This window comes from Copadichromis virginalis, linkage group LG19, assembly GCF_057382275.1.
Source record: "Copadichromis virginalis isolate Kocher_CV1m ecotype Utaka linkage group LG19, C_Virginalis_male_GT1.1, whole genome shotgun sequence".
NCBI classification, from domain to species: Eukaryota; Metazoa; Chordata; class Actinopteri; order Cichliformes; family Cichlidae; genus Copadichromis; species Copadichromis virginalis.
The window spans coordinates 4,973,117-5,045,205 of NC_140636.1; positions in this window are offsets into that span (position 1 = coordinate 4,973,117).

Consider the following 72,089-nt stretch of genomic DNA (forward strand, 5'->3'; position numbering starts at 1 on the left):
CTTTCGCCAAGACAGTGCGTTTCTCACTGTTACATGCATTTGAATGGGGAACTCGACCGAAACAAAGTATAGGTTTTCATTATGTGAATAACTTGGAAATCTTAGCTCAAACAGCTGCAAAAGCTGTTTTCCCAGCACGGAGACCTTGAGTTCTATAAGATAAAGCCATAAACATGTGTATCCGAGTCTTCTATCAAAAGTTACAGCTATTTATATGAAGTTGTACAAAATAGCTTTCTTTCGCCAAGACAGTGCGTTTCTCACTGTTACATGCATTTGAATGGGGAACTCCACCGAAACAAAGTATAGGTTTTCATTATGTGAATAACTTGGAAATCTTAGCTCAAACAGCTGCAAAACCTGTTTGCCCAGCACGGAGACCTTGAGTTCTATAAGATAAAGCCATAAACATGTGTATCCGAGTCTTCTATCAAAAGTTACAGCTATTTAAATGAAGTTGTACAAAAACGCTTTCTTTCGCCAAGACAGTGCGTTTCTCACTGTTACATGCATTTGAATGGGGAACTCGACCGAAACAAAGTATAGGTTTTCATTATGTGAATAACTTGGAAATCTTAGCTCAAACAGCTGCAAAACCTGTTTTCCCAGCAAGGGAACCTTGAGTTCTATAAGATAAAGCCATAAACATGTTTGTCTGAGTCTTCTATCAAAAGTTACAGCTATTTATATGAAGTTGTACAAAATAGCTTTCTTTCGCCAAGACAGTGCGTTTCTCACTGTTACATGCATTTGAATGGGGAACTCCACCAAAACAAAGTATAGGTTTTCATTATGTGAATAACTTGGAAATCTTAGCTCAAACAGCTGCAAAACCTGTTTTCCCAGCACGGGTACCTTGAGCTCTATAAGATAAAGCCATAAACATGTGTATCCGAGTCTTCTATCAAAAGTTACAGCTATTCATATGAAGTTGTACAAAAACGCTTTCTTTCGCCAAGACAGTGCGTTTCTCACTGTTACATGCATTTGAATGGGGAACTCGACCGAAACAAAGTATAGGTTTTCATTATGTGAATAACTTGGAAATCTTAGTTCAAACAGCTGCAAAACCTGTTTTCCCAGCACGGGAACCTTGAGTTCTATAAGATAAAGCCATAAACATGTTTGTCTGAGTCTTCTATCAAAAGTTACAGCTATTTCTATGAAGTTGTACAAAAACGTTTTCTTTCGCCAAGACAGTGCGTTTCTCACTGTTACATGCATTTTGAATGGGGAACTCGACCGAAACAAAGTATAGGTTTTCATTATGTGAATAACTTGGAAATCTTAGCTCAAACAGCTGCAAAACCTGTTTTCCCAGCACGGGAACCTTGAGCTCTATAAGATAAAGCCATAAACATGTGTATCCGAGTCTTCTATCAAAAGTTACAGCTATTTAAATGAAGTTGTACAAAATAGCTTTCTTTCGCCAAGACAGTGCGTTTCTCACTGTTACATGCATTTGAATGGGGAACTCCACCGAAACAAAGTATAGGTTTTCATTATGTGAATAACTTGGAAATCTTAGCTCAAACAGCTGCAAAACCTGTTTTCCCAGCACGGAGACCTTGAGTTCTATAAGATAAAGCCATAAACATGTGTATCCGAGTCTTCTATCAAAAGTTACAGCTATTTATATGAAGTTGTACAAAATAGCTTTCTTTCGCCAAGACAGTGCGTTTCTCACTGTTACATGCATTTGAATGGGGAACTCGACCGAAACAAAGTATAGGTTTTCATTATGTGAATAACTTGGAAATCTTAGCTCAAACAGCTGCAAAACCTGTTTTCCCAGCACGGAGACCTTGAGTTCTATAAGATAAAGCCATAAACATGTGTATCCGAGTCTTCTATCAAAATTTACAGCTATTTATATGAAGTTGTACAAAATAGCTTTCTTTCGCCAAGACAGTGCGTTTCTCACTGTTACATGCATTTGAATGGGGAACTCGACCGAAACAAAGTATAGGTTTTCATTATGTGAATAACTTGGAAATCTTAGCTCAAACAGCTGCAAAACCTGTTTTCCCAGCACGGAGACCTTGAGTTCTATAAGATAAAGCCATAAACATGTGTATCCGAGTCTTCTATCAAAAGTTACAGCTATTTATATGAAGTTGTACAAAAACGCTTTCTTTCGCCAAGACAGTGCGTTTCTCACTGTTACATTCATTTGAATGGGGAACTCCACCGAAACAAAGTATAGGTTTTCATTATGTGAATAACTTGGAAATCTTAGCTCAAACAGCTGCAAAACCTGTTTTCCCAGCACGGGAACCTTGAGTTCTATAAGATAAAGCCATAAACATGTGTATCCGAGTCTTCTATCAAAAGTTACAGCTATTTATATGAAGTTGTACAAAAACGCTTTCTTTCGCCAAGACAGTGCGTTTCTCACTGTTACATGCATTTGAATGGGGAACTCCACCGAAACAAAGTATAGGTTTTCATTATGTGAATAACTTGGAAATCTTAGCTCAAACAGCTGCAAAAGCTGTTTTCCCAGCACGGAGACCTTGAGTTCTATAAGATAAAGCCATAAACATGTGTATCCGAGTCTTCTATCAAAAGTTACAGCTATTCATATGAAGTTGTACAAAAACGCTTTCTTTCGCCAAGACAGTGCGTTTCTCACTGTTACATGCATTTGAATGGGGAACTCCACCGAAACAAAGTATAGGTTTTCATTATGTGAATAACTTGGAAATCTTAGCTCAAACAGCTGCAAAACCTGTTTTCCCAGCACGGGAACCTTGAGCTCTATAAGATAAAGCCATAAACATGTGTATCCGAGTCTTCTATCAAAAGTTACAGCTATTCATATGAAGTTGTACAAAAACGCTTTCTTTCGCCAAGACAGTGCGTTTCTCACTGTTACATTCATTTGAATGGGGAACTCCACCGAAACAAAGTATAGGTTTTCATTATGTGAATAACTTGGAAATCTTAGCTCAAACAGCTGCAAAACCTGTTTGCCCAGCACGGGAACCTTGAGTTCTATAAGATAAAGCCATAAACATGTGTATCCGAGTCTTCTATCAAAAGTTACAGCTATTTATATGAAGTTGTACAAAAACGCTTTCTTTCGCCAAGACAGTGCGTTTCTCACTGTTACATGCATTTGAATGGGGAACTCGACCGAAACAAAGTATAGGTTTTCATTATGTGAATAACTTGGAAATCTTAGCTCAAACAGCTGCAAAACCTGTTTTCCCAGCACGGGAACCTTGAGCTCTATAAGATAAAGCCATAAACATGTGTATCCGAGTCTTCTATCAAAAGTTACAGCTATTTATATGAAGTTGTACAAAATAGCTTTCTTTCGCCAAGACAGTGCGTTTCTCACTGTTACATGCATTTGAATGGGGAACTCGACCGAAACAAAGTATAGGTTTTCATTATGTGAATAACTTGGAAATCTTAGCTCAAACAGCTGCAAAACCTGTTTGCCCAGCACGGGAACCTTGAGTTCTATAAGATAAAGCCATAAACATGTTTGTCTGAGTCTTCTATCAAAAGTTACAGCTATTTATATGAAGTTGTACAAAAACGCTTTCTTTCGCCAAGACAGTGCGTTTCTCACTGTTACATGCATTTGAATGGGGAACTCCACCGAAACAAAGTATAGGTTTTCATTATGTGAATAACTTGGAAATCTTAGCTCAAACAGCTGCAAAACCTGTTTTCCCAGCACGGAGACCTTGAGTTCTATAAGATAAAGCCATAAACATGTGTATCCGAGTCTTCTATCAAAAGTTACAGCTATTTATATGAAATTGTACAAAATAGCTTTCTTTCGCCAAGACAGTGCGTTTCTCACTGTTACATGCATTTGAATGGGGAACTCGACCGAAACAAAGTATAGGTTTTCATTATGTGAATAACTTGGAAATCTTAGCTCAAACAGCTGCAAAACCTGTTTTCCCAGCACGGGAACCTTGAGCTCTATAAGATAAAGCCATAAACATGTGTATCCGAGTCTTCTATCAAAAGTTACAGCTATTCATATGAAGTTGTACAAAAACGCTTTCTTTCGCCAAGACAGTGCGTTTCTCACTGTTACATTCATTTGAATGGGGAACTCGACCGAAACAAAGTATAGGTTTTCATTATGTGAATAACTTGGAAATCTTAGCTCAAACAGCTGCAAAACCTGTTTTCCCAGCACGGGAACCTTGAGTTCTATAAGATAAAGCCATAAACATGTGTATCCGAGTCTTCTATCAAAAGTTACAGCTATTCATATGAAGTTGTACAAAAACGCTTTCTTTCGCCAAGACAGTGCGTTTCTCACTGTTACATTCATTTGAATGGGGAACTCGACCGAAACAAAGTATAGGTTTTCATTATGTGAATAACTTGGAAATCTTAGCTCAAACAGCTGCAAAACCTGTTTTCCCAGCACGGGAACCTTGAGCTCTATAAGATAAAGCCATAAACATGTGTATCCGAGTCTTCTATCAAAAGTTACAGCTATTTATATGAAGTTGTACAAAATAGCTTTCTTTCGCCAAGACAGTGCGTTTCTCACTGTTACATGCATTTGAATGGGGAACTCGACCGAAACAAAGTATAGGTTTTCATTATGTGAATAACTTGGAAATCTTAGCTCAAACAGCTGCAAAACCTGTTTGCCCAGCACGGGAACCTTGAGTTCTATAAGATAAAGCCATAAACATGTTTGTCTGAGTCTTCTATCAAAAGTTACAGCTATTTATATGAAGTTGTACAAAAACGCTTTCTTTCGCCAAGACAGTGCGTTTCTCACTGTTACATGCATTTGAATGGGGAACTCCACCGAAACAAAGTATAGGTTTTCATTATGTGAATAACTTGGAAATCTTAGCTCAAACAGCTGCAAAACCTGTTTTCCCAGCACGGAGACCTTGAGTTCTATAAGATAAAGCCATAAACATGTGTATCCGAGTCTTCTATCAAAAGTTACAGCTATTTATATGAAATTGTACAAAATAGCTTTCTTTCGCCAAGACAGTGCGTTTCTCACTGTTACATGCATTTGAATGGGGAACTCGACCGAAACAAAGTATAGGTTTTCATTATGTGAATAACTTGGAAATCTTAGCTCAAACAGCTGCAAAACCTGTTTTCCCAGCACGGGAACCTTGAGCTCTATAAGATAAAGCCATAAACATGTGTATCCGAGTCTTCTATCAAAAGTTACAGCTATTCATATGAAGTTGTACAAAAACGCTTTCTTTCGCCAAGACAGTGCGTTTCTCACTGTTACATTCATTTGAATGGGGAACTCGACCGAAACAAAGTATAGGTTTTCATTATGTGAATAACTTGGAAATCTTAGCTCAAACAGCTGCAAAACCTGTTTTCCCAGCACGGGAACCTTGAGTTCTATAAGATAAAGCCATAAACATGTGTATCTGAGTCTTCTATCAAAAGTTACAGCTATTCATATGAAGTTGTACAAAAACGCTTTCTTTCGCCAAGACAGTGCGTTTCTCACTGTTACATTCATTTGAATGGGGAACTCCACCGAAACAAAGTATAGGTTTTCATTATGTGAATAACTTGGAAATCTTAGCTCAAACAGCTGCAAAACCTGTTTGCCCAGCACGGGAACCTTGAGTTCTATAAGATAAAGCCATAAACATGTGTATCCGAGTCTTCTATCAAAAGTTACAGCTATTTATATGAAGTTGTACAAAGACGCTTTCTTTCGCCAAGACAGTGCGTTTCTCACTGTTACATGCATTTGAATGGGGAACTCGACCGAAACAAAGTATAGGTTTTCATTATGTGAATAACTTGGAAATCTTAGCTCAAACAGCTGCAAAAGCTGTTTTCCCAGCACGGAGACCTTGAGTTCTATAAGATAAAGCCATAAACATGTGTATCCGAGTCTTCTATCAAAAGTTACAGCTATTTATATGAAGTTGTACAAAATAGCTTTCTTTCGCCAAGACAGTGCGTTTCTCACTGTTACATGCATTTGAATGGGGAACTCGACCGAAACAAAGTATAGGTTTTCATTATGTGAATAACTTGGAAATCTTAGCTCAAACAGCTGCAAAACCTGTTTGCCCAGCACGGAGACCTTGAGTTCTATAAGATAAAGCCATAAACATGTGTATCCGAGTCTTCTATCAAAAGTTACAGCTATTTAAATGAAGTTGTACAAAAACGCTTTCTTTCGCCAAGACAGTGCGTTTCTCACTGTTACATGCATTTGAATGGGGAACTCGACCGAAACAAAGTATAGGTTTTCATTATGTGAATAACTTGGAAATCTTAGCTCAAACAGCTGCAAAACCTGTTTGCCCAGCACGGGAACCTTGAGTTCTATAAGATAAAGCCATAAACATGTTTGTCTGAGTCTTCTATCAAAAGTTACAGCTATTTATATGAAGTTGTACAAAAACGCTTTCTTTCGCCAAGACAGTGCGTTTCTCACTGTTACATGCATTTGAATGGGGAACTCGACCGAAACAAAGTATAGGTTTTCATTATGTGAATAACTTGGAAATCTTAGCTCAAACAGCTGCAAAACCTGTTTTCCCAGCACGGGAACCTTGAGTTCTATAAGATAAAGCCATAAACATGTTTGTCTGAGTCTTCTATCAAAAGTTACAGCTATTTATATGAAGTTGTACAAAAACGCTTTCTTTCGCCAAGACAGTGCGTTTCTCACTGTTACATTCATTTGAATGGGGAACTCCACCGAAACAAAGTATAGGTTTTCATTATGTGAATAACTTGGAAATCTTAGCTCAAACAGCTGCAAAACCTGTTTGCCCAGCACGGGAACCTTGAGTTCTATAAGATAAAGCCATAAACATGTGTATCCGAGTCTTCTATCAAAAGTTACAGCTATTTATATGAAGTTGTACAAAAACGCTTTCTTTCGCCAAGACAGTGCGTTTCTCACTGTTACATGCATTTGAATGGGGAACTCGACCGAAACAAAGTATAGGTTTTCATTATGTGAATAACTTGGAAATCTTAGCTCAAACAGCTGCAAAACCTGTTTTCCCAGCACGGGAACCTTGAGCTCTATAAGATAAAGCCATAAACATGTGTATCCGAGTCTTCTATCAAAAGTTACAGCTATTTATATGAAGTTGTACAAAATAGCTTTCTTTCGCCAAGACAGTGCGTTTCTCACTGTTACATGCATTTGAATGGGGAACTCGACCGAAACAAAGTATAGGTTTTCATTATGTGAATAACTTGGAAATCTTAGCTCAAACAGCTGCAAAACCTGTTTGCCCAGCACGGGAACCTTGAGTTCTATAAGATAAAGCCATAAACATGTTTGTCTGAGTCTTCTATCAAAAGTTACAGCTATTTATATGAAGTTGTACAAAAACGCTTTCTTTCGCCAAGACAGTGCGTTTCTCACTGTTACATGCATTTGAATGGGGAACTCCACCGAAACAAAGTATAGGTTTTCATTATGTGAATAACTTGGAAATCTTAGCTCAAACAGCTGCAAAACCTGTTTTCCCAGCACGGAGACCTTGAGTTCTATAAGATAAAGCCATAAACATGTGTATCCGAGTCTTCTATCAAAAGTTACAGCTATTTATATGAAATTGTACAAAATAGCTTTCTTTCGCCAAGACAGTGCGTTTCTCACTGTTACATGCATTTGAATGGGGAACTCGACCGAAACAAAGTATAGGTTTTCATTATGTGAATAACTTGGAAATCTTAGCTCAAACAGCTGCAAAACCTGTTTTCCCAGCACGGGAACCTTGAGTTCTATAAGATAAAGCCATAAACATGTGTATCCGAGTCTTCTATCAAAAGTTACAGCTATTCATATGAAGTTGTACAAAAACGCTTTCTTTCGCCAAGACAGTGCGTTTCTCACTGTTACATTCATTTGAATGGGGAACTCCACCGAAACAAAGTATAGGTTTTCATTATGTGAATAACTTGGAAATCTTAGCTCAAACAGCTGCAAAACCTGTTTGCCCAGCACGGGAACCTTGAGTTCTATAAGATAAAGCCATAAACATGTGTATCCGAGTCTTCTATCAAAAGTTACAGCTATTTATATGAAGTTGTACAAAGACGCTTTCTTTCGCCAAGACAGTGCGTTTCTCACTGTTACATGCATTTGAATGGGGAACTCGACCGAAACAAAGTATAGGTTTTCATTATGTGAATAACTTGGAAATCTTAGCTCAAACAGCTGCAAAAGCTGTTTTCCCAGCACGGAGACCTTGAGTTCTATAAGATAAAGCCATAAACATGTGTATCCGAGTCTTCTATCAAAAGTTACAGCTATTTATATGAAGTTGTACAAAATAGCTTTCTTTCGCCAAGACAGTGCGTTTCTCACTGTTACATGCATTTGAATGGGGAACTCGACCGAAACAAAGTATAGGTTTTCATTATGTGAATAACTTGGAAATCTTAGCTCAAACAGCTGCAAAACCTGTTTGCCCAGCACGGAGACCTTGAGTTCTATAAGATAAAGCCATAAACATGTGTATCCGAGTCTTCTATCAAAAGTTACAGCTATTTAAATGAAGTTGTACAAAAACGCTTTCTTTCGCCAAGACAGTGCGTTTCTCACTGTTACATGCATTTGAATGGGGAACTCGACCGAAACAAAGTATAGGTTTTCATTATGTGAATAACTTGGAAATCTTAGCTCAAACAGCTGCAAAACCTGTTTGCCCAGCACGGGAACCTTGAGTTCTATAAGATAAAGCCATAAACATGTTTGTCTGAGTCTTCTATCAAAAGTTACAGCTATTTATATGAAGTTGTACAAAAACGCTTTCTTTCGCCAAGACAGTGCGTTTCTCACTGTTACATGCATTTGAATGGGGAACTCGACCGAAACAAAGTATAGGTTTTCATTATGTGAATAACTTGGAAATCTTAGCTCAAACAGCTGCAAAACCTGTTTTCCCAGCACGGGAACCTTGAGTTCTATAAGATAAAGCCATAAACATGTTTGTCTGAGTCTTCTATCAAAAGTTACAGCTATTTATATGAAGTTGTACAAAAACGCTTTCTTTCGCCAAGACAGTGCGTTTCTCACTGTTACATGCATTTGAATGGGGAACTTGACCGAAACAAAGTATAGGTTTTCATTATGTGAATAACTTGGAAATCTTAGCTCAAACAGCTGCAAAACCTGTTTTCCCAGCACGGGAACCTTGAGCTCTATAAGATAAAGCCATAAACATGTGTATCCGAGTCTTCTATCAAAAGTTACAGCTATTCATATGAAGTTGTACAAAAACGCTTTCTTTCGCCAAGACAGTGCGTTTCTCACTGTTACATGCATTTGAATGGGGAACTCCACCGAAACAAAGTATAGGTTTTCATTATGTGAATAACTTGGAAATCTTAGCTCAAACAGCTGCAAAACCTGTTTTCCCAGCACGGAGACCTTGAGTTCTATAAGATAAAGCCATAAACATGTTTGTCTGAGTCTTCTATCAAAAGTTACAGCTATTTATATGAAGTTGTACAAAAACGCTTTCTTTCGCCAAGACAGTGCGTTTCTCACTGTTACATGCATTTGAATGGGGAACTCCACCGAAACAAAGTATAGGTTTTCATTATGTGAATAACTTGGAAATCTTAGTTCAAACAGCTGCAAAACCTGTTTTCCCAGCACGGGAACCTTGAGTTCTATAAGATAAAGCCATAAACATGTTTGTCTGAGTCTTCTATCAAAAGTTACAGCTATTTATATGAAGTTGTACAAAATAGCTTTCTTTCGCCAAGACAGTGCGTTTCTCACTGTTACATGCATTTGAATGGGGAACTCGACCGAAACAAAGTATAGGTTTTCATTATGTGAATAACTTGGAAATCTTAGCTCAAACAGCTGCAAAACCTGTTTTCCCAGCACGGGAACCTTGAGTTCTATAAGATAAAGCCATAAACATGTTTGTCTGAGTCTTCTATCAAAAGTTACAGCTATTTATATGAAGTTGTACAAAAACGCTTTCTTTCGCCAAGACAGTGCGTTTCTCACTGTTACATGCATTTGAATGGGGAACTTGACCGAAACAAAGTATAGGTTTTCATTATGTGAATAACTTGGAAATCTTAGCTCAAACAGCTGCAAAACCTGTTTTCCCAGCACGGGAACCTTGAGCTCTATAAGATAAAGCCATAAACATGTGTATCCGAGTCTTCTATCAAAAGTTACAGCTATTCATATGAAGTTGTACAAAAACGCTTTCTTTCGCCAAGACAGTGCGTTTCTCACTGTTACATGCATTTGAATGGGGAACTCCACCGAAACAAAGTATAGGTTTTCATTATGTGAATAACTTGGAAATCTTAGCTCAAACAGCTGCAAAACCTGTTTTCCCAGCACGGAGACCTTGAGTTCTATAAGATAAAGCCATAAACATGTTTGTCTGAGTCTTCTATCAAAAGTTACAGCTATTTATATGAAGTTGTACAAAAACGCTTTCTTTCGCCAAGACAGTGCGTTTCTCACTGTTACATGCATTTGAATGGGGAACTCGACCGAAACAAAGTATAGGTTTTCATTATGTGAATAACTTGGAAATCTTAGTTCAAACAGCTGCAAAACCTGTTTTCCCAGCACGGGAACCTTGAGTTCTATAAGATAAAGCCATAAACATGTTTGTCTGAGTCTTCTATCAAAAGTTACAGCTATTTATATGAAGTTGTACAAAATAGCTTTCTTTCGCCAAGACAGTGCGTTTCTCACTGTTACATGCATTTGAATGGGGAACTCGACCGAAACAAAGTATAGGTTTTCATTATGTGAATAACTTGGAAATCTTAGCTCAAACAGCTGCAAAACCTGTTTTCCCAGCACGGGAACCTTGAGTTCTATAAGATAAAGCCATAAACATGTGTATCCGAGTCTTCTATCAAAAGTTACAGCTATTCATATGAAGTTGTACAAAAACGCTTTCTTTCGCCAAGACAGTGCGTTTCTCACTGTTACATGCATTTGAATGGGGAACTCGACCGAAACAAAGTATAGGTTTTCATTATGTGAATAACTTGGAAATCTTAGTTCAAACAGCTGCAAAACCTGTTTTCCCAGCACGGGAACCTTGAGTTCTATAAGATAAAGCCATAAACATGTTTGTCTGAGTCTTCTATCAAAAGTTACAGCTATTTATATGAAGTTGTACAAAATAGCTTTCTTTCGCCAAGACAGTGCGTTTCTCACTGTTACATGCATTTTGAATGGGGAACTCGACCGAAACAAAGTATAGGTTTTCATTATGTGAATAACTTGGAAATCTTAGCTCAAACAGCTGCAAAACCTGTTTTCCCAGCACGGGAACCTTGAGCTCTATAAGATAAAGCCATAAACATGTGTATCCGAGTCTTCTATCAAAAGTTACAGCTATTTAAATGAAGTTGTACAAAATAGCTTTCTTTCGCCAAGACAGTGCGTTTCTCACTGTTACATGCATTTGAATGGGGAACTCGACCGAAACAAAGTATAGGTTTTCATTATGTGAATAACTTGGAAATCTTAGCTCAAACAGCTGCAAAACCTGTTTTCCCAGCACGGGAACCTTGAGTTCTATAAGATAAAGCCATAAACATGTGTATCCGAGTCTTCTATCAAAAGTTACAGCTATTCATATGAAGTTGTACAAAAACGCTTTCTTTCGCCAAGACAGTGCGTTTCTCACTGTTACATGCATTTGAATGGGGAACTCGACCGAAACAAAGTATAGGTTTTCATTATGTGAATAACTTGGAAATCTTAGCTCAAACAGCTGCAAAAGCTGTTTTCCCAGCACGGAGACCTTGAGTTCTATAAGATAAAGCCATAAACATGTGTATCCGAGTCTTCTATCAAAAGTTACAGCTATTTATATGAAGTTGTACAAAGACGCTTTCTTTCGCCAAGACAGTGCGTTTCTCACTGTTACATGCATTTGAATGGGGAACTCGACCGAAACAAAGTATAGGTTTTCATTATGTGAATAACTTGGAAATCTTAGCTCAAACAGCTGCAAAAGCTGTTTTCCCAGCACGGGAACCTTGAGTTCTATAAGATAAAGCCATAAACATGTGTATCCGAGTCTTCTATCAAAAGTTACAGCTATTCATATGAAGTTGTACAAAAACGCTTTCTTTCGCCAAGACAGTGCGTTTCTCACTGTTACATTCATTTGAATGGGGAACTCCACCGAAACAAAGTATAGGTTTTCATTATGTGAATAACTTGGAAATCTTAGCTCAAACAGCTGCAAAACCTGTTTGCCCAGCACGGAGACCTTGAGTTCTATAAGATAAAGCCATAAACATGTGTATCCGAGTCTTCTATCAAAAGTTACAGCTATTTATATGAAGTTGTACAAAGACGCTTTCTTTCGCCAAGACAGTGCGTTTCTCACTGTTACATGCATTTGAATGGGGAACTCGACCGAAACAAAGTATAGGTTTTCATTATGTGAATAACTTGGAAATCTTAGCTCAAACAGCTGCAAAAGCTGTTTTCCCAGCACGGGAACCTTGAGTTCTATAAGATAAAGCCATAAACATGTGTATCCGAGTCTTCTATCAAAAGTTACAGCTATTCATATGAAGTTGTACAAAAACGCTTTCTTTCGCCAAGACAGTGCGTTTCTCACTGTTACATTCATTTGAATGGGGAACTCCACCGAAACAAAGTATAGGTTTTCATTATGTGAATAACTTGGAAATCTTAGCTCAAACAGCTGCAAAACCTGTTTGCCCAGCACGGAGACCTTGAGTTCTATAAGATAAAGCCATAAACATGTGTATCCGAGTCTTCTATCAAAAGTTAGAGCTATTCATATGAAGTTGTACAAAAACGCTTTCTTTCGCCAAGACAGTGCGTTTCTCACTGTTACATGCATTTGAATGGGGAACTCGACCGAAACAAAGTATAGGTTTTCATTATGTGAATAACTTGGAAATCTTAGCTCAAACAGCTGCAAAACCTGTTTGCCCAGCACGGGAACCTTGAGCTCTATAAGATAAAGCCATAAACATGTGTATCCGAGTCTTCTATCAAAAGTTACAGCTATTCATATGAAGTTGTACAAAATAGCTTTCTTTCGCCAAGACAGTGCGTTTCTCACTGTTACATGCATTTGAATGGGGAACTCGACCGAAACAAAGTATAGGTTTTCATTATGTGAATAACTTGGAAATCTTAGCTCAAACAGCTGCAAAACCTGTTTTCCCAGCACGGGAACCTTGAGTTCTATAAGATAAAGCCATAAACATGTGTATCCGAGTCTTCTATCAAAAGTTACAGCTATTTATATGAAGTTGTACAAAATAGCTTTCTTTCGCCAAGACAGTGCGTTTCTCACTGTTACATGCATTTGAATGGGGAACTCGACCGAAACAAAGTATAGGTTTTCATTATGTGAATAACTTGGAAATCTTAGCTCAAACAGCTGCAAAACCTGTTTTCCCAGCACGGGAACCTTGAGTTCTATAAGATAAAGCCATAAACATGTGTATCCGAGTCTTCTATCAAAAGTTACAGCTATTTATATAAAGTTGTACAAAATAGCTTTCTTTCGCCAAGACAGTGCGTTTCTCACTGTTACATGCATTTGAATGGGGAACTCCACCGAAACAAAGTATAGGTTTTCATTATGTGAATAACTTGGAAATCTTAGCTCAAACAGCTGCAAAACCTGTTTGCCCAGCACGGAGACCTTGAGTTCTATAAGATAAAGCCATAAACATGTGTATCCGAGTCTTCTATCAAAAGTTACAGCTATTTAAATGAAGTTGTACAAAAACGCTTTCTTTCGCCAAGACAGTGCGTTTCTCACTGTTACATGCATTTGAATGGGGAACTCGACCGAAACAAAGTATAGGTTTTCATTATGTGAATAACTTGGAAATCTTAGCTCAAACAGCTGCAAAACCTGTTTTCCCAGCACGGGAACCTTGAGTTCTATAAGATAAAGCCATAAACATGTTTGTCTGAGTCTTCTATCAAAAGTTACAGCTATTTATATGAAGTTGTACAAAAACGTTTTCTTTCGCCAAGACAGTGCGTTTCTCACTGTTACATGCATTTGAATGGGGAACTCGACCGAAACAAAGTATAGGTTTTCATTATGTGAATAACTTGGAAATCTTAGCTCAAACAGCTGCAAAACCTGGTTTCCCAGCACGGGAACCTTGAGTTCTATAAGATAAAGCCATAAACATGTGTATCCGAGTCTTCTATCAAAAGTTACAGCTATTTAAATGAAGTTGTACAAAATAGCTTTCTTTCGCCAAGACAGTGCGTTTCTCACTGTTACATGCATTTGAATGGGGAACTCGACCGAAACAAAGTATAGGTTTTCATTATGTGAATAACTTGGAAATCTTAGCTCAAACAGCTGCAAAACCTGTTTGCCCAGCACGGGAACCTTGAGTTCTATAAGATAAAGCCATGAACATGTTTGTCTGAGTCTTCTATCAAAAGTTACAGCTATTTATATGAAGTTGTACAAAAACGCTTTCTTTCGCCAAGACAGTGCGTTTCTCACTGTTACATGCATTTGAATGGGGAACTCGACCGAAACAAAGTATAGGTTTTCATTATGTGAATAACTTGGAAATCTTAGCTCAAACAGCTGCAAAACCTGTTTTCCCAGCACGGGAACCTTGAGCTCTATAAGATAAAGCCATAAACATGTGTATCCGAGTCTTCTATCAAAAGTTACAGCTATTCATATGAAGTTGTACAAAAACGCTTTCTTTCGCCAAGACAGTGCGTTTCTCACTGTTACATGCATTTGAATGGGGAACTCCACCGAAACAAAGTATAGGTTTTCATTATGTGAATAACTTGGAAATCTTAGCTCAAACAGCTGCAAAACCTGTTTTCCCAGCACGGGAACCTTGAGTTCTATAAGATAAAGCCATAAACATGTGTATCCGAGTCTTCTATCAAAAGTTACAGCTATTTATATGAAGTTGTACAAAAACGCTTTCTTTCGCCAAGACAGTGCGTTTCTCACTGTTACATGCATTTGAATGGGGAACTCGACCGAAACAAAGTATAGGTTTTCATTATGTGAATAACTTGGAAATCTTAGCTCAAACAGCTGCAAAACCTGTTTGCCCAGCACGGAGACCTTGAGTTCTATAAGATAAAGCCATAAACATGTGTATCCGAGTCTTCTATCAAAAGTTACAGCTATTTAAATGAAGTTGTACAAAAACGCTTTCTTTCGCCAAGACAGTGCGTTTCTCACTGTTACATGCCTTTGAATGGGGAACTCCACCGAAACAAAGTATAGGTTTTCATTATGTGAATAACTTGGAAATCTTAGCTCAAACAGCTGCAAAACCTGTTTGCCCAGCACGGGAACCTTGAGTTCTATAAGATAAAGCCATAAACATGTTTGTCTGAGTCTTCTATCAAAAGTTACAGCTATTTATATGAAGTTGTACAAAAACGCTTTCTTTCGCCAAGACAGTGCGTTTCTCACTGTTACATGCATTTGAATGGGGAACTTGACCGAAACAAAGTATAGGTTTTCACTATGTGAATAACTTGGAAATCTTAGCTCAAACAGCTGCAAAACCTGTTTTCCCAGCACGGGAACCTTGAGTTCTATAAGATAAAGCCATAAACATGTGTATCCGAGTCTTCTATCAAAAGTTACAGCTATTTATATGAAGTTGTACAAAATAGCTTTCTTTCGCCAAGACAGTGCGTTTCTCACTGTTACATGCATTTGAATGGGGAACTCCACCGAAACAAAGTATAGGTTTTCATTATGTGAATAACTTGGAAATCTTAGCTCAAACAGCTGCAAAACCTGTTTGCCCAGCACGGAGACCTTGAGTTCTATAAGATAAAGCCATAAACATGTGTATCCGAGTCTTCTATCAAAAGTTACAGCTATTTAAATGAAGTTGTACAAAAACGCTTTCTTTCGCCAAGACAGTGCGTTTCTCACTGTTACATGCATTTGAATGGGGAACTCCACCGAAACAAAGTATAGGTTTTCATTATGTGAATAACTTGGAAATCTTAGCTCAAACAGCTGCAAAACCTGTTTGCCCAGCACGGGAACCTTGAGTTCTATAAGATAAAGCCATAAACATGTTTGTCTGAGTCTTCTATCAAAAGTTACAGCTATTTATATGAAGTTGTACAAAAACGCTTTCTTTCGCCAAGACAGTGCGTTTCTCACTGTTACATGCATTTGAATGGGGAACTTGACCGAAACAAAGTATAGGTTTTCACTATGTGAATAACTTGGAAATCTTAGCTCAAACAGCTGCAAAACCTGTTTTCCCAGCACGGGAACCTTGAGTTCTATAAGATAAAGCCATAAACATGTGTATCCGAGTCTTCTATCAAAAGTTACAGCTATTTATATAAAGTTGTACAAAATAGCTTTCTTTCGCCAAGACAGTGCGTTTCTCACTGTTACATGCATTTGAATGGGGAACTCCACCGAAACAAAGTATAGGTTTTCATTATGTGAATAACTTGGAAATCTTAGCTCAAACAGCTGCAAAACCTGTTTGCCCAGCACGGAGACCTTGAGTTCTATAAGATAAAGCCATAAACATGTGTATCCGAGTCTTCTATCAAAAGTTACAGCTATTTAAATGAAGTTGTACAAAAACGCTTTCTTTCGCCAAGACAGTGCGTTTCTCACTGTTACATGCATTTGAATGGGGAACTCGACCGAAACAAAGTATAGGTTTTCATTATGTGAATAACTTGGAAATCTTAGCTCAAACAGCTGCAAAACCTGTTTTCCCAGCACGGGAACCTTGAGTTCTATAAGATAAAGCCATAAACATGTTTGTCTGAGTCTTCTATCAAAAGTTACAGCTATTTATATGAAGTTGTACAAAAACGTTTTCTTTCGCCAAGACAGTGCGTTTCTCACTGTTACATGCATTTGAATGGGGAACTCGACCGAAACAAAGTATAGGTTTTCATTATGTGAATAACTTGGAAATCTTAGCTCAAACAGCTGCAAAACCTGGTTTCCCAGCACGGGAACCTTGAGTTCTATAAGATAAAGCCATAAACATGTGTATCCGAGTCTTCTATCAAAAGTTACAGCTATTTAAATGAAGTTGTACAAAATAGCTTTCTTTCGCCAAGACAGTGCGTTTCTCACTGTTACATGCATTTGAATGGGGAACTCGACCGAAACAAAGTATAGGTTTTCATTATGTGAATAACTTGGAAATCTTAGCTCAAACAGCTGCAAAACCTGTTTGCCCAGCACGGGAACCTTGAGTTCTATAAGATAAAGCCATAAACATGTTTGTCTGAGTCTTCTATCAAAAGTTACAGCTATTTATATGAAGTTGTACAAAAACGCTTTCTTTCGCCAAGACAGTGCGTTTCTCACTGTTACATGCATTTGAATGGGGAACTCGACCGAAACAAAGTATAGGTTTTCATTATGTGAATAACTTGGAAATCTTAGCTCAAACAGCTGCAAAACCTGTTTTCCCAGCACGGGAACCTTGAGCTCTATAAGATAAAGCCATAAACATGTGTATCCGAGTCTTCTATCAAAAGTTACAGCTATTCATATGAAGTTGTACAAAAACGCTTTCTTTCGCCAAGACAGTGCGTTTCTCACTGTTACATGCATTTGAATGGGGAACTCCACCGAAACAAAGTATAGGTTTTCATTATGTGAATAACTTGGAAATCTTAGCTCAAACAGCTGCAAAACCTGTTTTCCCAGCACGGGAACCTTGAGTTCTATAAGATAAAGCCATAAACATGTGTATCCGAGTCTTCTATCAAAAGTTACAGCTATTTATATGAAGTTGTACAAAAACGCTTTCTTTCGCCAAGACAGTGCGTTTCTCACTGTTACATGCATTTGAATGGGGAACTCGACCGAAACAAAGTATACGTTTTCATTATGTGAATAACTTGGAAATCTTAGCTCAAACAGCTGCAAAACCTGTTTTCCCAGCACGGGAACCTTGAGCTCTATAAGATAAAGCCATAAACATGTGTATCCGAGTCTTCCATCAAAAGTTACAGCTATTCATATGAAGTTGTACAAAAACGCTTTCTTTCGCCAAGACAGTGCGTTTCTCACTGTTACATGCATTTGAATGGGGAACTACACCGAAACAAAGTATAGGTTTTCATTATGTGAATAACTTGGAAATCTTAGCTCAAACAGCTGCAAAACCTGTTTTCCCAGCACGGGAACCTTGAGTTCTATAAGATAAAGCCATAAACATGTGTATCCGAGTCTTCTATCAAAAGTTACAGCTATTTATATGAAGTTGTACAAAAACGCTTTCTTTCGCCAAGACAATGCGTTTCTCACTGTTACATGCATTTGAATGGGGAACTCGACCGAAACAAAGTATAGGTTTTCATTATGTGAATAACTTGGAAATCTTAGCTCAAACAGCTGCAAAAGCTGTTTTCCCAGCACGGAGACCTTGAGTTCTATAAGATAAAGCCATAAACATGTGTATCCGAGTCTTCTATCAAAAGTTACAGCTATTTAAATGAAGTTGTACAAAAACGCTTTCTTTCGCCAAGACAGTGCGTTTCTCACTGTTACATGCATTTGAATGGGGAACTTGACCGAAACAAAGTATAGGTTTTCATTATGTGAATAACTTGGAAATCTTAGCTCAAACAGCTGCAAAACCTGTTTGCCCAGCACGGGAACCTTGAGTTCTATAAGATAAAGCCATAAACATGTTTGTCTGAGTCTTCTATCAAAAGTTACAGCTATTTATATGAAGTTGTACAAAAACGCTTTCTTTCGCCAAGACAGTGCGTTTCTCACTGTTACATGCATTTGAATGGGGAACTTGACCGAAACAAAGTATAGGTTTTCACTATGTGAATAACTTGGAAATCTTAGCTCAAACAGCTGCAAAACCTGTTTTCCCAGCACGGGAACCTTGAGTTCTATAAGATAAAGCCATAAACATGTGTATCCGAGTCTTCTATCAAAAGTTACAGCTATTTAAATGAAGTTGTACAAAAACGCTTTCTTTCGCCAAGACAGTGCGTTTCTCACTGTTACATGCATTTGAATGGGGAACTCGACCAAAACAAAGTATAGGTTTTCATTATGTGAATAACTTGGAAATCTTAGCTCAAACAGCTGCAAAACCTGTTTTCCCAGCACGGAGACCTTGAGTTCTATAAGATAAAGCCATAAACATGTGTATCCGAGTCTTCTATCAAAAGTTACAGCTATTTATATGAAGTTGTACAAAATAGCTTTCTTTCGCCAAGACAGTGCGTTTCTCACTGTTACATGCATTTGAATGGGGAACTCGACCAAAACAAAGTATAGGTTTTCATTATGTGAATAACTTGGAAATCTTAGCTCAAACAGCTGCAAAAGCTGTTTTCCCAGCACGGAGACCTTGAGTTCTATAAGATAAAGCCATAAACATGTGTATCCGAGTCTTCTATCAAAAGTTACAGCTATTTAAATGAAGTTGTACAAAAACGCTTTCTTTCGCCAAGACAGTGCGTTTCTCACTGTTACATGCATTTGAATGGGGAACTTGACCGAAACAAAGTATAGGTTTTCATTATGTGAATAACTTGGAAATCTTAGCTCAAACAGCTGCAAAACCTGTTTGCCCAGCACGGGAACCTTGAGTTCTATAAGATAAAGCCATAAACATGTTTGTCTGAGTCTTCTATCAAAAGTTACAGCTATTTATATGAAGTTGTACAAAATAGCTTTCTTTCGCCAAGACAGTGCGTTTCTCACTGTTACATGCATTTGAATGGGGAACTCGACCGTAACAAAGTATAGGTTTTCATTATGTGAATAACTTGGAAATCTTAGCTCAAACAGCTGCAAAACCTGTTTTCCCAGCACGGGAACCTTGAGTTCTATAAGATAAAGCCATAAACATGTGTATCCGAGTCTTCTATCAAAAGTTACAGCTATTCATATGAAGTTGTACAAAAACGCTTTCTTTCGCCAAGACAGTGCGTTTCTCACTGTTACATTCATTTGAATGGGGAACTCCACCGAAACAAAGTATAGGTTTTCATTATGTGAATAACTTGGAAATCTTAGCTCAAACAGCTGCAAAACCTGTTTGCCCAGCACGGGAACCTTGAGTTCTATAAGATAAAGCCATAAACATGTTTGTCTGAGTCTTCTATCAAAAGTTACAGCTATTTATATGAAGTTGTACAAAAACGCTTTCTTTCGCCAAGACAGTGCGTTTCTCACTGTTACATGCATTTGAATGGGGAACTCCACCGAAACAAAGTATAGGTTTTCATTATGTGAATAACTTGGAAATCTTAGCTCAAACAGCTGCAAAACCTGTTTGCCCAGCACGGGAACCTTGAGTTCTATAAGATAAAGCCATAAACATGTTTGTCTGAGTCTTCTATCAAAAGTTACAGCTATTTATATGAAGTTGTACAAAAACGCTTTCTTTCGCCAAGACAGTGCGTTTCTCACTGTTACATGCATTTGAATGGGGAACTTGACCGAAACAAAGTATAGGTTTTCACTATGTGAATAACTTGGAAATCTTAGCTCAAACAGCTGCAAAACCTGTTTTCCCAGCACGGGAACCTTGAGTTCTATAAGATAAAGCCATAAACATGTTTGTCTGAGTCTTCTATCAAAAGTTACAGCTATTTATATGAAGTTGTACAAAAACGCTTTCTTTCGCCAAGACAGTGCGTTTCTCACTGTTACATGCATTTGAATGGGGAACTCCACCGAAACAAAGTATAGGTTTTCATTATGTGAATAACTTGGAAATCTTAGCTCAAACAGCTGCAAAACCTGTTTGCCCAGCACGGGAACCTTGAGTTCTATAAGATAAAGCCATAAACATGTTTGTCTGAGTCTTCTATCAAAAGTTACAGCTATTTATATGAAGTTGTACAAAAACGCTTTCTTTCGCCAAGACAGTGCGTTTCTCACTGTTACATGCATTTGAATGGGGAACTTGACCGAAACAAAGTATAGGTTTTCACTATGTGAATAACTTGGAAATCTTAGCTCAAACAGCTGCAAAACCTGTTTTCCCAGCACGGGAACCTTGAGTTCTATAAGATAAAGCCATAAACATGTGTATCCGAGTCTTCTATCAAAAGTTACAGCTATTTATATGAAGTTGTACAAAATAGCTTTCTTTCGCCAAGACAGTGCGTTTCTCACTGTTACATGCATTTGAATGGGGAACTCCACCGAAACAAAGTATAGGTTTTCATTATGTGAATAACTTGGAAATCTTAGCTCAAACAGCTGCAAAAACTGTTTGCCCAGCACGGAGACCTTGAGTTCTATAAGATAAAGCCATAAACATGTGTATCCGAGTCTTCTATCAAAAGTTACAGCTATTTAAATGAAGTTGTACAAAAACGCTTTCTTTCGCCAAGACAGTGCGTTTCTCACTGTTACATGCATTTGAATGGGGAACTCCACCGAAACAAAGTATAGGTTTTCATTATGTGAATAACTTGGAAATCTTAGCTCAAACAGCTGCAAAACCTGTTTGCCCAGCACGGAGACCTTGAGTTCTATAAGATAAAGCCATAAACATGGGTATCCGAGTCTTCTATCAAAAGTTACAGCTATTTATATGAAGTTGTACAAAAACGCTTTCTTTCGCCAAGACAGTGCGTTTCTCACTGTTACATGCATTTGAATGGGGAACTTGACCGAAACAAAGTATAGGTTTTCACTATGTGAATAACTTGGAAATCTTAGCTCAAACAGCTGCAAAACCCGTTTTCCCAGCATGGGAACCTTGAGTTCTATAAGATAAAGCCATAAACATGTGTATCCGAGTCTTCTATCAAAAGTTACAGCTATTTATATGAAGTTGTACAAAATAGCTTTCTTTCGCCAAGACAGTGCGTTTCTCACTGTTACATGCATTTGAATGGGGAACTCCACCGAAACAAAGTATAGGTTTTCATTATGTGAATAACTTGGAAATCTTAGCTCAAACAGCTGCAAAACCTGTTTTCCCAGCACGGGAACCTTGAGTTCTATAAGATAAAGCCATAAACATGTTTGTCTGAGTCTTCTATCAAAAGTTACAGCTATTTATATGAAGTTGTACAAAAACGTTTTCTTTCGCCAAGACAGTGCGTTTCTCACTGTTACATGCATTTGAATGGGGAACTCGACCGAAACAAAGTATAGGTTTTCATTATGTGAATAACTTGGAAATCTTAGCTCAAACAGCTGCAAAACCTGGTTTCCCAGCACGGGAACCTTGAGTTCTATAAGATAAAGCCATAAACATGTGTATCCGAGTCTTCTATCAAAAGTTACAGCTATTTAAATGAAGTTGTACAAAATAGCTTTCTTTCGCCAAGACAGTGCGTTTCTCACTGTTACATGCATTTGAATGGGGAACTCGACCGAAACAAAGTATAGGTTTTCATTATGTGAATAACTTGGAAATCTTAGCTCAAACAGCTGCAAAACCTGTTTTCCCAGCACGGGAACCTTGAGTTCTATAAGATAATGCCATAAACATGTTTGTCTGAGTCTTCTATCAAAAGTTACAGCTATTTATATGAAGTTGTACAAAAACGCTTTCTTTCGCCAAGACAGTGCGTTTCTCACTGTTACATGCATTTGAATGGGGAACTCCACCGAAACAAAGTATAGGTTTTCATTATGTGAATAACTTGGAAATCTTAGCTCAAACAGCTGCAAAACCTGTTTTCCCAGCACGGGAACCTTGAGCTCTATAAGATAAAGCCATAAACATGTGTATCCGAGTCTTCTATCAAAAGTTACAGCTATTCATATGAAGTTGTACAAAAACGCTTTCTTTCGCCAAGACAGTGCGTTTCTCACTGTTACATGCATTTGAATGGGGAACTCCACCGAAACAAAGTATAGGTTTTCATTATGTGAATAACTTGGAAATCTTAGCTCAAACAGCTGCAAAACCTGTTTTCCCAGCACGGGAACCTTGAGTTCTATAAGATAAAGCCATAAACATGTGTATCCGAGTCTTCTATCAAAAGTTACAGCTATTTAAATGAAGTTGTACAAAATAGCTTTCTTTCGCCAAGACAGTGCGTTTCTCACTGTTACATGCATTTGAATGGGGAACTCGACCGAAACAAAGTATAGGTTTTCATTATGTGAATAACTTGGAAATCTTAGCTCAAACAGCTGCAAAACCTGTTTTCCCAGCACGGGAACCTTGAGTTCTATAAGATAAAGCCATAAACATGTTTGTCTGAGTCTTCTATCAAAAGTTACAGCTATTTATATGAAGTTGTACAAAAACGCTTTCTTTCGCCAAGACAGTGCGTTTCTCACTGTTACATGCATTTGAATGGGGAACTCCACCGAAACAAAGTATAGGTTTTCATTATGTGAATAACTTGGAAATCTTAGCTCAAACAGCTGCAAAACCTGTTTTCCCAGCACGGGAACCTTGAGCTCTATAAGATAAAGCCATAAACATGTGTATCCGAGTCTTCTATCAAAAGTTACAGCTATTCATATGAAGTTGTACAAAAACGCTTTCTTTCGCCAAGACAGTGCGTTTCTCACTGTTACATGCATTTGAATGGGGAACTCGACCGAAACAAAGTATAGGTTTTCATTATGTGAATAACTTGGAAATCTTAGCTCAAACAGCTGCAAAACCTGTTTGCCCAGCACGGGAACCTTGAGTTCTATAAGATAAAGCCATAAACATGTGTATCCGAGTCTTCTATCAAAAGTTACAGCTATTTATATGAAGTTGTACAAAATAGCTTTCTTTCGCCAAGACAGTGCGTTTCTCACTGTTACATGCATTTGAATGGGGAACTCCACCGAAACAAAGTATAGGTTTTCATTATGTGAATAACTTGGAAATCTTAGCTCAAACAGCTGCAAAACCTGTTTGCCCAGCACGGAGACCTTGAGTTCTATAAGATAAAGCCATAAACATGTGTATCCGAGTCTTCTATCAAAAGTTACAGCTATTTAAATGAAGTTGTACAAAAACGCTTTCTTTCGCCAAGACAGTGCGTTTCTCACTGTTACATGCATTTGAATGGGGAACTCCACCGAAACAAAGTATAGGTTTTCATTATGTGAATAACTTGGAAATCTTAGCTCAAACAGCTGCAAAACCTGTTTGCCCAGCACGGAGACCTTGAGTTCTATAAGATAAAGCCATAAACATGGGTATCCGAGTCTTCTATCAAAAGTTACAGCTATTTATATGAAGTTGTACAAAAACGCTTTCTTTCGCCAAGACAGTGCGTTTCTCACTGTTACATGCATTTGAATGGGGAACTTGACCGAAACAAAGTATAGGTTTTCACTATGTGAATAACTTGGAAATCTTAGCTCAAACAGCTGCAAAACCCGTTTTCCCAGCACGGGAACCTTGAGTTCTATAAGATAAAGCCATAAACATGTGTATCCGAGTCTTCTATCAAAAGTTACAGCTATTTATATGAAGTTGTACAAAATAGCTTTCTTTCGCCAAGACAGTGCGTTTCTCACTGTTACATGCATTTGAATGGGGAACTCCACCGAAACAAAGTATAGGTTTTCATTATGTGAATAACTTGGAAATCTTAGCTCAAACAGCTGCAAAACCTGTTTTCCCAGCACGGGAACCTTGAGTTCTATAAGATAAAGCCATAAACATGTTTGTCTGAGTCTTCTATCAAAAGTTACAGCTATTTATATGAAGTTGTACAAAAACGTTTTCTTTCGCCAAGACAGTGCGTTTCTCACTGTTACATGCATTTGAATGGGGAACTCGACCGAAACAAAGTATAGGTTTTCATTATGTGAATAACTTGGAAATCTTAGCTCAAACAGCTGCAAAACCTGGTTTCCCAGCACGGGAACCTTGAGTTCTATAAGATAAAGCCATAAACATGTGTATCCGAGTCTTCTATCAAAAGTTACAGCTATTTAAATGAAGTTGTACAAAATAGCTTTCTTTCGCCAAGACAGTGCGTTTCTCACTGTTACATGCATTTGAATGGGGAACTCGACCGAAACAAAGTATAGGTTTTCATTATGTGAATAACTTGGAAATCTTAGCTCAAACAGCTGCAAAACCTGTTTTCCCAGCACGGGAACCTTGAGTTCTATAAGATAATGCCATAAACATGTTTGTCTGAGTCTTCTATCAAAAGTTACAGCTATTTATATGAAGTTGTACAAAAACGCTTTCTTTCGCCAAGACAGTGCGTTTCTCACTGTTACATGCATTTGAATGGGGAACTCGACCGAAACAAAGTATAGGTTTTCATTATGTGAATAACTTGGAAATCTTAGCTCAAACAGCTGCAAAACCTGTTTTCCCAGCACGGGAACCTTGAGCTCTATAAGATAAAGCCATAAACATGTGTATCCGAGTCTTCTATCAAAAGTTACAGCTATTCATATGAAGTTGTACAAAAACGCTTTCTTTCGCCAAGACAGTGCGTTTCTCACTGTTACATGCATTTGAATGGGGAACTCCACCGAAACAAAGTATAGGTTTTCATTATGTGAATAACTTGGAAATCTTAGCTCAAACAGCTGCAAAACCTGTTTTCCCAGCACGGGAACCTTGAGTTCTATAAGATAAAGCCATAAACATGTGTATCCGAGTCTTCTATCAAAAGTTACAGCTATTTAAATGAAGTTGTACAAAATAGCTTTCTTTCGCCAAGACAGTGCGTTTCTCACTGTTACATGCATTTGAATGGGGAACTCGACCGAAACAAAGTATAGGTTTTCATTATGTGAATAACTTGGAAATCTTAGCTCAAACAGCTGCAAAACCTGTTTTCCCAGCACGGGAACCTTGAGTTCTATAAGATAAAGCCATAAACATGTTTGTCTGAGTCTTCTATCAAAAGTTACAGCTATTTATATGAAGTTGTACAAAAACGCTTTCTTTCGCCAAGACAGTGCGTTTCTCACTGTTACATGCATTTGAATGGGGAACTCGACCGAAACAAAGTATAGGTTTTCATTATGTGAATAACTTGGAAATCTTAGCTCAAACAGCTGCAAAACCTGTTTTCCCAGCACGGGAACCTTGAGCTCTATAAGATAAAGCCATAAACATGTGTATCCGAGTCTTCTATCAAAAGTTACAGCTATTCATATGAAGTTGTACAAAAACGCTTTCTTTCGCCAAGACAGTGCGTTTCTCACTGTTACATGCATTTGAATGGGGAACTCGACCGAAACAAAGTATAGGTTTTCATTATGTGAATAACTTGGAAATCTTAGCTCAAACAGCTGCAAAACCTGTTTTCCCAGCACGGAGACCTTGAGTTCTATAAGATAAAGCCATAAACATGTTTGTCTGAGTCTTCTATCAAAAGTTACAGCTATTTATATGAAGTTGTACAAAAACGCTTTCTTTCGCCAAGACAGTGCGTTTCTCACTGTTACATTCATTTGAATGGGGAACTCGACCGAAACAAAGTATAGGTTTTCATTATGTGAATAACTTGGAAATCTTAGCTCAAACAGCTGCAAAACCTGTTTTCCCAGCACGGGAACCTTGAGCTCTATAAGATAAAGCCATAAACATGTGTATCCGAGTCTTCTATCAAAAGTTACAGCTATTCATATGAAGTTGTACAAAAACGCTTTCTTTCGCCAAGACAGTGCGTTTCTCACTGTTACATGCATTTGAATGGGGAACTCCACCGAAACAAAGTATAGGTTTTCATTATGTGAATAACTTGGAAATCTTAGCTCAAACAGCTGCAAAACCTGTTTTCCCAGCACGGAGACCTTGAGTTCTATAAGATAAAGCCATAAACATGTTTGTCTGAGTCTTCTATCAAAAGTTACAGCTATTTATATGAAGTTGTACAAAAACGCTTTCTTTCGCCAAGACAGTGCGTTTCTCATTGTTACATGCATTTGAATGGGGAACTCGACCGAAACAAAGTATAGGTTTTCATTATGTGAATAACTTGGAAATCTTAGCTCAAACAGCTGCAAAACCTGTTTTCCCAGCACGGGAACCTTGAGCTCTATAAGATAAAGCCATAAACATGTGTATCCGAGTCTTCTATCAAAAGTTACAGCTATTCATATGAAGTTGTACAAAAACGCTTTCTTTCGCCAAGACAGTGCGTTTCTCACTGTTACATGCATTTGAATGGGGAACTCGACCGAAACAAAGTATAGGTTTTCATTATGTGAATAACTTGGAAATCTTAGCTCAAACAGCTGCAAAACCTGTTTTCCCAGCACGGAGACCTTGAGTTCTATAAGATAAAGCCATAAACATGTTTGTCTGAGTCTTCTATCAAAAGTTACAGCTATTTATATGAAGTTGTACAAAAACGCTTTCTTTCGCCAAGACAGTGCGTTTCTCACTGTTACATTCATTTGAATGGGGAACTCGACCGAAACAAAGTATAGGTTTTCATTATGTGAATAACTTGGAAATCTTAGCTCAAACAGCTGCAAAACCTGTTTTCCCAGCACGGGAACCTTGAGCTCTATAAGATAAAGCCATAAACATGTGTATCCGAGTCTTCTATCAAAAGTTACAGCTATTCATATGAAGTTGTACAAAAACGCTTTCTTTCGCCAAGACAGTGCGTTTCTCACTGTTACATGCATTTGAATGGGGAACTCCACCGAAACAAAGTATAGGTTTTCATTATGTGAATAACTTGGAAATCTTAGCTCAAACAGCTGCAAAACCTGTTTTCCCAGCACGGAGACCTTGAGTTCTATAAGATAAAGCCATAAACATGTTTGTCTGAGTCTTCTATCAAAAGTTACAGCTATTTATATGAAGTTGTACAAAAACGCTTTCTTTCGCCAAGACAGTGCGTTTCTCATTGTTACATGCATTTGAATGGGGAACTCGACCGAAACAAAGTATAGGTTTTCATTATGTGAATAACTTGGAAATCTTAGCTCAAACAGCTGCAAAACCTGTTTTCCCAGCACGGGAACCTTGAGCTCTATAAGATAAAGCCATAAACATGTGTATCCGAGTCTTCTATCAAAAGTTACAGCTATTCATATGAAGTTGTACAAAAACGCTTTCTTTCGCCAAGACAGTGCGTTTCTCACTGTTACATGCATTTGAATGGGGAACTCGACCGAAACAAAGTATAGGTTTTCATTATGTGAATAACTTGGAAATCTTAGCTCAAACAGCTGCAAAACCTGTTTTCCCAGCACGGAGACCTTGAGTTCTATAAGATAAAGCCATAAACATGTTTGTCTGAGTCTTCTATCAAAAGTTACAGCTATTTATATGAAGTTGTACAAAAACGCTTTCTTTCGCCAAGACAGTGCGTTTCTCATTGTTACATGCATTTGAATGGGGAACTCGACCGAAACAAAGTATAGGTTTTCATTATGTGAATAACTTGGAAATCTTAGCTCAAACAGCTGCAAAACCTGTTTGCCCAGCACGGAGACCTTGAGTTCTATAAGATAAAGCCATAAACATGTGTATCCGAGTCTTCTATCAAAAGTTACAGCTATTTAAATGAAGTTGTACAAAAACGCTTTCTTTCGCCAAGACAGTGCGTTTCTCACTGTTACATGCATTTGAATGGGGAACTCGACCGAAACAAAGTATAGGTTTTCATTATGTGAATAACTTGGAAATCTTAGCTCAAACAGCTGCAAAACCTGTTTTCCCAGCACGGGAACCTTGAGTTCTATAAGATAAAGCCATAAACATGTTTGTCTGAGTCTTCTATCAAAAGTTACAGCTATTTATATGAAGTTGTACAAAAACGTTTTCTTTCGCCAAGACAGTGCGTTTCTCACTGTTACATGCATTTGAATGGGGAACTCGACCGAAACAAAGTATAGGTTTTCATTATGTGAATAACTTGGAAATCTTAGCTCAAACAGCTGCAAAACCTGTTTTCCCAGCACGGGAACCTTGAGCTCTATAAGATAAAGCCATAAACATGTGTATCCGAGTCTTCTATCAAAAGTTACAGCTATTTATATGAAGTTGTACAAAAACGCTTTCTTTCGCCAAGACAGTGCGTTTCTCATTGTTACATGCATTTGAATGGGGAACTCGACCGAAACAAAGTATAGGTTTTCATTATGTGAATAACTTGGAAATCTTAGCTCAAACAGCTGCAAAACCTGTTTGCCCAGCACGGAGACCTTGAGTTCTATAAGATAAAGCCATAAACATGTGTATCCGAGTCTTCTATCAAAAGTTACAGCTATTTAAATGAAGTTGTACAAAAACGCTTTCTTTCGCCAAGACAGTGCGTTTCTCACTGTTACATGCATTTGAATGGGGAACTCGACCGAAACAAAGTATAGGTTTTCATTATGTGAATAACTTGGAAATCTTAGCTCAAACAGCTGCAAAACCTGTTTTCCCAGCACGGGAACCTTGAGTTCTATAAGATAAAGCCATAAACATGTTTGTCTGAGTCTTCTATCAAAAGTTACAGCTATTTATATGAAGTTGTACAAAAACGTTTTCTTTCGCCAAGACAGTGCGTTTCTCACTGTTACATGCATTTGAATGGGGAACTCGACCGAAACAAAGTATAGGTTTTCATTATGTGAATAACTTGGAAATCTTAGCTCAAACAGCTGCAAAACCTGTTTTCCCAGCACGGGAACCTTGAGCTCTATAAGATAAAGCCATAAACATGTGTATCCGAGTCTTCTATCAAAAGTTACAGCTATTCATATGAAGTTGTACAAAAACGCTTTCTTTCGCCAAGACAGTGCGTTTCTCACTGTTACATGCATTTGAATGGGGAACTACACCGAAACAAAGTATAGGTTTTCATTATGTGAATAACTTGGAAATCTTAGCTCAAACAGCTGCAAAACCTGTTTTCCCAGCACGGGAACCTTGAGTTCTATAAGATAAAGCCATAAACATGTTTGTCTGAGTCTTCTATCAAAAGTTACAGCTATTTATATGAAGTTGTACAAAAACGTTTTCTTTCGCCAAGACAGTGCGTTTCTCACTGTTACATGCATTTGAATGGGGAACTCGACCGAAACAAAGTATAGGTTTTCATTATGTGAATAACTTGGAAATCTTAGCTCAAACAGCTGCAAAACCTGTTTTCCCAGCACGGGAACCTTGAGCTCTATAAGATAAAGCCATAAACATGTGTATCCGAGTCTTCTATCAAAAGTTACAGCTATTCATATGAAGTTGTACAAAAACGCTTTCTTTCGCCAAGACAGTGCGTTTCTCACTGTTACATGCATTTGAATGGGGAACTCGACCGAAACAAAGTATAGGTTTTCATTATGTGAATAACTTGGAAATCTTAGCTCAAACAGCTGCAAAACCTGTTTTCCCAGCACGGGAACCTTGAGCTCTATAAGATAAAGCCATAAACATGTGTATCCGAGTCTTCTATCAAAAGTTACAGCTATTCATATGAAGTTGTACGAAAACGCTTTCTTTCGCCAAGACAGTGCGTTTCTCACTGTTACATGCATTTGAATGGGGAACTCGACCGAAACAAAGTATAGGTTTTCATTATGTGAATAACTTGGAAATCTTAGCTCAAACAGCTGCAAAACCTGTTTTCCCAGCACGGGAACCTTGAGTTCTATAAGATAAAGCCATAAACATGTTTGTCTGAGTCTTCTATCAAAAGTTACAGCTATTTATATGAAGTTGTACAAAAACGCTTTCTTTCGCCAAGACAGTGCGTTTCTCACTGTTACATGCATTTGAATGGGGAACTCGACCGAAACAAAGTATAGGTTTTCATTATGTGAATAACTTGGAAATCTTAGCTCAAACAGCTGCAAAACCTGTTTTCCCAGCACGGGAACCTTGAGCTCTATAAGATAAAGCCATAAACATGTGTATCCGAGTCTTCTATCAAAAGTTACAGCTATTCATATGAAGTTGTACAAAAACGCTTTCTTTCGCCAAGACAGTGCGTTTCTCACTGTTACATGCATTTGAATGGGGAACTCGACCGAAACAAAGTATAGGTTTTCATTATGTGAATAACTTGGAAATCTTAGCTCAAACAGCTGCAAAACCTGTTTTCCCAGCACGGGAACCTTGAGTTCTATAAGATAAAGCCATAAACATGTTTGTCTGAGTCTTCTATCAAAAGTTACAGCTATTTATATGAAGTTGTACAAAAACGCTTTCTTTCGCCAAGACAGTGCGTTTCTCATTGTTACATGCATTTGAATGGGGAACTCGACCGAAACAAAGTATAGGTTTTCATTATGTGAATAACTTGGAAATCTTAGCTCAAACAGCTGCAAAACCTGTTTGCCCAGCACGGAGACCTTGAGTTCTATAAGATAAAGCCATAAACATGTGTATCCGAGTCTTCTATCAAAAGTTACAGCTATTTAAATGAAGTTGTACAAAAACGCTTTCTTTCGCCAAGACAGTGCGTTTCTCACTGTTACATGCATTTGAATGGGGAACTCGACCGAAACAAAGTATAGGTTTTCATTATGTGAATAACTTGGAAATCTTAGCTCAAACAGCTGCAAAACCTGTTTTCCCAGCACGGGAACCTTGAGTTCTATAAGATAAAGCCATAAACATGTTTGTCTGAGTCTTCTATCAAAAGTTACAGCTATTTATATGAAGTTGTACAAAAACGCTTTCTTTCGCCAAGACAGTGCGTTTCTCATTGTTACATGCATTTGAATGGGGAACTCGACCGAAACAAAGTATAGATTTTCATTATGTGAATAACTTGGAAATCTTAGCTCAAACAGCTGCAAAACCTGTTTGCCCAGCACGGAGACCTTGAGTTCTATAAGATAAAGCCATAAACATGTGTATCCGAGTCTTCTATCAAAAGTTACAGCTATTTAAATGAAGTTGTACAAAAACGCTTTCTTTCGCCAAGACAGTGCGTTTCTCACTGTTACATGCATTTGAATGGGGAACTCGACCGAAACAAAGTATAGGTTTTCATTATGTGAATAACTTGGAAATCTTAGCTCAAACAGCTGCAAAACCTGTTTTCCCAGCACGGGAACCTTGAGTTCTATAAGATAAAGCCATAAACATGTTTGTCTGAGTCTTCTATCAAAAGTTACAGCTATTTATATGAAGTTGTACAAAAACGCTTTCTTTCGCCAAGACAGTGCGTTTCTCACTGTTACATGCATTTGAATGGGGAACTCGACCGAAACAAAGTATAGATTTTCATTATGTGAATAACTTGGAAATCTTAGCTCAAACAGCTGCAAAACCTGTTTTCCCAGCACGGGAACCTTGAGCTCTATAAGATAAAGCCATAAACATGTGTATCCGAGTCTTCTATCAAAAGTTACAGCTATTCATATGAAGTTGTACAAAATAGCTTTCTTTCGCCAAGACAGTGCGTTTCTCACTGTTACATGCATTTGAATGGGGAACTCGACCGAAACAAAGTATAGGTTTTCATTATGTGAATAACTTGGAAATCTTAGCTCAAACAGCTGCAAAACCTGTTTTCCCAGCACGGGAACCTTGAGTTCTATAAGATAAAGCCATAAACATGTTTGTCTGAGTCTTCTATCAAAAGTTACAGCTATTTATATGAAGTTGTACAAAAACGCTTTCTTTCGCCAAGACAGTGCGTTTCTCACTGTTACATGCATTTGAATGGGGAACTCGACCGAAACAAAGTATAGGTTTTCATTATGTGAATAACTTGGAAATCTTAGCTTAAACAGCTGCAAAACCTGTTTTCCCAGCACGGAGACCTTGAGTTCTATAAGATAAAGCCATAAACATGTTTGTCTGAGTCTTCTATCAAAAGTTACAGCTATTTATATGAAGTTGTACAAAAACGCTTTCTTTCGCCAAGACAGTGCGTTTCTCATTGTTACATGCATTTGAATGGGGAACTCGACCGAAACAAAGTATAGGTTTTCATTATGTGAATAACTTGGAAATCTTAGCTCAAACAGCTGCAAAACCTGTTTGCCCAGCACGGAGACCTTGAGTTCTATAAGATAAAGCCATAAACATGTGTATCCGAGTCTTCTATCAAAAGTTACAGCTATTTAAATGAAGTTGTACAAAAACGCTTTCTTTCGCCAAGACAGTGCGTTTCTCACTGTTACATGCATTTGAATGGGGAACTCGACCGAAACAAAGTATAGGTTTTCATTATGTGAATAACTTGGAAATCTTAGCTCAAACAGCTGCAAAACCTGTTTTCCCAGCACGGGAACCTTGAGTTCTATAAGATAAAGCCATAAACATGTTTGTCTGAGTCTTCTATCAAAAGTTACAGCTATTTATATGAAGTTGTACAAAAACGCTTTCTTTCGCCAAGACAGTGCGTTTCTCATTGTTACATGCATTTGAATGGGGAACTCGACCGAAACAAAGTATAGATTTTCATTATGTGAATAACTTGGAAATCTTAGCTCAAACAGCTGCAAAACCTGTTTGCCCAGCACGGAGACCTTGAGTTCTATAAGATAAAGCCATAAACATGTGTATCCGAGTCTTCTATCAAAAGTTACAGCTATTCATATGAAGTTGTACAAAATAGCTTTCTTTCGCCAAGACAGTGCGTTTCTCACTGTTACATGCATTTGAATGGGGAACTCGACCGAAACAAAGTATAGGTTTTCATTATGTGAATAACTTGGAAATCTTAGCTCAAACAGCTGCAAAACCTGTTTTCCCAGCACGGGAACCTTGAGTTCTATAAGATAAAGCCATAAACATGTTTGTCTGAGTCTTCTATCAAAAGTTACAGCTATTTATATGAAGTTGTACAAAAACGCTTTCTTTCGCCAAGACAGTGCGTTTCTCACTGTTACATGCATTTGAATGGGGAACTCGACCGAAACAAAGTATAGGTTTTCATTATGTGAATAACTTGGAAATCTTAGCTTAAACAGCTGCAAAACCTGTTTTCCCAGCACGGAGACCTTGAGTTCTATAAGATAAAGCCATAAACATGTTTGTCTGAGTCTTCTATCAAAAGTTACAGCTATTTCTATGAAGTTGTACAAAAACGCTTTCTTTCGCCAAGACAGTGCGTTTCTCATTGTTACATGCATTTGAATGGGGAACTCGACCGAAACAAAGTATAGGTTTTCATTATGTGAATAACTTGGAAATCTTAGCTCAAACAGCTGCAAAACCTGTTTGCCCAGCACGGAGACCTTGAGTTCTATAAGATAAAGCCATAAACATGTGTATCCGAGTCTTCTATCAAAAGTTACAGCTATTTAAATGAAGTTGTACAAAAACGCTTTCTTTCGCCAAGACAGTGCGTTTCTCACTGTTACATGCATTTGAATGGGGAACTCGACCGAAACAAAGTATAGGTTTTCATTATGTGAATAACTTGGAAATCTTAGCTCAAACAGCTGCAAAACCTGTTTTCCCAGCACGGGAACCTTGAGTTCTATAAGATAAAGCCATAAACATGTTTGTCTGAGTCTTCTATCAAAAGTTACAGCTATTTATATGAAGTTGTACAAAAACGCTTTCTTTCGCCAAGACAGTGCGTTTCTCATTGTTACATGCATTTGAATGGGGAACTCGACCGAAACAAAGTATAGATTTTCATTATGTGAATAACTTGGAAATCTTAGCTCAAACAGCTGCAAAACCTGTTTGCCCAGCACGGAGACCTTGAGTTCTATAAGATAAAGCCATAAACATGTGTATCCGAGTCTTCTATCAAAAGTTACAGCTATTTAAATGAAGTTGTACAAAAACGCTTTCTTTCGCCAAGACAGTGCGTTTCTCACTGTTACATGCATTTGAATGGGGAACTCGACCGAAACAAAGTATAGGTTTTCATTATGTGAATAACTTGGAAATCTTAGCTCAAACAGCTGCAAAACCTGTTTTCCCAGCACGGGAACCTTGAGTTCTATAAGATAAAGCCATAAACATGTTTGTCTGAGTCTTCTATCAAAAGTTACAGCTATTTATATGAAGTTGTACAAAAACGCTTTCTTTCGCCAAGACAGTGCGTTTCTCACTGTTACATGCATTTGAATGGGGAACTCGACCGAAACAAAGTATAGATTTTCATTATGTGAATAACTTGGAAATCTTAGCTCAAACAGCTGCAAAACCTGTTTTCCCAGCACGGGAACCTTGAGCTCTATAAGATAAAGCCATAAACATGTGTATCCGAGTCTTCTATCAAAAGTTACAGCTATTCATATGAAGTTGTACAAAATAGCTTTCTTTCGCCAAGACAGTGCGTTTCTCACTGTTACATGCATTTGAATGGGGAACTCGACCGAAACAAAGTATAGGTTTTCATTATGTGAATAACTTGGAAATCTTAGCTCAAACAGCTGCAAAACCTGTTTTCCCAGCACGGGAACCTTGAGTTCTATAAGATAAAGCCATAAACATGTTTGTCTGAGTCTTCTATCAAAAGTTACAGCTATTTATATGAAGTTGTACAAAAACGCTTTCTTTCGCCAAGACAGTGCGTTTCTCACTGTTACATGCATTTGAATGGGGAACTCGACCGAAACAAAGTATAGGTTTTCATTATGTGAATAACTTGGAAATCTTAGCTTAAACAGCTGCAAAACCTGTTTTCCCAGCACGGAGACCTTGAGTTCTATAAGATAAAGCCATAAACATGTTTGTCTGAGTCTTCTATCAAAAGTTACAGCTATTTCTATGAAGTTGTACAAAAACGCTTTCTTTCGCCAAGACAGTGCGTTTCTCATTGTTACATGCATTTGAATGGGGAACTCGACCGAAACAAAGTATAGGTTTTCATTATGTGAATAACTTGGAAATCTTAGCTCAAACAGCTGCAAAACCTGTTTGCCCAGCACGGAGACCTTGAGTTCTATAAGATAAAGCCATAAACATGTGTATCCGAGTCTTCTATCAAAAGTTACAGCTATTTAAATGAAGTTGTACAAAAACGCTTTCTTTCGCCAAGACAGTGCGTTTCTCACTGTTACATGCATTTGAATGGGGAACTCAACCGAAACAAAGTATAGGTTTTCATTATGTGAATAACTTGGAAATCTTAGCTCAAACAGCTGCAAAACCTGTTTTCCCAGCACGGGAACCTTGAGTTCTATAAGATAAAGCCATAAACATGTTTGTCTGAGTCTTCTATCAAAAGTTACAGCTATTTATATGAAGTTGTACAAAAACGCTTTCTTTCGCCAAGACAGTGCGTTTCTCACTGTTACATGCATTTGAATGGGGAACTCGACCGAAACAAAGTATAGATTTTCATTATGTGAATAACTTGGAAATCTTAGCTCAAACAGCTGCAAAACCTGTTTTCCCAGCACGGGAACCTTGAGCTCTATAAGATAAAGCCATAAAGATGTGTATCCGAGTCTTCTATCAAAAGTTACAGCTATTCATATGAAGTTGTACAAAAACGCTTTCTTTCGCCAAGACAGTGCGTTTCTCACTGTTACATGCATTTGAATGGGGAACTCGACCGAAACAAAGTATAGGTTTTCATTATGTGAATAACTTGGAAATCTTAGCTCAAACAGCTGCAAAACCTGTTTTCCCAGCACGGGAACCTTGAGTTCTATAAGATAAAGCCATAAACATGTTTGTCTGAGTCTTCTATCAAAAGTTACAGCTATTTATATGAAGTTGTACAAAAACGCTTTCTTTCGCCAAGACAGTGCGTTTCTCACTGTTACATGCATTTGAATGGGGAACTCGACCGAAACAAAGTATAGGTTTTCATTATGTGAATAACTTGGAAATCTTAGCTCAAACAGCTGCAAAACCTGTTTTCCCAGCACGGGAACCTTGAGCTCTATAAGATAAAGCCATAAACATGTGTATCCGAGTCTTCTATCAAAAGTTACAGCTATTCATATGAAGTTGTACAAAAACGCTTTCTTTCGCCAAGACAGTGCGTTTCTCACTGTTACATGCATTTGAATGGGGAACTCGACCGAAACAAAGTATAGGTTTTCATTATGTGAATAACTTGGAAATCTTAGCTCAAACAGCTGCAAAACCTGTTTTCCCAGCACGGAGACCTTGAGTTCTATAAGATAAAGCCATAAACATGTTTGTCTGAGTCTTCTATCAAAAGTTACAGCTATTTATATGAAGTTGTACAAAAACGCTTTCTTTCGCCAAGACAGTGCGTTTCTCATTGTTACATGCATTTGAATGGGGAACTCGACCGAAACAAAGTATAGGTTTTCATTATGTGAATAACTTGGAAATCTTAGCTCAAACAGCTGCAAAACCTGTTTTCCCAGCACGGGAACCTTGAGCTCTATAAGATAAAGCCATAAACATGTGTATCCGAGTCTTCTATCAAAAGTTACAGCTATTCATATGAAGTTGTACAAAAACGCTTTCTTTCGCCAAGACAGTGCGTTTCTCACTGTTACATGCATTTGAATGGGGAACTCGACCGAAACAAAGTATAGGTTTTCATTATGTGAATAACTTGGAAATCTTAGCTCAAACAGCTGCAAAACCTGTTTTCCCAGCACGGAGACCTTGAGTTCTATAAGATAAAGCCATAAACATGTGTATCCGAGTCTTCTATCAAAAGTTACAGCTATTTAAATGAAGTTGTACAAAAACGCTTTCTTTCGCCAAGACAGTGCGTTTCTCACTGTTACATGCATTTGAATGGGGAACTCGACCGAAACAAAGTATAGGTTTTCATTATGTGAATAACTTGGAAATCTTAGCTCAAACAGCTGCAAAACCTGTTTTCCCAGCACGGGAACCTTGAGTTCTATAAGATAAAGCCATAAACATGTTTGTCTGAGTCTTCTATCAAAAGTTACAGCTATTTATATGAAGTTGTACAAAAACGCTTTCTTTCGCCAAGACAGTGCGTTTCTCATTGTTACATGCATTTGAATGGGGAACTCGACCGAAACAAAGTATAGGTTTTCATTATGTGAATAACTTGGAAATCTTAGCTCAAACAGCTGCAAAACCTGTTTGCCCAGCACGGAGACCTTGAGTTCTATAAGATAAAGCCATAAACATGTGTATCCGAGTCTTCTATCAAAAGTTACAGCTATTTAAATGAAGTTGTACAAAAACGCTTTCTTTCGCCAAGACAGTGCGTTTCTCACTGTTACATGCATTTGAATGGGGAACTCGACCGAAACAAAGTATAGGTTTTCATTATGTGAATAACTTGGAAATCTTAGCTCAAACAGCTGCAAAACCTGTTTTCCCAGCACGGGAACCTTGAGTTCTATAAGATAAAGCCATAAACATGTTTGTCTGAGTCTTCTATCAAAAGTTACAGCTATTTATATGAAGTTGTACAAAAACGTTTTCTTTCGCCAAGACAGTGCGTTTCTCACTGTTACATGCATTTGAATGGGGAACTCGACCGAAACAAAGTATAGGTTTTCATTATGTGAATAACTTGGAAATCTTAGCTCAAACAGCTGCAAAACCTGTTTTCCCAGCACGGGAACCTTGAGCTCTATAAGATAAAGCCATAAACATGTGTATCCGAGTCTTCTATCAAAAGTTACAGCTATTCATATGAAGTTGTACAAAAACGCTTTCTTTCGCCAAGACAGTGCGTTTCTCACTGTTACATGCATTTGAATGGGGAACTCGACCGAAACAAAGTATAGGTTTTCATTATGTGAATAACTTGGAAATCTTAGCTCAAACAGCTGCAAAACCTGTTTTCCCAGCACGGGAACCTTGAGTTCTATAAGATAAAGCCATAAACATGTTTGTCTGAGTCTTCTATCAAAAGTTACAGCTATTTATATGAAGTTGTACAAAAACGCTTTCTTTCGCCAAGACAGTGCGTTTCTCATTGTTACATGCATTTGAATGGGGAACTCGACCGAAACAAAGTATAGGTTTTCATTATGTGAATAACTTGGAAATCTTAGCTCAAACAGCTGCAAAACCTGTTTGCCCAGCACGGAGACCTTGAGTTCTATAAGATAAAGCCATAAACATGTGTATCCGAGTCTTCTATCAAAAGTTACAGCTATTTAAATGAAGTTGTACAAAAACGCTTTCTTTCGCCAAGACAGTGCGTTTCTCACTGTTACATGCATTTGAATGGGGAACTCGACCGAAACAAAGTATAGGTTTTCATTATGTGAATAACTTGGAAATCTTAGCTCAAACAGCTGCAAAACCTGTTTTCCCAGCACGGGAACCTTGAGTTCTATAAGATAAAGCCATAAACATGTTTGTCTGAGTCTTCTATCAAAAGTTACAGCTATTTCTATGAAGTTGTACAAAAACGTTTTCTTTCGCCAAGACAGTGCGTTTCTCACTGTTACATGCATTTGAATGGGGAACTCGACCGAAACAAAGTATAGGTTTTCATTATGTGAATAACTTGGAAATCTTAGCTCAAACAGCTGCAAAACCTGTTTTCCCAGCACGGGAACCTTGAGCTCTATAAGATAAAGCCATAAACATGTGTATCCGAGTCTTCTATCAAAAGTTACAGCTATTTATATGAAGTTGTACAAAAACGCTTTCTTTCGCCAAGACAGTGCGTTTCTCATTGTTACATGCATTTGAATGGGGAACTCGACCGAAACAAAGTATAGGTTTTCATTATGTGAATAACTTGGAAATCTTAGCTCAAACAGCTGCAAAACCTGTTTGCCCAGCACGGAGACCTTGAGTTCTATAAGATAAAGCCATAAACATGTGTATCCGAGTCTTCTATCAAAAGTTACAGCTATTTAAATGAAGTTGTACAAAAACGCTTTCTTTCGCCAAGACAGTGCGTTTCTCACTGTTACATGCATTTGAATGGGGAACTCGACCGAAACAAAGTATAGGTTTTCATTATGTGAATAACTTGGAAATCTTAGCTCAAACAGCTGCAAAACCTGTTTTCCCAGCACGGGAACCTTGAGCTCTATAAGATAAAGCCATAAACATGTGTATCCGAGTCTTCTATCAAAAGTTACAGCTATTCATATGAAGTTGTACAAAAACGCTTTCTTTCGCCAAGACAGTGCGTTTCTCACTGTTACATGCATTTGAATGGGGAACTCGACCGAAACAAAGTATAGGTTTTCATTATGTGAATAACTTGGAAATCTTAGCTCAAACAGCTGCAAAACCTGTTTTCCCAGCACGGAGACCTTGAGTTCTATAAGATAAAGCCATAAACATGTTTGTCTGAGTCTTCTATCAAAAGTTACAGCTATTTATATGAAGTTGTACAAAAACGCTTTCTTTCGCCAAGACAGTGCGTTTCTCATTGTTACATGCATTTGAATGGGGAACTCGACCGAAACAAAGTATAGGTTTTCATTATGTGAATAACTTGGAAATCTTAGCTCAAACAGCTGCAAAACCTGTTTGCCCAGCACGGAGACCTTGAGTTCTATAAGATAAAGCCATAAACATGTGTATCCGAGTCTTCTATCAAAAGTTACAGCTATTTAAATGAAGTTGTACAAAAACGCTTTCTTTCGCCAAGACAGTGCGTTTCTCACTGTTACATGCATTTGAATGGGGAACTCGACCGAAACAAAGTATAGGTTTTCATTATGTGAATAACTTGGAAATCTTAGCTCAAACAGCTGCAAAACCTGTTTTCCCAGCACGGGAACCTTGAGTTCTATAAGATAAAGCCATAAACATGTTTGTCTGAGTCTTCTATCAAAAGTTACAGCTATTTATATGAAGTTGTACAAAAACGCTTTCTTTCGCCAAGACAGTGCGTTTCTCATTGTTACATGCATTTGAATGGGGAACTCGACCGAAACAAAGTATAGATTTTCATTATGTGAATAACTTGGAAATCTTAGCTCAAACAGCTGCAAAACCTGTTTGCCCAGCACGGAGACCTTGAGTTCTATAAGATAAAGCCATAAACATGTGTATCCGAGTCTTCTATCAAAAGTTACAGCTATTTAAATGAAGTTGTACAAAAACGCTTTCTTTCGCCAAGACAGTGCGTTTCTCACTGTTACATGCATTTGAATGGGGAACTCGACCGAAACAAAGTATAGGTTTTCATTATGTGAATAACTTGGAAATCTTAGCTCAAACAGCTGCAAAACCTGTTTTCCCAGCACGGGAACCTTGAGTTCTATAAGATAAAGCCATAAACATGTTTGTCTGAGTCTTCTATCAAAAGTTACAGCTATTTATATGAAGTTGTACAAAAACGCTTTCTTTCGCCAAGACAGTGCGTTTCTCACTGTTACATGCATTTGAATGGGGAACTCGACCGAAACAAAGTATAGATTTTCATTATGTGAATAACTTGGAAATCTTAGCTCAAACAGCTGCAAAACCTGTTTTCCCAGCACGGGAACCTTGAGCTCTATAAGATAAAGCCATAAACATGTGTATCCGAGTCTTCTATCAAAAGTTACAGCTATTCATATGAAGTTGTACAAAAACGCTTTCTTTCGCCAAGACAGTGCGTTTCTCACTGTTACATGCATTTGAATGGGGAACTCGACCGAAACAAAGTATAGGTTTTCATTATGTGAATAACTTGGAAATCTTAGCTTAAACAGCTGCAAAACCTGTTTTCCCAGCACGGAGACCTTGAGTTCTATAAGATAAAGCCATAAACATGTTTGTCTGAGTCTTCTATCAAAAGTTACAGCTATTTCTATGAAGTTGTACAAAAACGCTTTCTTTCGCCAAGACAGTGCGTTTCTCATTGTTACATGCATTTGAATGGGGAACTCGACCGAAACAAAGTATAGGTTTTCATTATGTGAATAACTTGGAAATCTTAGCTCAAACAGCTGCAAAACCTGTTTGCCCAGCACGGAGACCTTGAGTTCTATAAGATAAAGCCATAAACATGTGTATCCAAGTCTTCTATCAAAAGTTACAGCTATTTAAATGAAGTTGTACAAAAACGCTTTCTTTCGCCAAGACAGTGCGTTTCTCACTGTTACATGCATTTGAATGGGGAACTCAACCGAAACAAAGTATAGGTTTTCATTATGTGAATAACTTGGAAATCTTAGCTCAAACAGCTGCAAAACCTGTTTTCCCAGCACGGGAACCTTGAGTTCTATAAGATAAAGCCATAAACATGTTTGTCTGAGTCTTCTATCAAAAGTTACAGCTATTTATATGAAGTTGTACAAAAACGCTTTCTTTCGCCAAGACAGTGCGTTTCTCATTGTTACATGCATTTGAATGGGGAACTCGACCGAAACAAAGTATAGGTTTTCATTATGTGAATAACTTGGAAATCTTAGCTCAAACAGCTGCAAAACCTGTTTGCCCAGCACGGAGACCTTGAGTTCTATAAGATAAAGCCATAAACATGTGTATCCGAGTCTTCTATCAAAAGTTACAGCTATTTAAATGAAGTTGTACAAAAACGCTTTCTTTCGCCAAGACAGTGCGTTTCTCACTGTTACATGCATTTGAATGGGGAACTCGACCGAAACAAAGTATAGGTTTTCATTATGTGAATAACTTGGAAATCTTAGCTCAAACAGCTGCAAAACCTGTTTTCCCAGCACGGGAACCTTGAGTTCTATAAGATAAAGCCATAAACATGTTTGTCTGAGTCTTCTATCAAAAGTTACAGCTATTTATATGAAGTTGTACAAAAACGCTTTCTTTCGCCAAGACAGTGCGTTTCTCATTGTTACATGCATTTGAATGGGGAACTCGACCGAAACAAAGTATAGATTTTCATTATGTGAATAACTTGGAAATCTTAGCTCAAACAGCTGCAAAACCTGTTTGCCCAGCACGGAGACCTTGAGTTCTATAAGATAAAGCCATAAACATGTGTATCCGAGTCTTCTATCAAAAGTTACAGCTATTTAAATGAAGTTGTACAAAAACGCTTTCTTTCGCCAAGACAGTGCGTTTCTCACTGTTACATGCATTTGAATGGGGAACTCGACCGAAACAAAGTATAGGTTTTCATTATGTGAATAACTTGGAAATCTTAGCTCAAACAGCTGCAAAACCTGTTTTCCCAGCACGGGAACCTTGAGTTCTATAAGATAAAGCCATAAACATGTTTGTCTGAGTCTTCTATCAAAAGTTACAGCTATTTATATGAAGTTGTACAAAAACGCTTTCTTTCGCCAAGACAGTGCGTTTCTCACTGTTACATGCATTTGAATGGGGAACTCGACCGAAACAAAGTATAGATTTTCATTATGTGAATAACTTGGAAATCTTAGCTCAAACAGCTGCAAAACCTGTTTTCCCAGCACGGGAACCTTGAGCTCTATAAGATAAAGCCATAAACATGTGTATCCGAGTCTTCTATCAAAAGTTACAGCTATTCATATGAAGTTGTACAAAAACGCTTTCTTTCGCCAAGACAGTGCGTTTCTCACTGTTACATGCATTTGAATGGGGAACTCGACCGAAACAAAGTATAGGTTTTCATTATGTGAATAACTTGGAAATCTTAGCTTAAACAGCTGCAAAACCTGTTTTCCCAGCACGGAGACCTTGAGTTCTATAAGATAAAGCCATAAACATGTTTGTCTGAGTCTTCTATCAAAAGTTACAGCTATTTCTATGAAGTTGTACAAAAACGCTTTCTTTCGCCAAGACAGTGCGTTTCTCATTGTTACATGCATTTGAATGGGGAACTCGACCGAAACAAAGTATAGGTTTTCATTATGTGAATAACTTGGAAATCTTAGCTCAAACAGCTGCAAAACCTGTTTGCCCAGCACGGAGACCTTGAGTTCTATAAGATAAAGCCATAAACATGTGTATCCAAGTCTTCTATCAAAAGTTACAGCTATTTAAATGAAGTTGTACAAAAACGCTTTCTTTCGCCAAGACAGTGCGTTTCTCACTGTTACATGCATTTTAATGGGGAACTCAACCGAAACAAAGTATAGGTTTTCATTATGTGAATAACTTGGAAATCTTAGCTCAAACAGCTGCAAAACCTGTTTTCCCAGCACGGGAACCTTGAGTTCTATAAGATAAAGCCATAAACATGTTTGTCTGAGTCTTCTATCAAAAGTTACAGCTATTTATATGAAGTTGTACAAAAACGCTTTCTTTCGCCAAGACAGTGCGTTTCTCACTGTTACATGCATTTGAATGGGGAACTCGACCGAAACAAAGTATAGATTTTCATTATGTGAATAACTTGGAAATCTTAGCTCAAACAGCTGCAAAACCTGTTTTCCCAGCACGGGAACCTTGAGCTCTATAAGATAAAGCCATAAAGATGTGTATCCGAGTCTTCTATCAAAAGTTACAGCTATTCATATGAAGTTGTACAAAAACGCTTTCTTTCGCCAAGACAGTGCGTTTCTCACTGTTACATGCATTTGAATGGGGAACTCGACCGAAACAAAGTATAGGTTTTCATTATGTGAATAACTTGGAAATCTTAGCTCAAACAGCTGCAAAACCTGTTTTCCCAGCACGGGAACCTTGAGTTCTATAAGATAAAGCCATAAACATGTTTGTCTGAGTCTTCTATCAAAAGTTACAGCTATTTATATGAAGTTGTACAAAAACGCTTTCTTTCGCCAAGACAGTGCGTTTCTCACTGTTACATGCATTTGAATGGGGAACTCGACCGAAACAAAGTATAGGTTTTCATTATGTGAATAACTTGGAAATCTTAGCTCAAACAGCTGCAAAACCTGTTTTCCCAGCACGGAGACCTTGAGTTCTATAAGATAAAGCCATAAACATGTTTGTCTGAGTCTTCTATCAAAAGTTACACCTATTTATATGAAGTTGTACAAAAACGCTTTCTTTCGCCAAGACAGTGCGTTTCTCATTGTTACATGCATTTGAATGGGGAACTCGACCGAAACAAAGTATAGGTTTTCATTATGTGAATAACTTGGAAATCTTAGCTCAAACAGCTGCAAAACCTGTTTTCCCAGCACGGGAACATTGAGCTCTATAAGATAAAGCCATAAACATGTGTATCCGAGTCTTCTATCAAAAGTTACAGCTATTCATATGAAGTTGTACAAAAACGCTTTCTTTCGCCAAGACAGTGCGTTTCTCACTGTTACATGCATTTGAATGGGGAACTCGACCGAAACAAAGTATAGGTTTTCATTATGTGAATAACTTGGAAATCTTAGCTCAAACAGCTGCAAAACCTGTTTGCCCAGCACGGAGACCTTGAGTTCTATAAGATAAAGCCATAAACATGTGTATCCGAGTCTTCTATCAAAAGTTACAGCTATTTAAATGAAGTTGTACAAAAACGTTTTCTTTCGCCAAGACAGTGCGTTTCTCACTGTTACATGCACTTGAATGGGGAACTCGACCGAAACAAAGTATAGGTTTTCATTATGTGAATAACTTGGAAATCTTAGCTCAAACAGCTGCAAAACCTGTTTTCCCAGCACGGGAACCTTGAGCTCTATAAGATAAAGCCATAAACATGTGTATCCGAGTCTTCTATCAAAAGTTACAGCTATTCATATGAAGTTGTACAAAAACGCTTTCTTTCGCCAAGACAGTGCGTTTCTCACTGTTACATGCATTTGAATGGGGAACTCGACCGAAACAAAGTATAGGTTTTCATTATGTGAATAACTTGGAAATCTTAGCTCAAACAGCTGCAAAACCTGTTTTCCCAGCACGGGAACCTTGAGCTCTATAAGATAAAGCCATAAACATGTGTATCCGAGTCTTCTATCAAAAGTTACAGCTATTCATATGAAGTTGTACAAAAACGCTTTCTTTCGCCAAGACAGTGCGTTTCTCACTGTTACATGCATTTGAATGGGGAACTCGACCGAAACAAAGTATAGGTTTTCATTATGTGAATAACTTGGAAATCTTAGCTCAAACAGCTGCAAAACCTGTTTTCCCAGCACGGAGACCTTGAGTTCTATAAGATAAAGCCATAAACATGTTTGTCTGAGTCTTCTATCAAAAGTTACAGCTATTTATATGAAGTTGTACAAAAACGCTTTCTTTCGCCAAGACAGTGCGTTTCTCACTGTTACATGCATTTGAATGGGGAACTCGACCGAAACAAAGTATAAGTTTTCATTATGTGAATAACTTGGAAATCTTAGCTCAAACAGCTGCAAAACCTGGTTTCCCAGCACGGGAACCTTGAGTTCTATAAGATAAAGCCATAAACATGTGTATCCGAGTCTTCTATCAAAAGTTACAGCTATTTAAATGAAGTTGTACAAAATAGCTTTCTTTCGCCAAGACAGTGCGTTTCTCACTGTTACATGCATTTGAATGGGGAACTCGACCGAAACAAAGTATAGGTTTTCATTATGTGAATAACTTGGAAATCGTAGCTCAAACAGCTGCAAAACCTGTTTTCCCAGCACGGGAACCTTGAGTTCTATAAGATAAAGCCATAAACATGTTTGTCTGAGTCTTCTATCAAAAGTTACAGCTATTTATATGAAGTTGTACAAAAACGCTTTCTTTCGCCAAGACAGTGCGTTTCTCACTGTTACATGCATTTGAATGGGGAACTCGACCGAAACAAAGTATAGGTTTTCATTATGTGAATAACTTGGAAATCTTAGCTCAAACAGCTGCAAAACCTGTTTTCCCAGCACGGGAACCTTGAGTTCTATAAGATAAAGCCATAAACATGTTTGTCTGAGTCTTCTATCAAAAGTTACAGCTATTTATATGAAGTTGTACAAAAACGCTTTCTTTCGCCAAGACAGTGCGTTTCTCATTGTTACATGCATTTGAATGGGGAACTCGACCGAAACAAAGTATAGATTTTCATTATGTGAATAACTTGGAAATCTTAGCTCAAACAGCTGCAAAACCTGTTTGCCCAGCACGGAGACCTTGAGTTCTATAAGATAAAGCCATAAACATGTGTATCCGAGTCTTCTATCAAAAGTTACAGCTATTTAAATGAAGTTGTACAAAAACGCTTTCTTTCGCCAAGACAGTGCGTTTCTCACTGTTACATGCATTTGAATGGGGAACTCGACCGAAACAAAGTATAGGTTTTCATTATGTGAATAACTTGGAAATCTTAGCTCAAACAGCTGCAAAACCTGTTTTCCCAGCACGGGAACCTTGAGTTTTATAAGATAAAGCCATAAACATGTTTGTCTGAGTCTTCTATCAAAAGTTACAGCTATTTATATGAAGTTGTACAAAAACGCTTTCTTTCGCCAAGACAGTGCGTTTCTCACTGTTACATGCATTTGAATGGGGAACTCGACCGAAACAAAGTATAGATTTTCATTATGTGAATAACTTGGAAATCTTAGCTCAAACAGCTGCAAAACCTGTTTTCCCAGCACGGGAACCTTGAGCTCTATAAGATAAAGCCATAAACATGTGTATCCGAGTCTTCTATCAAAAGTTACAGCTATTCATATGAAGTTGTACAAAATAGCTTTCTTTCGCCAAGACAGTGCGTTTCTCACTGTTACATGCATTTGAATGGGGAACTCGACCGAAACAAAGTATAGGTTTTCATTATGTGAATAACTTGGAAATCTTAGCTCAAACAGCTGCAAAACCTGTTTTCCCAGCACGGGAACCTTGAGTTCTATAAGATAAAGCCATAAACATGTTTGTCTGAGTCTTCTATCAAAAGTTACAGCTATTTATATGAAGTTGTACAAAAACGCTTTCTTTCGCCAAGACAGTGCGTTTCTCACTGTTACATGCATTTGAATGGGGAACTCGACCGAAACAAAGTATAGGTTTTCATTATGTGAATAACTTGGAAATCTTAGCTTAAACAGCTGCAAAACCTGTTTTCCCAGCACGGAGACCTTGAGTTCTATAAGATAAAGCCATAAACATGTTTGTCTGAGTCTTCTATCAAAAGTTACAGCTATTTCTATGAAGTTGTACAAAAACGCTTTCTTTCGCCAAGACAGTGCGTTTCTCATTGTTACATGCATTTGAATGGGGAACTCGACCGAAACAAAGTATAGGTTTTCATTATGTGAATAACTTGGAAATCTTAGCTCAAACAGCTGCAAAACCTGTTTGCCCAGCACGGAGACCTTGAGTTCTATAAGATAAAGCCATAAACATGTGTATCCGAGTCTTCTATCAAAAGTTACAGCTATTTAAATGAAGTTGTACAAAAACGCTTTCTTTCGCCAAGACAGTGCGTTTCTCACTGTTACATGCATTTGAATGGGGAACTCACCCGAAACAAAGTATAGGTTTTCATTATGTGAATAACTTGGAAATCTTAGCTCAAACAGCTGCAAAACCTGTTTTCCCAGCACGGGAACCTTGAGTTCTATAAGATAAAGCCATAAACATGTTTGTCTGAGTCTTCTATCAAAAGTTACAGCTATTTATATGAAGTTGTACAAAAACGCTTTCTTTCGCCAAGACAGTGCGTTTCTCACTGTTACATGCATTTGAATGGGGAACTCGACCGAAACAAAGTATAGATTTTCATTATGTGAATAACTTGGAAATCTTAGCTCAAACAGCTGCAAAACCTGTTTTCCCAGCACGGGAACCTTGAGCTCTATAAGATAAAGCCATAAAGATGTGTATCCGAGTCTTCTATCAAAAGTTACAGCTATTCATATGAAGTTGTACAAAAACGCTTTCTTTCGCCAAGACAGTGCGTTTCTCACTGTTACATGCATTTGAATGGGGAACTCGACCGAAACAAAGTATAGGTTTTCATTATGTGAATAACTTGGAAATCTTAGCTCAAACAGCTGCAAAACCTGTTTTCCCAGCACGGGAACCTTGAGTTCTATAAGATAAAGCCATAAACATGTTTGTCTGAGTCTTCTATCAAAAGTTACAGCTATTTATATGAAGTTGTACAAAAACGCTTTCTTTCGCCAAGACAGTGCGTTTCTCACTGTTACATGCATTTGAATGGGGAACTCGACCGAAACAAAGTATAGGTTTTCATTATGTGAATAACTTGGAAATCTTAGCTCAAACAGCTGCAAAACCTGTTTTCCCAGCACGGAGACCTTGAGTTCTATAAGATAAAGCCATAAACATGTTTGTCTGAGTCTTCTATCAAAAGTTACACCTATTTATATGAAGTTGTACAAAAACGCTTTCTTTCGCCAAGACAGTGCGTTTCTCATTGTTACATGCATTTGAATGGGGAACTCGACCGAAACAAAGTATAGGTTTTCATTATGTGAATAACTTGGAAATCTTAGCTCAAACAGCTGCAAAACCTGTTTTCCCAGCACGGGAACATTGAGCTCTATAAGATAAAGCCATAAACATGTTTGTCTGAGTCTTCTATCAAAAGTTACAGCTATTTATATGAAGTTGTACAAAAACGCTTTCTTTCGCCAAGACAGTGCGTTTCTCACTGTTACATGCATTTGAATGGGGAACTCGACCGAAACAAAGTATAGGTTTTCATTATGTGAATAACTTGGAAATCTTAGCTCAAACAGCTGCAAAACCTGTTTGCCCAGCACGGAGACCTTGAGTTCTATAAGATAAAGCCATAAACATGTGTATCCGAGTCTTCTATCAAAAGTTACAGCTATTTAAATGAAGTTGTACAAAAACGCTTTCTTTCGCCAAGACAGTGCGTTTCTCACTGTTACATGCATTTGAATGGGGAACTCGACCGAAACAAAGTATAGGTTTTCATTATGTGAATAACTTGGAAATCTTAGCTCAAACAGCTGCAAAACCTGTTTTCCCAGCACGGGAACCTTGAGTTCTATAAGATAAAGCCATAAACATGTTTGTCTGAGTCTTCTATCAAAAGTTACAGCTATTTATATGAAGTTGTACAAAAACGTTTTCTTTCGCCAAGACAGTGCGTTTCTCACTGTTACATGCATTTGAATGGGGAACTCGACCGAAACAAAGTATAGGTTTTCATTATGTGAATAACTTGGAAATCTTAGCTCAAACAGCTGCAAAACCTGTTTTCCCAGCACGGGAACCTTGAGCTCTATAAGATAAAGCCATAAACATGTGTATCCGAGTCTTCTATCAAAAGTTACAGCTATTCATATGAAGTTGTACAAAAACGCTTTCTTTCGCCAAGACAGTGCGTTTCTCACTGTTACATGCATTTGAATGGGGAACTCGACCGAAACAAAGTATAGGTTTTCATTATGTGAATAACTTGGAAATCTTAGCTCAAACAGCTGCAAAACCTGTTTTCCCAGCACGGGAACCTTGAGTTCTATAAGATAAAGCCATAAACATGTTTGTCTGAGTCTTCTATCAAAAGTTACAGCTATTTATATGAAGTTGTACAAAAACGCTTTCTTTCGCCAAGACAGTGCGTTTCTCACTGTTACATGCATTTGAATGGGGAACTCGACCGAAACAAAGTATAGGTTTTCATTATGTGAATAACTTGGAAATCTTAGCTCAAACAGCTGCAAAACCTGTTTTCCCAGCACGGAGACCTTGAGTTCTATAAGATAAAGCCATAAACATGTTTGTCTGAGTCTTCTATCAAAAGTTACAGCTATTTATATGAAGTTGTACAAAAACGCTTTCTTTCGCCAAGACAGTGCGTTTCTCACTGTTACATGCATTTGAATGGGGAACTCGACCGAAACAAAGTATAAGTTTTCATTATGTGAATAACTTGGAAATCTTAGCTCAAACAGCTGCAAAACCTGGTTTCCCAGCACGGGAACCTTGAGTTCTATAAGATAAAGCCATAAACATGTGTATCCGAGTCTTCTATCAAAAGTTACAGCTATTTAAATGAAGTTGTACAAAATAGCTTTCTTTCGCCAAGACAGTGCGTTTCTCACTGTTACATGCATTTGAATGGGGAACTCGACCGAAACAAAGTATAGGTTTTCATTATGTGAATAACTTGGAAATCGTAGCTCAAACAGCTGCAAAACCTGTTTTCCCAGCACGGGAACCTTGAGTTCTATAAGATAAAGCCATAAACATGTTTGTCTGAGTCTTCTATCAAAAGTTACAGCTATTTATATGAAGTTGTACAAAAACGCTTTCTTTCGCCAAGACAGTGCGTTTCTCACTGTTACATGCATTTGAATGGGGAACTCGACCGAAACAAAGTATAGGTTTTCATTATGTGAATAACTTGGAAATCTTAGCTCAAACAGCTGCAAAACCTGTTTTCCCAGCACGGGAACCTTGAGCTCTATAAGATAAAGCCATAAACATGTGTATCCGAGTCTTCTATCAAAAGTTACAGCTATTCATATGAAGTTGTACAAAAACGCTTTCTTTCGCCAAGACAGTGCGTTTCTCACTGTTACATGCATTTGAATGGGGAACTCCACCGAAACAAAGTATAGGTTTTCATTATGTGAATAACTTGGAAATCTTAGCTCAAACAGCTGCAAAACCTGTTTTCCCAGCACGGAGACCTTGAGTTCTATAAGATAAAGCCATAAACATGTTTGTCTGAGTCTTCTATCAAAAGTTACAGCTATTTATATGAAGTTGTACAAAAACGCTTTCTTTCGCCAAGACAGTGCGTTTCTCATTGTTACATGCATTTGAATGGGGAACTCGACCGAAACAAAGTATAGGTTTTCATTATGTGAATAACTTGGAAATCTTAGCTCAAACAGCTGCAAAACCTGTTTGCCCAGCACGGAGACCTTGAGTTCTATAAGATAAAGCCATAAACATGTTTGTCTGAGTCTTCTATCAAAAGTTACAGCTATTTATATGAAGTTGTACAAAAACGCTTTCTTTCGCCAAGACAGTGCGTTTCTCATTGTTACATGCATTTGAATGGGGAACTCGACCGAAACAAAGTATAGGTTTTCATTATGTGAATAACTTGGAAATCTTAGCTCAAACAGCTGCAAAACCTGTTTTCCCAGCACGGAGACCTTGAGTTCTATAAGATAAAGCCATAAACATGTGTATCCGAGTCTTCTATCAAAAGTTACAGCTATTTAAATGAAGTTGTACAAAAACGCTTTCTTTCGCCAAGACAGTGCGTTTCTCACTGTTACATGCATTTGAATGGGGAACTCGACCGAAACAAAGTATAGGTTTTCATTATGTGAATAACTTGGAAATCTTAGCTCAAACAGCTGCAAAACCTGTTTTCCCAGCACGGGAACCTTGAGTTCTATAAGATAAAGCCATAAACATGTTTGTCTGAGTCTTCTATCAAAAGTTACAGCTATTTATATGAAGTTGTACAAAAACGCTTTCTTTCGCCAAGACAGTGCGTTTCTCACTGTTACATGCATTTGAATGGGGAACTCGACCGAAACAAAGTATAGATTTTCATTATGTGAATAACTTGGAAATCTTAGCTCAAACAGCTGCAAAACCTGTTTTCCCAGCACGGGAACCTTGAGCTCTATAAGATAAAGCCATAAAGATGTGTATCCGAGTCTTCTATCAAAAGTTACAGCTATTCATATGAAGTTGTACAAAAACGCTTTCTTTCGCCAAGACAGTGCGTTTCTCACTGTTACATGCATTTGAATGGGGAACTCGACCGAAACAAAGTATAGGTTTTCATTATGTGAATAACTTGGAAATCTTAGCTCAAACAGCTGCAAAACCTGTTTTCCCAGCACGGGAACCTTGAGTTCTATAAGATAAAGCCATAAACATGTTTGTCTGAGTCTTCTATCAAAAGTTACAGCTATTTATATGAAGTTGTACAAAAACGCTTTCTTTCGCCAAGACAGTGCGTTTCTCACTGTTACATGCATTTGAATGGGGAACTCGACCGAAACAAAGTATAGGTTTTCATTATGTGAATAACTTGGAAATCTTAGCTCAAACAGCTGCAAAACCTGTTTTCCCAGCACGGAGACCTTGAGTTCTATAAGATAAAGCCATAAACATGTTTGTCTGAGTCTTCTATCAAAAGTTACACCTATTTATATGAAGTTGTACAAAAACGCTTTCTTTCGCCAAGACAGTGCGTTTCTCATTGTTACATGCATTTGAATGGGGAACTCGACCGAAACAAAGTATAGGTTTTCATTATGTGAATAACTTGGAAATCTTAGCTCAAACAGCTGCAAAACCTGTTTTCCCAGCACGGGAACATTGAGCTCTATAAGATAAAGCCATAAACATGTTTGTCTGAGTCTTCTATCAAAAGTTACAGCTATTTATATGAAGTTGTACAAAAACGCTTTCTTTCGCCAAGACAGTGCGTTTCTCACTGTTACATGCATTTGAATGGGGAACTCGACCGAAACAAAGTATAGGTTTTCATTATGTGAATAACTTGGAAATCTTAGCTCAAACAGCTGCAAAACCTGTTTGCCCAGCACGGAGACCTTGAGTTCTATAAGATAAAGCCATAAACATGTGTATCCGAGTCTTCTATCAAAAGTTACAGCTATTTAAATGAAGTTGTACAAAAACGCTTTCTTTCGCCAAGACAGTGCGTTTCTCACTGTTACATGCATTTGAATGGGGAACTCGACCGAAACAAAGTATAGGTTTTCATTATGTGAATAACTTGGAAATCTTAGCTCAAACAGCTGCAAAACCTGTTTTCCCAGCACGGGAACCTTGAGTTCTATAAGATAAAGCCATAAACATGTTTGTCTGAGTCTTCTATCAAAAGTTACAGCTATTTATATGAAGTTGTACAAAAACGTTTTCTTTCGACAAGACAGTGCGTTTCTCACTGTTACATGCATTTGAATGGGGAACTCGACCGAAACAAAGTATAGGTTTTCATTATGTGAATAACTTGGAAATCTTAGCTCAAACAGCTGCAAAACCTGTTTTCCCAGCACGGGAACCTTGAGCTCTATAAGATAAAGCCATAAACATGTGTATCCGAGTCTTCTATCAAAAGTTACAGCTATTCATATGAAGTTGTACAAAAACGCTTTCTTTCGCCAAGACAGTGCGTTTCTCACTGTTACATGCATTTGAATGGGGAACTCGACCGAAACAAAGTATAGGTTTTCATTATGTGAATAACTTGGAAATCTTAGCTCAAACAGCTGCAAAACCTGTTTTCCCAGCACGGGAACCTTGAGTTCTATAAGATAAAGCCATAAACATGTTTGTCTGAGTCTTCTATCAAAAGTTACAGCTATTTATATGAAGTTGTACAAAAACGCTTTCTTTCGCCAAGACAGTGCGTTTCTCACTGTTACATGCATTTGAATGGGGAACTCGACCGAAACAAAGTATAGGTTTTCATTATGTGAATAACTTGGAAATCTTAGCTCAAACAGCTGCAAAACCTGTTTTCCCAGCACGGAGACCTTGAGTTCTATAAGATAAAGCCATAAACATGTTTGTCTGAGTCTTCTATCAAAAGTTACAGCTATTTATATGAAGTTGTACAAAAACGCTTTCTTTCGCCAAGACAGTGCGTTTCTCACTGTTACATGCATTTGAATGGGGAACTCGACCGAAACAAAGTATAAGTTTTCATTATGTGAATAACTTGGAAATCTTAGCTCAAACAGCTGCAAAACCTGGTTTCCCAGCACGGGAACCTTGAGTTCTATAAGATAAAGCCATAAACATGTGTATCCGAGTCTTCTATCAAAAGTTACAGCTATTTAAATGAAGTTGTACAAAATAGCTTTCTTTCGCCAAGACAGTGCGTTTCTCACTGTTACATGCATTTGAATGGGGAACTCGACCGAAACAAAGTATAGGTTTTCATTATGTGAATAACTTGGAAATCGTAGCTCAAACAGCTGCAAAACCTGTTTTCCCAGCACGGGAACCTTGAGTTCTATAAGATAAAGCCATAAACATGTTTGTCTGAGTCTTCTATCAAAAGTTACAGCTATTTATATGAAGTTGTACAAAAACGCTTTCTTTCGCCAAGACAGTGCGTTTCTCACTGTTACATGCATTTGAATGGGGAACTCGACCGAAACAAAGTATAGGTTTTCATTATGTGAATAACTTGGAAATCTTAGCTCAAACAGCTGCAAAACCTGTTTTCCCAGCACGGGAACCTTGAGCTCTATAAGATAAAGCCATAAACATGTGTATCCGAGTCTTCTATCAAAAGTTACAGCTATTCATATGAAGTTGTACAAAAACGCTTTCTTTCGCCAAGACAGTGCGTTTCTCACTGTTACATGCATTTGAATGGGGAACTCCACCGAAACAAAGTATAGGTTTTCATTATGTGAATAACTTGGAAATCTTAGCTCAAACAGCTGCAAAACCTGTTTTCCCAGCACGGAGACCTTGAGTTCTATAAGATAAAGCCATAAACATGTTTGTCTGAGTCTTCTATCAAAAGTTACAGCTATTTATATGAAGTTGTACAAAAACGCTTTCTTTCGCCAAGACAGTGCGTTTCTCATTGTTACATGCATTTGAATGGGGAACTCGACCGAAACAAAGTATAGGTTTTCATTATGTGAATAACTTGGAAATCTTAGCTCAAACAGCTGCAAAACCTGTTTGCCCAGCACGGAGACCTTGAGTTCTATAAGATAAAGCCATAAACATGTTTGTCTGAGTCTTCTATCAAAAGTTACAGCTATTTATATGAAGTTGTACAAAAACGCTTTCTTTCGCCAAGACAGTGCGTTTCTCATTGTTACATGCATTTGAATGGGGAACTCGACCGAAACAAAGTATAGGTTTTCATTATGTGAATAACTTGGAAATCTTAGCTCAAACAGCTGCAAAACCTGTTTTCCCAGCACGGAGACCTTGAGTTCTATAAGATAAAGCCATAAACATGTGTATCCGAGTCTTCTATCAAAAGTTACAGCTATTTAAATGAAGTTGTACAAAAACGCTTTCTTTCGCCAAGACAGTGCGTTTCTCACTGTTACATGCATTTGAATGGGGAACTCGACCGAAACAAAGTATAGGTTTTCATTATGTGAATAACTTGGAAATCTTAGCTCAAACAGCTGCAAAACCTGTTTTCCCAGCACGGGAACCTTGAGTTCTATAAGATAAAGCCATAAACATGTTTGCCTGAGTCTTCTATCAAAAGTTACAGCTATTTATATGAAGTTGTACAAAAACGCTTTCTTTCGCCAAGACAGTGCGTTTCTCACTGTTACATGCATTTGAATGGGGAACTCCACCGAAACAAAGTATAGATTTTCATTATGTGAATAACTTGGAAATCTTAGCTCAAACAGCTGCAAAACCTGTTTTCCCAGCACGGGAACCTTGAGCTCTATAAGATAAAGCCATAAACATGTTTGTCTGAGTCTTCTATCAAAAGTTACAGCTATTTATATGAAGTTGTACAAAAACGCTTTCTTTCGCCAAGACAGTGCGTTTCTCACTGTTACATGCATTTGAATGGGGAACTCGACCGAAACAAAGTATAGGTTTTCATTATGTGAATAACTTGGAAATCTTAGCTCAAACAGCTGCAAAACCTGTTTTCCCAGCACGGGAACCTTGAGCTCTATAAGATAAAGCCATAAACATGTGTATCCGAGTCTTCTATCAAAAGTTACAGCTATTCATATGAAGTTGTACAAAAACGCTTTCTTTCGCCAAGACAGTGCGTTTCTCACTGTTACATGCATTTGAATGGGGAACTCGACCGAAACAAAGTATAGGTTTTCATTATGTGAATAACTTGGAAATCTTAGCTCAAACAGCTGTAAAACCTGTTTTCCCAGCACGGAGACCTTGAGTTCTATAAGATAAAGCCATAAACATGTTTGTCTGAGTCTTCTATCAAAAGTTACAGCTATTTATATGAAGTTGTACAAAAACGCTTTCTTTCGCCAAGACAGTGCGTTTCTCACTGTTACATGCATTTGAATGGGGAACTCGACCGAAACAAAGTATAAGTTTTCATTATGTGAATAACTTGGAAATCTTAGCTCAAACAGCTGCAAAACCTGGTTTCCCAGCACGGGAACCTTGAGTTCTATAAGATAAAGCCATAAACATGTGTATCCGAGTCTTCTATCAAAAGTTACAGCTATTTAAATGAAGTTGTACAAAATAGCTTTCTTTCGCCAAGACAGTGCGTTTCTCACTGTTACATGCATTTGAATGGGGAACTCGACCGAAACAAAGTATAGGTTTTCATTATGTGAATAACTTGGAAATCTTAGCTCAAACAGCTGCAAAACCTGTTTTCCCAGCACGGAGACCTTGAGTTCTATAAGATAAAGCCATAAACATGTTTGTCTGAGTCTTCTATCAAAAGTTACAGCTATTTATATGAAGTTGTACAAAAACGCTTTCTTTCGCCAAGACAGTGCGTTTCTCATTGTTACATGCATTTGAATGGGGAACTCGACCGAAACAAAGTATAGGTTTTCATTATGTGAATAACTTGGAAATCTTAGCTCAAACAGCTGCAAAACCTGTTTGCCCAGCACGGAGACCTTGAGTTCTATAAGATAAAGCCATAAACATGTGTATCCGAGTCTTCTATCAAAAGTTACAGCTATTCATATGAAGTTGTACAAAAACGCTTTCTTTCGCCAAGACAGTGCGTTTCTCACTGTTACATGCATTTGAATGGGGAACTCGACCGAAACAAAGTATAGGTTTTCATTATGTGAATAACTTGGAAATCTTAGCTCAAACAGCTGCAAAACCTGTTTTCCCAGCACGGGAACCTTGAGCTCTATAAGATAAAGCCATAAACATGTGTATCCGAGTCTTCTATCAAAAGTTACAGCTATTCATATGAAGTTGTACAAAAACGCTTTCTTTCGCCAAGACAGTGCGTTTCTCACTGTTACATGCATTTGAATGGGGAACTCGACCGAAACAAAGTATAGGTTTTCATTATGTGAATAACTTGGAAATCTTAGCTCAAACAGCTGCAAAACCTGTTTTCCCAGCACGGGAACCTTGAGCTCTATAAGATAAAGCCATAAACATGTTTGTCTGAGTCTTCTATCAAAAGTTACAGCTATTTATATGAAGTTGTACAAAAACGCTTTCTTTCGCCAAGACAGTGCGTTTCTCACTGTTACATGCATTTGAATGGGGAACTCGACCGAAACAAAGTATAGATTTTCATTATGTGAATAACTTGGAAATCTTAGCTCAAACAGCTGCAAAACCTGTTTTCCCAGCACGGGAACCTTGAGCTCTATAAGATAAAGCCATAAACATGTGTATCCGAGTCTTCTATCAAAAGTTACAGCTATTCATATGAAGTTGTACAAAAACGCTTTCTTTCGCCAAGACAGTGCGTTTCTCACTGTTACATGCATTTGAATGGGGAACTCGACCGAAACAAAGTATAGGTTTTCATTATGTGAATAACTTGGAAATCTTAGCTCAAACAGCTGTAAAACCTGTTTTCCCAGCACGGAGACCTTGAGTTCTATAAGATAAAGCCATAAACATGTTTGTCTGAGTCTTCTATCAAAAGTTACAGCTATTTATATGAAGTTGTACAAAAACGCTTTCTTTCGCCAAGACAGTGCGTTTCTCACTGTTACATGCATTTGAATGGGGAACTCGACCGAAACAAAGTATAAGTTTTCATTATGTGAATAACTTGGAAATCTTAGCTCAAACAGCTGCAAAACCTGGTTTCCCAGCACGGGAACCTTGAGTTCTATAAGATAAAGCCATAAACATGTGTATCCGAGTCTTCTATCAAAAGTTACAGCTATTTAAATGAAGTTGTACAAAATAGCTTTCTTTCGCCAAGACAGTGCGTTTCTCACTGTTACATGCATTTGAATGGGGAACTCGACCGAAACAAAGTATAGGTTTTCATTATGTGAATAACTTGGAAATCGTAGCTCAAACAGCTGCAAAACCTGTTTTCCCAGCACGGGAACCTTGAGTTCTATAAGATAAAGCCATAAACATGTTTGTCTGAGTCTTCTATCAAAAGTTACAGCTATTTATATGAAGTTGTACAAAAACGCTTTCTTTCGCCAAGACAGTGCGTTTCTCACTGTTACATGCATTTGAATGGGGAACTCGACCGAAACAAAGTATAGGTTTTCATTATGTGAATAACTTGGAAATCTTAGCTCAAACAGCTGCAAAACCTGGTTTCCCAGCACGGGAACCTTGAGTTCTATAAGATAAAGCCATAAACATGTGTATCCGAGTCTTCTATCAAAAGTTACAGCTATTTAAATGAAGTTGTACAAAATAGCTTTCTTTCGCCAAGACAGTGCGTTTCTCACTGTTACATGCATTTGAATGGGGAACTCGACCGAAACAAAGTATAGGTTTTCATTATGTGAATAACTTGGAAATCTTAGCTCAAACAGCTGCAAAACCTGTTTTCCCAGCACGGGAACCTTGAGTTCTATAAGATAAAGCCATAAACATGTTTGTCTGAGTCTTCTATCAAAAGTTACAGCTATTCATATGAAGTTGTACAAAAACGCTTTCTTTCGCCAAGACAGTGCGTTTCTCACTGTTACATGCATTTGAATGGGGAACTCGACCGAAACAAAGTATAGGTTATCATTATGTGAATAACTTGGAAATCTTAGCTCAAACAGCTGCAAAACCTGTTTTCCCAGCACGGGAACCTTGAGCTCTATAAGATAAAGCCATAAACATGTGTATCCGAGTCTTCTATCAAAAGTTACAGCTATTCATATGAAGTTGTACAAAAACGCTTTCTTTCGCCAAGACAGTGCGTTTCTCACTGTTACATGCATTTGAATGGGGAACTCGACCGAAACAAAGTATAGGTTTTCATTATGTGAATAACTTGGAAATCTTAGCTCAAACAGCTGCAAAACCTGTTTTCCCAGCACGGAGACCTTGAGTTCTATAAGATAAAGCCATAAACATGTTTGTCTGAGTCTTCTATCAAAAGTTACAGCTATTTAAATGAAGTTGTACAAAAACGCTTTCTTTCGCCAAGACAGTGCGTTTCTCACTGTTACATGCATTTGAATGGGGAACTCGACCGAAACAAAGTATAGGTTTTCATTATGTGAATAACTTGGAAATCTTAGCTCAAACAGCTGCAAAACCTGTTTTCCCAGCACGGGAACCTTGAGTTCTATAAGATAAAGCCATAAACATGTTTGTCTGAGTCTTCTATCAAAAGTTACAGCTATTTATATGAAGTTGTACAAAAACGCTTTCTTTCGCCAAGACAGTGCGTTTCTCACTGTTACATGCATTTGAATGGGGAACTCGACCGAAACAAAGTATAGATTTTCATTATGTGAATAACTTGGAAATCTTAGCTCAAACAGCTGCAAAACCTGTTTTCCCAGCACGGGAACCTTGAGCTCTATAAGATAAAGCCATAAACATGTGTATCCGAGTCTTCTATCAAAAGTTACAGCTATTCATATGAAGTTGTACAAAAACGCTTTCTTTCGCCAAGACAGTGCGTTTCTCACTGTTACATGCATTTGAATGGGGAACTCGACCGAAACAAAGTATAGGTTTTCATTATGTGAATAACTTGGAAATCTTAGCTCAAACAGCTGCAAAACCTGTTTTCCCAGCACGGGAACCTTGAGTTCTATAAGATAAAGCCATAAACATGTTTGTCTGAGTCTTCTATCAAAAGTTACAGCTATTTATATGAAGTTGTACAAAAACGCTTTCTTTCGCCAAGACAGTGCGTTTCTCACTGTTACATGCATTTGAATGGGGAACTCGACCGAAACAAAGTATAGGTTTTCATTATGTGAATAACTTGGAAATCTTAGCTCAAACAGCTGCAAAACCTGTTTTCCCAGCACGGAGACCTTGAGTTCTATAAGATAAAGCCATAAACATGTTTGTCTGAGTCTTCTATCAAAAGTTACAGCTATTTATATGAAGTTGTACAAAAACGCTTTCTTTCGCCAAGACAGTGCGTTTCTCATTGTTACATGCATTTGAATGGGGAACTCGACCGAAACAAAGTATAGGTTTTCATTATGTGAATAACTTGGAAATCTTAGCTCAAACAGCTGCAAAACCTGTTTGCCCAGCACGGAGACCTTGAGTTCTATAAGATAAAGCCATAAACATGTGTATCCGAGTCTTCTATCAAAAGTTACAGCTATTTAAATGAAGTTGTACAAAAACGCTTTCTTTCGCCAAGACAGTGCGTTTCTCACTGTTACATGCATTTGAATGGGGAACTCGACCGAAACAAAGTATAGGTTTTCATTATGTGAATAACTTGGAAATCTTAGCTCAAACAGCTGCAAAACCTGTTTTCCCAGCACGGGAACCTTGAGTTCTATAAGATAAAGCCATAAACATGTTTGTCTGAGTCTTCTATCAAAAGTTACAGCTATTTATATGAAGTTGTACAAAAACGTTTTCTTTCGCCAAGACAGTGCGTTTCTCACTGTTACATGCATTTGAATGGGGAACTCGACCGAAACAAAGTATAGATTTTCATTATGTGAATAACTTGGAAATCTTAGCTCAAACAGCTGCAAAACCTGTTTTCCCAGCACGGGAACCTTGAGCTCTATAAGATAAAGCCATAAACATGTGTATCCGAGTCTTCTATCAAAAGTTACAGCTATTCATATGAAGTTGTACAAAAACGCTTTCTTTCGCCAAGACAGTGCGTTTCTCACTGTTACATGCATTTGAATGGGGAACTCGACCGAAACAAAGTATAGGTTTTCATTATGTGAATAACTTGGAAATCTTAGCTCAAACAGCTGCAAAACCTGTTTTCCCAGCACGGGAACCTTGAGTTCTATAAGATAAAGCCATAAACATGTTTGTCTGAGTCTTCTATCAAAAGTTACAGCTATTTATATGAAGTTGTACAAAAACGCTTTCTTTCGCCAAGACAGTGCGTTTCTCACTGTTACATGCATTTGAATGGGGAACTCGACCGAAACAAAGTATAGGTTTTCATTATGTGAATAACTTGGAAATCTTAGCTCAAACAGCTGCAAAACCTGTTTTCCCAGCACGGAGACCTTGAGTTCTATAAGATAAAGCCATAAACATGTTTGTCTGAGTCTTCTATCAAAAGTTACAGCTATTTATATGAAGTTGTACAAAAACGCTTTCTTTCGCCAAGACAGTGCGTTTCTCATTGTTACATGCATTTGAATGGGGAACTCGACCGAAACAAAGTATAGGTTTTCATTATGTGAATAACTTGGAAATCTTAGCTCAAACAGCTGCAAAACCTGTTTTCCCAGCACGGGAACCTTGAGCTCTATAAGATAAAGCCATAAACATGTGTATCCGAGTCTTCTATCAAAAGTTACAGCTATTTATATGAAGTTGTACAAAAACGCTTTCTTTCGCCAAGACAGTGCGTTTCTCACTGTTACATGCATTTGAATGGGGAACTCGACCGAAACAAAGTATAGGTTTTCATTATGTGAATAACTTGGAAATCTTAGCTCAAACAGCTGCAAAACCTGTTTTCCCAGCACGGGAACCTTGAGTTCTATAAGATAAAGCCATAAACATGTTTGTCTGAGTCTTCTATCAAAAGTTACAGCTATTTATATGAAGTTGTACAAAAACGCTTTCTTTCGCCAAGACAGTGCGTTTCTCACTGTTACATGCATTTGAATGGGGAACTCGACCGAAACAAAGTATAGGTTTTCATTATGTGAATAACTTGGAAATCTTAGCTCAAACAGCTGCAAAACCTGTTTTCCCAGCACGGGAACCTTGAGCTCTATAAGATAAAGCCATAAACATGTGTATCCGAGTCTTCTATCAAAAGTTACAGCTATTCATATGAAGTTGTACAAAAACGCTTTCTTTCGCCAAGACAGTGCGTTTCTCACTGTTACATGCATTTGAATGGGGAACTCGACCGAAACAAAGTATAGGTTTTCATTATGTGAATAACTTGGAAATCTTAGCTCAAACAGCTGCAAAACCTGTTTTCCCAGCACGGAGACCTTGAGTTCTATAAGATAAAGCCATAAACATGTTTGTCTGAGTCTTCTATCAAAAGTTACAGCTATTTATATGAAGTTGTACAAAAACGCTTTCTTTCGCCAAGACAGTGCGTTTCTCATTGTTACATGCATTTGAATGGGGAACTCGACCGAAACAAAGTATAGGTTTTCATTATGTGAATAACTTGGAAATCTTAGCTCAAACAGCTGCAAAACCTGTTTGCCCAGCACGGAGACCTTGAGTTCTATAAGATAAAGCCATAAACATGTGTATCCGAGTCTTCTATCAAAAGTTACAGCTATTTAAATGAAGTTGTACAAAAACGCTTTCTTTCGCCAAGACAGTGCGTTTCTCACTGTTACATGCATTTGAATGGGGAACTCGACCGAAACAAAGTATAGGTTTTCATTATGTGAATAACTTGGAAATCTTAGCTCAAACAGCTGCAAAACCTGTTTTCCCAGCACGGGAACCTTGAGCTCTATAAGATAAAGCCATAAACATGTGTATCCGAGTCTTCTATCAAAAGTTACAGCTATTCATATGAAGTTGTACAAAAACGCTTTCTTTCGCCAAGACAGTGCGTTTCTCACTGTTACATGCATTTGAATGGGGAACTCGACCGAAACAAAGTATAGGTTTTCATTATGTGAATAACTTGGAAATCTTAGCTCAAACAGCTGCAAAACCTGTTTTCCCAGCACGGAGACCTTGAGTTCTATAAGATAAAGCCATAAACATGTTTGTCTGAGTCTTCTATCAAAAGTTACAGCTATTTATATGAAGTTGTACAAAAACGCTTTCTTTCGCCAAGACAGTGCGTTTCTCATTGTTACATGCATTTGAATGGGGAACTCGACCGAAACAAAGTATAGGTTTTCATTATGTGAATAACTTGGAAATCTTAGCTCAAACAGCTGCAAAACCTGTTTGCCCAGCACGGAGACCTTGAGTTCTATAAGATAAAGCCATAAACATGTGTATCCGAGTCTTCTATCAAAAGTTACAGCTATTTAAATGAAGTTGTACAAAAACGCTTTCTTTCGCCAAGACAGTGCGTTTCTCACTGTTACATGCATTTGAATGGGGAACTCGACCGAAACAAAGTATAGGTTTTCATTATGTGAATAACTTGGAAATCTTAGCTCAAACAGCTGCAAAACCTGTTTTCCCAGCACGGGAACCTTGAGTTCTATAAGATAAAGCCATAAACATGTTTGTCTGAGTCTTCTATCAAAAGTTACAGCTATTTATATGAAGTTGTACAAAAACGTTTTCTTTCGCCAAGACAGTGCGTTTCTCACTGTTACATGCATTTGAATGGGGAACTCGACCGAAACAAAGTATAGGTTTTCATTATGTGAATAACTTGGAAATCTTAGCTCAAACAGCTGCAAAACCTGTTTTCCCAGCACGGGAACCTTGAGCTCTATAAGATAAAGCCATAAACATGTGTATCCGAGTCTTCTATCAAAAGTTACAGCTATTCATATGAAGTTGTACAAAAACGCTTTCTTTCGCCAAGACAGTGCGTTTCTCACTGTTACATGCATTTGAATGGGGAACTCGACCGAAACAAAGTATAGGTTTTCATTATGTGAATAACTTGGAAATCTTAGCTCAAACAGCTGCAAAACCTGTTTTCCCAGCACGGGAACCTTGAGCTCTATAAGATAAAGCCATAAAGATGTGTATCCGAGTCTTCTATCAAAAGTTACAGCTATTCATATGAAGTTGTACAAAAACGCTTTCTTTCACCAAGACAGTGCGTTTCTCACTGTTACATGCATTTGAATGGGGAACTCGACCGAAACAAAGTATAGGTTTTCATTATGTGAATAACTTGGAAATCTTAGCTCAAACAGCTGCAAAACCTGTTTTCCCAGCACGGAGACCTTGAGTTCTATAAGATAAAGCCATAAACATGTTTGTCTGAGTCTTCTATCAAAAGTTACAGCTATTTATATGAAGTTGTACAAAAACGCTTTCTTTCGCCAAGACAGTGCGTTTCTCATTGTTACATGCATTTGAATGGGGAACTCGACCGAAACAAAGTATAGGTTTTCATTATGTGAATAACTTGGAAATCTTAGCTCAAACAGCTGCAAAACCTGTTTGCCCAGCACGGAGACGTTGAGTTCTATAAGATAAAGCCATAAACATGTGTATCCGAGTCTTCTATCAAAAGTTACAGCTATTTAAATGAAGTTGTACAAAAACGCTTTCTTTCGCCAAGACAGTGCGTTTCTCACTGTTACATGCATTTGAATGGGGAACTCGACCGAAACAAAGTATAGGTTTTCATTATGTGAATAACTTGGAAATCTTAGCTCAAACAGCTGCAAAACCTGTTTTCCCAGCACGGGAACCTTGAGTTCTATAAGATAAAGCCATAAACATGTTTGTCTGAGTCTTCTATCAAAAGTTACAGCTATTTATATGAAGTTGTACAAAAACGTTTTCTTTCGCCAAGACAGTGCGTTTCTCACTGTTACATGCATTTGAATGGGGAACTCGACCGAAACAAAGTATAGGTTTTCATTATGTGAATAACTTGGAAATCTTAGCTCAAACAGCTGCAAAACCTGTTTTCCCAGCACGGGAACCTTGAGCTCTATAAGATAAAGCCATAAACATGTGTATCCGAGTCTTCTATCAAAAGTTACAGCTATTCATATGAAGTTGTACAAAAACGCTTTCTTTCGCCAAGACAGTGCGTTTCTCACTGTTACATGCATTTGAATGGGGAACTCGACCGAAACAAAGTATAGGTTTTCATTATGTGAATAACTTGGAAATCTTAGCTCAAACAGCTGCAAAACCTGTTTTCCCAGCACGGGAACCTTGAGTTCTATAAGATAAAGCCATAAACATGTTTGTCTGAGTCTTCTATCAAAAGTTACAGCTATTTATATGAAGTTGTACAAAAACGCTTTCTTTCGCCAAGACAGTGCGTTTCTCACTGTTACATGCATTTGAATGGGGAACTCGACCGAAACAAAGTATAGATTTTCATTATGTGAATAACTTGGAAATCTTAGCTCAAACAGCTGCAAAACCTGTTTTCCCAGCACGGGAACCTTGAGCTCTATAAGATAAAGCCATAAACATGTGTATCCGAGTCTTCTATCAAAAGTTACAGCTATTCATATGAAGTTGTACAAAAACGCTTTCTTTCGCCAAGACAGTGCGTTTCTCACTGTTACATGCATTTGAATGGGGAACTCGACCGAAACAAAGTATAGGTTTTCATTATGTGAATAACTTGGAAATCTTAGCTCAAACAGCTGTAAAACCTGTTTTCCCAGCACGGAGACCTTGAGTTCTATAAGATAAAGTCATAAACATGTTTGTCTGAGTCTTCTATCAAAAGTTACAGCTATTTATATGAAGTTGTACAAAAACGCTTTCTTTCGCCAAGACAGTGCGTTTCTCACTGTTACATGCATTTGAATGGGGAACTCGACCGAAACAAAGTATAGGTTTTCATTATGTGAATAACTTGGAAATCTTAGCTCAAACAGCTGCAAAACCTGTTTTCCCAGCACGGAGACCTTGAGTTCTATAAGATAAAGCCATAAACATGTTTGTCTGAGTCTTCTATCAAAAGTTACAGCTATTTATATGAAGTTGTACAAAAACGCTTTCTTTCGCCAAGACAGTGCGTTTCTCATTGTTACATGCATTTGAATGGGGAACTCGACCGAAACAAAGTATAGGTTTTCATTATGTGAATAACTTGGAAATCTTAGCTCAAACAGCTGCAAAACCTGTTTTCCCAGCACGGGAACCTTGAGCTCTATAAGATAAAGCCATAAACATGTGTATCCGAGTCTTCTATCAAAAGTTACAGCTATTTATATGAAGTTGTACAAAAACGCTTTCTTTCGCCAAGACAGTGCGTTTCTCACTGTTACATGCATTTGAATGGGGAACTCGACCGAAACAAAGTATAGGTTTTCATTATGTGAATAACTTGGAAATCTTAGCTCAAACAGCTGCAAAACCTGTTTTCCCAGCACGGGAACCTTGAGTTCTATAAGATAAAGCCATAAACATGTTTGTCTGAGTCTTCTATCAAAAGTTACAGCTATTTATATGAAGTTGTACAAAAACGCTTTCTTTCGCCAAGACAGTGCGTTTCTCACTGTTACATGCATTTGAATGGGGAACTCGACCGAAACAAAGTATAGGTTTTCATTATGTGAATAACTTGGAAATCTTAGCTCAAACAGCTGCAAAACCTGTTTTCCCAGCACGGGAACCTTGAGCTCTATAAGATAAAGCCATAAACATGTGTATCCGAGTCTTCTATCAAAAGTTACAGCTATTTATATGAAGTTGTACAAAAACGCTTTCTTTCGCCAAGACAGTGCGTTTCTCACTGTTACATGCATTTGAATGGGGAACTCGACCGAAACAAAGTATAGGTTTTCATTATGTGAATAACTTGGAAATCTTAGCTCAAACAGCTGCAAAACCTGTTTTCCCAGCACGGGAACCTTGAGTTCTATAAGATAAAGCCATAAACATGTTTGTCTGAGTCTTCTATCAAAAGTTACAGCTATTTATATGAAGTTGTACAAAAACGCTTTCTTTCGCCAAGACAGTGCGTTTCTCACTGTTACATGCATTTGAATGGGGAACTCGACCGAAACAAAGTATAGATTTTCATTATGTGAATAACTTGGAAATCTTAGCTCAAACAGCTGCAAAACCTGTTTTCCCAGCACGGGAACCTTGAGCTCTATAAGATAAAGCCATAAACATGTGTATCCGAGTCTTCTATCAAAAGTTACAGCTATTCATATGAAGTTGTACAAAAACGCTTTCTTTCGCCAAGACAGTGCGTTTCTCACTGTTACATGCATTTGAATGGGGAACTCGACCGAAACAAAGTATAGGTTTTCATTATGTGAATAACTTGGAAATCTTAGCTCAAACAGCTGCAAAACCTGTTTTCCCAGCACGGGAACCTTGAGCTCTATAAGATAAAGCCATAAACATGTGTATCCGAGTCTTCTATCAAAAGTTACAGCTATTTATATGAAGTTGTACAAAAACGCTTTCTTTCGCCAAGACAGTGCGTTTCTCACTGTTACATGCATTTGAATGGGGAACTCGACCGAAACAAAGTATAGGTTTTCATTATGTGAATAACTTGGAAATCTTAGCTCAAACAGCTGCAAAACCTGTTTTCCCAGCACGGGAACCTTGAGTTCTATAAGATAAAGCCATAAACATGTTTGTCTGAGTCTTCTATCAAAAGTTACAGCTATTTATATGAAGTTGTACAAAAACGCTTTCTTTCGCCAAGACAGTGCGTTTCTCACTGTTACATGCATTTGAATGGGGAACTCGACCGAAACAAAGTATAGATTTTCATTATGTGAATAACTTGGAAATCTTAGCTCAAACAGCTGCAAAACCTGTTTTCCCAGCACGGGAACCTTGAGCTCTATAAGATAAAGCCATAAACATGTGTATCCGAGTCTTCTATCAAAAGTTACAGCTATTCATATGAAGTTGTACAAAAACGCTTTCTTTCGCCAAGACAGTGCGTTTCTCACTGTTACATGCATTTGAATGGGGAACTCGACCGAAACAAAGTATAGGTTTTCATTATGTGAATAACTTGGAAATCTTAGCTCAAACAGCTGTAAAACCTGTTTTCCCAGCACGGAGACCTTGAGTTCTATAAGATAAAGCCATAAACATGTTTGTCTGAGTCTTCTATCAAAAGTTACAGCTATTTATATGAAGTTGTACAAAAACGCTTTCTTTCGCCAAGACAGTGCGTTTCTCACTGTTACATGCATTTGAATGGGGAACTCGACCGAAACAAAGTATAGGTTTTCATTATGTGAATAACTTGGAAATCTTAGCTCAAACAGCTGCAAAACCTGTTTTCCCAGCACGGAGACCTTGAGTTCTATAAGATAAAGCCATAAACATGTTTGTCTGAGTCTTCTATCAAAAGTTACAGCTATTTATATGAAGTTGTACAAAAACGCTTTCTTTCGCCAAGACAGTGCGTTTCTCATTGTTACATGCATTTGAATGGGGAACTCGACCGAAACAAAGTATAGGTTTTCATTATGTGAATAACTTGGAAATCTTAGCTCAAACAGCTGCAAAACCTGTTTTCCCAGCACGGGAACCTTGAGCTCTATAAGATAAAGCCATAAACATGTGTATCCGAGTCTTCTATCAAAAGTTACAGCTATTTATATGAAGTTGTACAAAAACGCTTTCTTTCGCCAAGACAGTGCGTTTCTCACTGTTACATGCATTTGAATGGGGAACTCGACCGAAACAAAGTATAGGTTTTCATTATGTGAATAACTTGGAAATCTTAGCTCAAACAGCTGCAAAACCTGTTTTCCCAGCACGGGAACCTTGAGTTCTATAAGATAAAGCCATAAACATGTTTGTCTGAGTCTTCTATCAAAAGTTACAGCTATTTATATGAAGTTGTACAAAAACGCTTTCTTTCGCCAAGACAGTGCGTTTCTCACTGTTACATGCATTTGAATGGGGAACTCGACCGAAACAAAGTATAGGTTTTCATTATGTGAATAACTTGGAAATCTTAGCTCAAACAGCTGCAAAACCTGTTTTCCCAGCACGGGAACCTTGAGCTCTATAAGATAAAGCCATAAACATGTGTATCCGAGTCTTCTATCAAAAGTTACAGCTATTCATATGAAGTTGTACAAAAACGCTTTCTTTCGCCAAGACAGTGCGTTTCTCACTGTTACATGCATTTGAATGGGGAACTCGACCGAAACAAAGTATAGGTTTTCATTATGTGAATAACTTGGAAATCTTAGCTCAAACAGCTGCAAAACCTGTTTTCCCAGCACGGAGACCTTGAGTTCTATAAGATAAAGCCATAAACATGTTTGTCTGAGTCTTCTATCAAAAGTTACAGCTATTTATATGAAGTTGTACAAAAACGCTTTCTTTCGCCAAGACAGTGCGTTTCTCATTGTTACATGCATTTGAATGGGGAACTCGACCGAAACAAAGTATAGGTTTTCATTATGTGAATAACTTGGAAATCTTAGCTCAAACAGCTGCAAAACCTGTTTGCCCAGCACGGAGACCTTGAGTTCTATAAGATAAAGCCATAAACATGTGTATCCGAGTCTTCTATCAAAAGTTACAGCTATTTAAATGAAGTTGTACAAAAACGCTTTCTTTCGCCAAGACAGTGCGTTTCTCACTGTTACATGCATTTGAATGGGGAACTCGACCGAAACAAAGTATAGGTTTTCATTATGTGAATAACTTGGAAATCTTAGCTCAAACAGCTGCAAAACCTGTTTTCCCAGCACGGGAACCTTGAGTTCTATAAGATAAAGCCATAAACATGTTTGTCTGAGTCTTCTATCAAAAGTTACAGCTATTTATATGAAGTTGTACAAAAACGCTTTCTTTCGCCAAGACAGTGCGTTTCTCACTGTTACATGCATTTGAATGGGGAACTCGACCGAAACAAAGTATAGGTTTTCATTATGTGAATAACTTGGAAATCTTAGCTCAAACAGCTGCAAAACCTGTTTTCCCAGCACGGGAACCTTGAGCTCTATAAGATAAAGCCATAAACATGTGTATCCGAGTCTTCTATCAAAAGTTACAGCTATTCATATGAAGTTGTACAAAAACGCTTTCTTTCGCCAAGACAGTGCGTTTCTCACTGTTACATGCATTTGAATGGGGAACTCGACCGAAACAAAGTATAGGTTTTCATTATGTGAATAACTTGGAAATCTTAGCTCAAACAGCTGCAAAACCTGTTTTCCCAGCACGGAGACCTTGAGTTCTATAAGATAAAGCCATAAACATGTTTGTCTGAGTCTTCTATCAAAAGTTACAGCTATTTATATGAAGTTGTACAAAAACGCTTTCTTTCGCCAAGACAGTGCGTTTCTCATTGTTACATGCATTTGAATGGGGAACTCGACCGAAACAAAGTATAGGTTTTCATTATGTGAATAACTTGGAAATCTTAGCTCAAACAGCTGCAAAACCTGTTTGCCCAGCACGGAGACCTTGAGTTCTATAAGATAAAGCCATAAACATGTGTATCCGAGTCTTCTATCAAAAGTTACAGCTATTTAAATGAAGTTGTACAAAAACGCTTTCTTTCGCCAAGACAGTGCGTTTCTCACTGTTACATGCATTTGAATGGGGAACTCGACCGAAACAAAGTATAGGTTTTCATTATGTGAATAACTTGGAAATCTTAGCTCAAACAGCTGCAAAACCTGTTTTCCCAGCACGGGAACCTTGAGTTCTATAAGATAAAGCCATAAACATGTTTGTCTGAGTCTTCTATCAAAAGTTACAGCTATTTATATGAAGTTGTACAAAAACGTTTTCTTTCGCCAAGACAGTGCGTTTCTCACTGTTACATGCATTTGAATGGGGAACTCGACCGAAACAAAGTATAGGTTTTCATTATGTGAATAACTTGGAAATCTTAGCTCAAACAGCTGCAAAACCTGTTTTCCCAGCACGGGAACCTTGAGCTCTATAAGATAAAGCCATAAACATGTGTATCCGAGTCTTCTATCAAAAGTTACAGCTATTCATATGAAGTTGTACAAAAACGCTTTCTTTCGCCAAGACAGTGCGTTTCTCACTGTTACATGCATTTGAATGGGGAACTCGACCGAAACAAAGTATAGGTTTTCATTATGTGAATAACTTGGAAATCTTAGCTCAAACAGCTGCAAAACCTGTTTTCCCAGCACGGGAACCTTGAGCTCTATAAGATAAAGCCATAAAGATGTGTATCCGAGTCTTCTATCAAAAGTTACAGCTATTCATATGAAGTTGTACAAAAACGCTTTCTTTCGCCAAGACAGTGCGTTTCTCACTGTTACATGCATTTGAATGGGGAACTCGACCGAAACAAAGTATAGGTTTTCATTATGTGAATAACTTGGAAATCTTAGCTCAAACAGCTGCAAAACCTGTTTTCCCAGCACGGAGACCTTGAGTTCTATAAGATAAAGCCATAAACATGTTTGTCTGAGTCTTCTATCAAAAGTTACAGCTATTTATATGAAGTTGTACAAAAACGCTTTCTTTCGCCAAGACAGTGCGTTTCTCATTGTTACATGCATTTGAATGGGGAACTCGACCGAAACAAAGTATAGGTTTTCATTATGTGAATAACTTGGAAATCTTAGCTCAAACAGCTGCAAAACCTGTTTGCCCAGCACGGAGACCTTGAGTTCTATAAGATAAAGCCATAAACATGTGTATCCGAGTCTTCTATCAAAAGTTACAGCTATTTAAATGAAGTTGTACAAAAACGCTTTCTTTCGCCAAGACAGTGCGTTTCTCACTGTTACATGCATTTGAATGGGGAACTCGACCGAAACAAAGTATAGGTTTTCATTATGTGAATAACTTGGAAATCTTAGCTCAAACAGCTGCAAAACCTGTTTTCCCAGCACGGGAACCTTGAGTTCTATAAGATAAAGCCATAAACATGTTTGTCTGAGTCTTCTATCAAAAGTTACAGCTATTTATATGAAGTTGTACAAAAACGTTTTCTTTCGCCAAGACAGTGCGTTTCTCACTGTTACATGCAT